Source organism: Schistocerca americana, chromosome 11, assembly GCF_021461395.2.
Source record: "Schistocerca americana isolate TAMUIC-IGC-003095 chromosome 11, iqSchAmer2.1, whole genome shotgun sequence".
NCBI lineage: Eukaryota > Metazoa > Arthropoda > Insecta > Orthoptera > Acrididae > Schistocerca > Schistocerca americana.
Genome location: NC_060129.1, coordinates 136434005 through 136506093, shown reverse-complemented (window position 1 = coordinate 136506093; position 72089 = coordinate 136434005).

Here is a 72089-nt window from a genome sequence, read left to right as displayed (position 1 = left end):
TACTGTACACCTTAGACCTTCAAATTAACGATGAAACACAGAAATTGCATCGAAATTGAATACAAGAAGCAAAATGTCGACTTATTTAAAAGAGGAGTAATTCTTCTAATAGTTTGTGCTTTGAGCTTTTCCTGGGACAGCAGTATTAGATTCCGATTCACCAGTGCAGGTTTACTATATCCCTTGTACCTTTACATCGACGATGAAACACAGAAATTGCATCGATATTGAATACAAAAGGCAAAATGTTGACTGATTTATAAGAGGAGTAACTGTTCTAATGGTTTGTGCTTTGATCCATTTCTGGGACAGCATTATTAGATTCCGATGCAACATTGCAGGTTTACTGTGTCTCTTGGACCGTCACATTGACGATGAAACACAGAAATTGCATCGATATTGAATCCAAAAAACAAAATGTCGAATTAATTACAAGAGCAGTAACTCTTTTAATAGGTGCTGCTTTAAGCCTTTCCTGGGACAGCAGCATTCTATTCCAATGCACCATTGCAGCTTTACTGTATCCCTTGGACATTCACATTGACAATGAAACACAGAAGTTGCATCGATATTAAATACAAAAGGCAAAATGTCGACTTATTTACAAGAGGAGTAACTCTTATAATGGTTTGTGCTTTGATCCATTCCTGGGACAGCAGTATTAGATTCCGATGATACATTGCAGGTTTACTGTGTCGCTTGGACAGTCACATTGACGATGAAAGAAAGAAATTGCATCGATATTGAAAAAAAAAAATGTCGACTTACTTACAAAAGGAGAAACTAGTCTAATCGTTTGTGCTTTGAGCCTTTCATGGGACAGCAGTATTAGATTCCGATGCACCACTGCAGGTTTACTGTACCCCTTGGACCTTCACATTGACGATGAACACAGAAATTCCATCGATATTGAATACAAAAGGCCAAATGTAGACTTATTTACAAGAGGATAAACTTTTCTAATAGTTTGTGGTTTGAGCCTTTTCTGGGACAGCAGCATTCGATTCCAATGCACCATTGCAGGTTTACTGTATCCCTTGGATCTTCGTATTGACTATGAAACAGAGAACTTGCATCGATATTGAATAAAAAGGCAAAACGACGACTTATTTACAAGAAGAGTAACTCTTCTAATAGTTTGTGCTATGAGCCATTCCTGGGACAGTAGTATTAGATTCCGATGTACCACTGCAGGTTTACTGTATCCCTTGGACCTTGACATTGACGATGAAACACAGAAATTGCACCGATATTGAATTCAAAAGGCAAAATGTCGACTTATTTACAAGAGGAGTAACTCTTCTAATCGTTTGTGCCTTGAGCCTTTTCTGGGACAGCAGTATTAGATTCCGATGCACCATTGCAGATTTACTGTATCCCTTAGACATTCAAATTAACGACGAAACACAGAAATTGCATCGACATTGAATACAAAAGGCAAAATGTCGACTTATTTACAAGAGGAGTAACTCTTCTAATAGTTTGTGCTTTGAGCCTTTTCTGGGACAGCAGTATTAGATTCCGATGCACCATTGCAGGTTTACTGTATCCCTTGGACCTTCACATTAACGATGAAACACAGAAATTGCATCGATATTGAATACAAAAGGCAAAATGTCGACTAATTTACTAGAGGAGTAACTGTTCTAATCGTTTGTGCTTTGAGCCTTTCCTGGGACAGCAGTATTAGATTCTGATGCACCATTGCAGGTTAACTTTATCCCTTTGACCTTCACATTAACGATGAACACAGAAATTGCATCGATATTGAATACAAAAGGCAAAATGTCGACTTATTTACAAGAGGAGAAACTCTTCTACTAGTTTGTGCTTTGAGCCTTTTCTGGGACAGCAGTATCCGTTTCCAATGCACCATTGCAGGATTACTGTATCCCTTGGATTTTCACATTGACTATGAAACAGAGAGATTGCATCGATATTGAATAAAAAAGCAAAATGACGACTTATTTACAAGAGGAGTAAATATCTAATAGTTTGTGCTTTGAGCCTTTCCTGGGACAGTAGTATTAGATTCTGATGCACCACTGCAGGTTTACTGTATCCCTTGGACCTTCACATAGACGATGAAACACAGAAATTGCATCGATATTGAACACAAAATGCAAACTGTCGACTTATTGACAAGAGGAGTAACTCTTCTAATAGTTTGTGCTATGAGCCCTTTCTGGGACAGCAGTATTACATTCCGATGAACCATTGCACGTTTACTGTATCCCTTAGACCTTCAAATTAACGATGAAACACAGAAATTGCATCGAAATTGAATGCAAGAGACAAAATGTTGTCTTTTTTATAAGAGGAGTAACTCCTCTAATAGTTTGTGCTTTGAACTATTCCTGGGACAGCAGTATTAGATTCTGACGCACCAGTGCAGGTTTACTGTATCCTTTAGACCTTCACATTGACGATGAAACACAGAAATTGCAACGATATTGAATACAAAATGCAAACTGTCGACTTATTTACAAGAGGAGTAACTCTTCTAATAGTTTGTGCTTTGAGCCTTTTCTGGGACAGCAGCATTACATTCCGATGCACCATTGCAGGTTTACTGTATCCCTTAGACCTTCAAATTAACGATGAAACACAGAAATTGCATCGATATTGAATACAAAAGGCAAAATGTCGACTTATTTACAGGAGGAGTAACTCTTCTAATAGTTTGTCCTTTGAGACTTTCATGGGACAGCAGTATTAGTTTCCGATGCACCACTGCAGGTTTACTATATCGCTTGTACCTTCATATTGACGATGAAACACAGAAATTGCATCGATATTGAACACAAAAAGCAAAATGTCGACTTATTTACATGAGGAGTAACTCGTCTAATCGTTTGTGCTTTGAGTCCTTCCTGGGACAGCTGTAATAGATTCCGATGCACCACTGCAGGTTTACTGTATCCCTTAGACCTCCTAATTAACGATGAAACACAGAAATTGCATCGTCGTTGAATACAAAAGGCAAAATGTCGACTTATTTGCAAGAGGAGTACCTCTTCTAATAGCTTGTGCTTTGAGCAGTTCATGGGAAAGCAGTATTAGATTCCAATGCACCACTGCAGGCTAACTGTATCGCTTGGACCTTCACATTGACGATGAAACACAGAAATTGCATCGATATTGAATACAATATGTCGACTAATTTACAAGAGGAGTAGCTCTTCTAATCGTTTGTGCTTTGAGCCTTTCCTGGGACAGCAGTATTAGATTCCGATGCACCACTGCAGGTTTACTGTACACCTTAGACCTTCAAATTAACGATGAAACACAGAAATTGCATCGAAATTGAATACAAGAAGCAAAATGTCGACTTATTTAGAAGAGGAGTAACTCTTCTAATAGTTTGTGCTTTGAGATTTTCCTGGGACAGCAGTATTAGATTCCGATTCACCATTGCAGGTTTACTGTATCCCTTGGACCTTTACATCGACGAAGAAACACAGAAATTGCATCGATATTGAATACAAAAGGCAAAATGTTGACTGATTTATAAGAGGAGTAACTGTTCTAATGGTTTGTGCTTTGATCCATTCCTGGGACTGCATTATTAGATTCCGATGCAATATTGAAGGTTTACTGTGTCCCTTGGACCGTCTCATTGACGATGAAACACAGAAATTGCATCGATATTGAATCCAAAAGGCAAAATGTCGAATTAAGTACAAGAGCAGTAATTTTTTTAATAGGTGCTGCTTTGAGCCTTTCCTGGGACAGCAGCATTAGATTCCAATGCACCATTGCAGCTTGACTGTATCCCTTGGACATTCACATTGACGATGAAACACAGAAATTGCATCGATATTGAATACAAAAGGCAAAATGTCGATTTATTTACAAGAGGAGTAACTCTTCTAATAGTTTGTGCTTTGAGCCTTTCCTGGGACAGCAGTATTAGAATCCCATGCACCACTGCATGTTTACTGTATCCTTTGGATCTTTATATTAACGATGAAACACAGAAATTGCATCGGGAGTGTATACAAAAGGCACAATGCCGACTTATATACAAGTGGAGTAACCCTTCTGAGAGTTGTGGTTTGAGCCTCTCCTGGGACAGCAGTATTAGATGCCAATGCACCACTGCAGGTACTGTATCCCTTGGACTTTCACATTCACAATGATACACGGAAATTGCATCGATATTGAATACAAAAGGCAAAATGTCGACTTATTTACAAGAGGAGTAACCCTTCTAATCGTTTGTGATTTAAGCCTTTCCTGGGACGGCAGTATTAGATTCCGATGCACCACTGCAGGTTTATTGTACACCTTACACCTTCAAATTAACGATGAAGCACAGAAATTGCATCGAAATTGAATACAAGAGACAAAATGTTGACTTATTTACAAGAGGAGTTACTAGTCTAATAGTTTGTGCTTTGAGCTTTTCCTGGGACAGCAGTATTAGATTCCGATTCACCATTGCAGGTTTACTGTATCCCTTGGACCTTCACACTGACGATGAAACACAAAAATTGCATCCATATTGAATACAAAATTCAAAATGTCGGCTTATTTACAAGAGGAGTAACTGTTCTAATGGTTTGTGCTTTGATCCATTCCTGGGTCAGCAGTATTAGATTCCGATGCAACATTGCAGATTTACTGTGTCCCTTGGACCGTCACATTGACGATGAAACACAGAAATTGCATCGATATTGAAAAAAAAAATAAATGTCGACTTATTTACAAGAGGAGAAACTATTCTAATCGTTTGTGATTTGAGCCCTTCATGGGACAGCAGTATTAGATTCCGATTCACCATTGCAGGTTTACTGTATCCCTTGGACCTTCACATAGACGATGAAACACAGAAATTGCATCGATATTGAATACAAAAGGCAAAATGTCGACTTATTTACAGGAGGAGTAACTCTTCTAATAGTTTGTCCTTTGAGCCTTTCAAGGGACAGCAGTATTAGATTCCGATGCACCACTGCAGGTTTACTGCATCGCTTGTACCTTCATATTGACCATGAAACACAGAAGTTGCATCGATTTTGAATACAAAAAGCAAAATGTCGACTTATTTACATGAGGAGTAACTCGTCTAATCGTTTGTGCTTTGAGTCCTTCCTGGGACAGCAGTAATAGATTCCGATGCACCACTGCAGGTTTACTGTATCCCTTAGACCTTCTAATTAACGATGAAACACAGAAATTGCATCGACGTTGAATACAAAAGGCAAAATGTCGACTTATTTGCAAGAGGAGTAACTCTTCTAATAGTTTGTGCTTTGAGCCTTTCATGGGAAAGCAGTATTAGATTCCGATGCACCACTGCAGGCTAACTGTATCGCTTGGACCTTCACATTGACGATGAAACACAGAAATTGAATCGATATTGAATACAAAATGTCGACTTATTTACAAGAGGAGTAACTCTTCTAATCGTTTGTGCTTTGAGCCTTTCCTGGGACAGCAGTATTAGATTCCGATGCACCACTGCAGGTTTACTGTACACCTTAGACCTTCAAATTAACGATGAAACACAGAAATTGCATCGAAATTGAATACAAGAAGCAAAATGTCGATTTATTTAGAAGAGGAGTAACTCTTCTAATAGTTTGTGCTTTGAGCTTTTCCTGGGACAGCAGTATTAGATTCCGATTCACCATTGCAGGTTTACTGTATCCCTTGGACCTTTACATCGACGACGAAACACAGAAATTGCATCGATATTGAATACAAAAGGCAAAATGTTGACTGATTTATAAGAGGAGTAACTGTTCTAATGGTTTGTGCTTTGATCCATTCCTGGGACAGCGTTATTAGATTCCTATGCAACATTGCAGGTTTACTGTGTCCCTTGGACCGTCACATTGACGATGAAACACAGAAATTGCATCGATATTGAATACAAAAGGCAAAATGTCGAATTAATTACAAGAGCAGTAACTCTTTTAATAGATGCTGCTTTGAGCCTTTTCTGGGACAGCAGCATTAGATTCCAATGCACCATTGCAACTTGACTGTATCCCTTGGACATTCACATTGATGATGAAACACAGAAATTGCATCGATATTGAATACAAAAGGCAAAATGTCGACTTATTTACAAGAGGAGTTACTCTATTTATAGTTTGTGCTTTGAGCCTTTCTTGGGACAGCAGTATTAGATACCGATGCACCATTGCAGGTTTACCGTATACCTTGGACCTTCACATTAACGATGAAACACAGAAATTGAATCGATATTGAATTCAAAAGGCAAAATGTCGATTTATTTACAAGAGGAGTAACTCTGCTAATAGTTTGCGCTTTGAGCCTTTCCTGGGAGAGCAGTATTAGATTCCGATGCACCACTGCATGTTTACTGTATCCTTTGGATCTTTATATTAACGATGAATCACAGAAATTGCATCGGGAGTGTATACAAAAGGCACAATGCCGACTTATATACAAGTAGAGTAATCCTTCTGAGAGTTGTGGTTTGAGCCTATCCTGGGACAGCAGTATTAGGTTCCGAAGCACAACTGCAGTTTTACTGTATCCCTTGGACCTTCCCATCGACGATGAAACACAGAAATTGCATCTATACTGTATACAAAAGGCACAATGCCGACATATATACAAGAGAAGCAACTCTTCTAATAGTTTGTGTTTTGAGTTTTTCCTGGGAGAGCAGTATTAGATTCCGATGCACCACTGCATGTTTACTGTATCCCTTGGACTTTTAAATTAACGATGAAACACGTAGATTGCATCGGGAGTGTATACAAAAGGCACAATGCCGACTTATATACAAGTGGAGTAACCCTTCTGAGAGTTGTGGTTTGAGCCTCTCGTGGGACAGCAGTATTAGATGCCGATGCACCACAGCAGGTACTGTATCCCTTGGACTTTCACATTCACAATGAAACACAGAAATTCATCGATATTGAATACAAAAGGCAAAATGTCGACTTATTTACAAGAGGAGTAACTCTCCTCATCGTTTGTGCTTTGAGCCTTTCCTGGGACGGCAGTATTAGATTCCGATGCACCACTGCAGGTTTACTGTACACCTTACACCTTCAAATTAACGATGAAGCACAGAAATTGCATCGAAATTGAATACAAGAGACAAAATGTTGACTTATTTACAAGAGGAGTAACTCCTCTAATTGTTTGTGCTTTGAGCTTTTCCTGGGACAGCAGTATTAGATTCCGATTCACCATTGCAGGTCTACTGTATCCCTTGAACCTTCACACTGACGGTGAAACACAAAAATTGCATCCATATTGAATACAAAATTCAAAATATCCGCTTATTTACAAGAGGAGTAACTGTTCTAATGGTTTGTGCTTTGATCCATTCCTGGGTCAGCAGTATTAGATTCCGATGCAACATTGCAGGTTTACTGTGTCCCTTGGACCGTCACATTGACGATGAAACACAGAAATTGCATCGATATTGAAAAAAAAAATGTCGAATTATTTACAAGAGGAGAAACTATTCTAATCGTTTGTGATTTGAGCCTTACATGGGACAGCAGTATTAGAATCCGATGCACCACTGCAGGTTAACTGTATCGCTTGGACCTTCACATTGACGATGAAACACAGAAATTGCATCGATATTGAATACAAAAAGCAAAATTTCGACTTATTTACAAGAGGAGTAACTCTTCTAATAGTTTGTGCTTTGAGCTTTTCCTGGGACAGCAGTATTAGATTCCGATTCACCATTGCAGGTTTACTGTATCCCTTGGACCTTCACATAGACGATGAAACACAGAAATTGCATCGATATTGAACACAAAAGGCAAAATGTCGACTTATTTACAAGAGGAGTAACTCTTCTAATAGTTTGTACTTTGAGCCCTTCCTGAGACAGTAGTATTAGATTCTGATGCACCAGTGCTGGTTTACTGTATCCCTTAGACCTTCAAATTAACGATGAAACACAGAAATTGCATCGATATTGAATACAAATTGCAAACTGTCGACTTATTTACAAGAGGAGTAACTCTTCTAATAGTTTGTGTTTTGGCCTTTTCTGGGACAGCAGTATTACATTCCGATGCACCACTGCAGGTTTACTGTATCCCTTAGACCTTCAAATTAACGATGAAACACAGAAATTGCATCGATATTGAATACAAAAGGCAAAATGTCGACTTATTTACAGGAGGAGTAACTCTTCTAATATTTTGGCCTTTGAGCCTTTCATGGGACAGCAGTATTAGATTCCGATGCACCACTGCAGGTTTACTGTATCGCTTGTACCTTCGTATTGACGATGAAACACAAAAATTGCATCGATATTGAATACATAAAGCAAAATGTCGACTTATTTACATGAGGAGTAACTCGTCTAATCGTTTGTGCTTTGAGTCCTTCCTGGGACAGCAGTAATAGATCCCGATGCACCACCGCAGGTTTACTGTATCCCTTAGACCTTCAAATTAACGATGAAACACAGAAATTGCATCGAAATTGAATACAAGAAGCAAAATGTCGACTTATTTAGAAGAGGAGTAACTCTTCTAATAGTTTGTGCTTTGAGCCTTTTCTGGGACAGCAGTATTACATTCCGATGCACCACTGCAGGTTTACTGTATCCCTTAGACCTTCTAATTAACGATGAAACACAGAAATTGCATCACCGTTGAATACAAAAGGCAAAATGTCGACTTATTTGCAAGAGGAGTAACTCTTCTAATAGTTTGTGCTTTGAGCCTTTCATGGGAAAGCAGTATTAGATTCCGATGCACCACTGCAGGTTAACTGTATCGCTTGGACCTTCACATTGACGATGAAACACAGAAATTGCATCGATATTGAATACAAAATGTCGACTTATTTACAAGAGGCGTAACTCTTCTAATCGTTTGTGCTTTGAGCCTTTCCTGGGACAGCAGTATTAGATTCCGATGCACCACTGCAGGTTTACTGTACACCTTAGTCCTTCAAATTAACGATGAAACACAGAAATTGCATCGAAATTGAATACAAGAAGCAAAATGTTGACTGATTTATAAGAGGAGTAACTGTTCTAATGGTTTGTGCTTTGATCCATTCCTGGGACAGCATTATTAGATTCCGATGCAACATTGCAGGTTTACTGTGTCCCTTGGACCGTCACATTGACGATGAAACACAGAAATTGCATCGATATTGAATCCAAAAAGCAAAATGTCGAATTAATTACAAGAGCAGTAACTCTTTTAATAGGTGCTGCTTTGAGCCTTTCCTGGGACATCAGTATTAGGTACCGAAGCACAACTGCAGGTTTACTGTATCCCTTGGACCTTCACATCGACGATGAAACACAGGAATTGCATGGATATTGAATACAAAAGGCAAAATGTCGACTTATTTACAAGAGGAGTAACTGTTCTAATGGTTTGTGCTTTGATCGTTTCCTGGGACAGTAGTATTACATTTCGATGCAACATTGCAGATTTAATGTATCCCTTGGACCTTCACATTGACGATGATACACAGAAATTGCATCGATATTGAATACAAAAGGCAAAATGTCGACTTACTTACAAGAGGAGAAACTCTTCTAATAGATTGTGCTTTGAGCCTTTCATGGGACAGAAGTATTAGATTCCGATGCACCACTGCAGGTTTACTGTACACCTTACACCTTCAAATTAACGATGAAGCACAGAAATTGCATCGAAATTGAATACAAGAGACAAAATGTTGACTTATTTACAAGAGGAGTAATTCCTCTAATAGTTTGTGCTTTGAGCTTTTCCTGGGGCAGCAGTATTAGATTCCGATTCACCATTGCAGGTTTACTGTATGCCTTGGACCTTCACACTGACGATGAAACACAAAAATTGCATCCATATTGAATACAAAATTCATAATGTCGGCTTATTTACAAGAGGAGTAACTGTTCTAATGGTTTGTGCTTTGATCCATTCCTGAATCAGCAGTATTAGATTCCGATGCAACATTGCAGGTTTACTGTGTCCCGTGGACCGTCACATTGACGATGAAAAACAGAAATTGCATCGATATTGAAAAAAAAAAATAAATGTCGACTTATTTTAAAGAGGAGAAACTATTCTAATCGTTTGTGATCTGAGCCTTTCATGGGACAGCAGTATTAGATTCCGAAGCACCACTGCAGGTTAACTGTATCGCTTGGACCTTCACATTGACGATGAAACACAGAAATTGCATCGATATTGAATACAAAAGGCAAAATTTCGACTTATTTACAAGAGGAGTAACTCTTCTAATCGTTTGTGCTTTGAGCCTTTCCTGGGACGGCAGTATCAGATTCCGATGCACCACTGCACGTTTACTGTACACCTTACACCTTCAAGTTAACGATGAAACACAGAAATTGCATCGAAATTGAATACAAGAGACAAAATGTTGACTTATTTACAAGAGGAGTAACTCCTCTAATAGTTTGTGCTTTGAGCTTTTCCTGGGACAGCAGTATTAGATTCCGATTCACCATTGCAGGTTTACTGTATCCCTTGGACCTTCACATAGACGATGAAACACAGAAATTGCATCGATACTGAATACAAAAGGCAAAATGTCGACTTATTTACAAGAGAAGTAACTCTTCTAATAGTTTGTACTTTGAGCCCTTCCTGAGACAGTAGTATTAGATTCTGATGCACCAGTGCAGGTTTACTGTATCCCTTAGACCTTCACATTGACGATGAAACACAGAAATTGCATCAATATTGAATACAAAATGCAAACTGTCGACTTATTTACAAGAGGAGTAACTTTTCTAATAGTTTGTACTTTGAGCCCTTCCTGAGACAGTAGTATTAGATTCTGATGCACCATTGCAGGTTTACTGTATCCCTTGGACCTTCACATAGACGATGAAACACAGAAATTGCATCGATATTGAACACAAAATGCAAACTGTCGACTTATTTACAAGAGGAGTAACTCTTCTAATAGTTTGTGCTATGAGCCCTTTCTGGGACAGCAGTATTACATTCCGATGAACCATTGCAGGTATACTGTATCCCTTAGACCTTCAAATTAACGATGAAACACAGAAATTGCATCGATATTGAATACAAAAGCAAAATGTCGACTTATTTACAAGAGGAGTAACTCTTCTAATAGTTTGTACTTTGAGCCCGTCATGGGACAGCAGTATTAGATTCTGATGCACCATTGCAGGTTTACTGTATCCCTTGGACCTTCACATAGACGATGAAACACAGAAATTGCATCGATATTGAATACAAAATGCAAACTGTCGAGTTATTTACAAGAGGAGTAACTCTTCTAATAGTTTGTGCTTTCAGCCCTTTCTGGGACAGCAGTATTACATTCCGATGCACCATTGCAGGTTTACTGTATCGCTTAGACCTTCACATTGACGATGAAACACAGAAATTGCATCAATATTGAATACATAATGCAAACCGTCGACTTATTTACAAGAGAAGTAACTTTTCTAATAGTTTGTACTTTGAGCCCTTCCTGAGACAGAAGTATTAGATTCTGATGCACCAGTGCAGGTTTACTGTATCCCTTTGACCTTCACATAGACGATGAAACACAGAAATTGCATCGATATTGAATACAAAAGGCAAAATGTCGACTTATTTACAAGAGGAGTAACTCTTCTAATAGTTTGTACTTTGAGCCCTTCCTGAGACAGTAGTATTAGATTCCGATGCACCATTGCAGGTTTACTGTATCCCTTGGACCTTCACATAGACGATGAAACACAGAAATTGCATCGATATTGAATACAAAATGCAAACTGTCGACTTATTTACAAGAGGAGTAACTCTTCTAATAGTTTGTGCTTTGAGCCCTTTCTGGGACAGCAGTATTACATTCCGATGCACCATTGCAGGTTTACTGTATCGCTTGTACCTTCATATTGACGATGAAACACAGAAATTGCATCGATGTTGAATACAAAAAGCAAAATGTCGACTTATTTACATGAGGTGTAACTCGTCTAATCGTTTGTGCTTTGAGTCCTTCCTGGGACAGCAGTAATAGATTCCGATGCACCACTGCAGGTTACTATATCCCTTAGACCTTCTAATTAACGATGAAACACAGAAATTGCATCACCGTTGAATACAAAAGGCAAAATGTCGACTTATTTGCAAGAGGAGTAACTCTTCTAATAGATTGTGCTTTGAGCCTTTCATGGGAAAGCAGTATTAGATTCCGATGCACCACTGCAGGTTAACTGTATCGCTTGGACCTTCACATTGACGATGAAAGACAGAAATTGCATCGATATTGAATACAAAATGTCGACTTATTTACAAGAGGAGTAACTCTTCTAATCGTTTGTGCTTTGAGCCTTTCCTGGGACAGCAGTATTAGATTCCGATGCACCACTGCAGGTTTACTGTACACCTTAGACCTTCAAATTAACGATGAAACACAGAAATTGCATCGAAATTGAATACAAGAAGCAAAATGTCGACTTATTTAAAAGAGGAGTAATTCTTCTAATAGTTTGTGCTTTGAGCTTTTCCTGGGACAGCAGTATTAGATTCCGATTCACCAGTGCAGGTTTACTATATCCCTTGTACGTTTACATCGACGATGAAACACAGAAATTGCATCGATATTGAATACAAAAGGCAACATGTTGACTGATTTATAAGAGGAGTAACTGTTCTAATGGTTTGTGCTTTGATCCATTTCTGGGACAGCATTATTAGATTCCGATGCAACATTGCAGGTTTACTGTGTCCCTTGGACCGTCACATTGACGATGAAACACAGAAATTGCATCGATATTGAATCCAAAAAGCAAAATGTCGAATTAATTACAAGAGCAGTAACTCTTTTAATAGGTGCTGCTTTAAGCCTTTCCTGGGACAGCAGCATTCTATTCCAATGCACCATTGCAGCTTTACTGTATCCCTTGGACATTCACATTGACAATGAAACACAGAAGTTGCATCGATATTAAATACAAAAGGCAAAATGTCGACTTATTTACAAGAGGAGTAACTCTTATAATGGTTTGTGCTTTGATCCATTCCTGGGACAGCAGTATTAGATTCCGATGATACATTGCAGGTTTACTGTGTCGCTTGGACAGTCACATTGACGATGAAAGAAAGAAATTGCATCGATATTGAAAAAAAAAATGTCGACTTACTTACAAAAGGAGAAACTAGTCTAATCGTTTGTGCTTTGAGCCTTTCATGGGACAGCAGTATTAGATTCCGATGCACCACTGCAGGTTTACTGTACCCCTTGGACCTTCACATTGACGATGAACACAGAAATTGCATCGATATTGAATACAAAAGGCAAAATGTAGACTTATTTACAAGAGGATAAACTCTTCTAATAGTTTGTGGTTTGAGCCTTTTCTGGGACAGCAGTATTCGATTCCAATGCACCATTGCAGGTTTACTGTATCCCTTGGATCTTCGCATTGACTATGAAACAGAGAACTTGCATCGATATTGAATAAAAAGGCAAAACGACGACTTATTTACAAGAAGAGTAACTCTTCTAATAGTTTGTGCTTTGAGCCATTCCTGGGACAGTAGTATTAGATTCCGATGTACCACTGCAGGTTTACTGTATCCCTTGGACCTTGACATTGACGATGAAACACAGAAATTGCACCGATATTGAATTCAAAAGGCAAAATGTCGACTTATTTACAAGAGGAGTAACTCTTCTAATCGTTTGTGCTTTGAGCCTTTTCTGGGACAGCAGTATTAGATTCCGATGCACCATTGCAGATTTACTGTATCCCTTAGACATTCAAATTAACGACGAAACACAGAAATTGCATCGACATTGAATACAAAAGGCAAAATGTCGACTTATTTACAAGAGGAGTAACTCTTCTAATAGTTTGTGCTTTGAGCCTTTTCTGGGACAGCAGTATTAGATTCCGATGCACCATTGCAGGTTTACTGTATCCCTTGGACCTTCACATTGACGATGAAACACAGAAATTGCATCGATATTGAATACGAAAGGCAAAATGTCGACTAATTTACTAGAGGAGTAACTCTTCTAATCGTTTGTGCTTTGAGCCTTTCCTGGGACAGCAGTATTAGATTCTGATGCACCATTGCAGGTTAACTTTATCCCTTTGACCTTCACATTAACGATGAACACAGAAATTGCATCGATATTGAATACAAAAGGCAAAATGTCGACTTATTTACAAGAGGAGAAACTCTTCTATTAGTTTGTGCTTTGAGCCTTTTCTGGGACAGCAGTATCCGTTTCCAATGCACCATTGCAGGATTACTGTATCCCTTGGATTTTCACATTGACTATGAAACAGAGAGATTGCATCGATATTGAATAAAAAAGCAAAATGACGACTTATTTACAAGAGGAGTAAATATTCTAATAGTTTGTGCTTTGAGCCTTTCCTGGGACAGTAGTATTAGATTCTGATGCACCACTGCAGGTTTACTGTATCCCTTGGACCTTCACATAGACGATGAAACACAGAAATTGCATCGATATTGAACACAAAATGCAAACTGTCGACTTATTTACAAGAGGAGTAACTCTTCTAATAGTTTGTGCTATGAGCCCTTTCTGGGACAGCAGTATTACATTCCGATGAACCATTGCAGGTTTACTGTATCCCTTAGACCTTCAAATTAACGATGAAACACAGAAATTGCATCGATATTGAATACAAAAGGCAAAATGTCGACTTATTTACAAGAGGAGTAACTCTTCTAATAGTTTGTACTTTGAGCCCGTCATGGGACAGCAGTATTAGATTCTGATGCACCATTGCAGGTTTACTGTATCCCTTGGACCTTCACATGGACGATGAAACACAGAAATTGCATCGATATTGAATACAAAATGCAAACTGTCGACTTATTTACAAGAGGAGTAACTCTTCTAATAGTTTGTGCTTTGAGCCCTTTTTGGGACAGCAGTATTACATTCCGATGCACCATTGCAGGTTTACTGTATCCCTTAGACCTTCACGTTGACGATGAAACACAGAAATTGCATCAATATTGAATACATAATGCAAACTGTCGACTTATTTACAAGAGAAGTAACTTTTCTAATAGTTTGTACTTTGAGCCCTTCCTGAGCAGTAGTATTAGATTCTGATGCACCAGTGCAGGTTTACTGTATCCCTTTGACCTTCACATAGACGATGAAACACAGAAATTGCATCGATATTGAATACAAAAGGCAAAATGTCGACTTATTTACAAGAGGAGTAACTCTTCTAATAGTTTGTACTTTGAGCCCTTCCTGAGACAGTAGTATTAGATTCCGATGCACCATTGCAGGTTTACTGTATCCCTTGGACCTTCACATAGACGATGAAACACAGAAATTGCATCGATTTTGAATACAAAATGCAAACTGTCGACTAATTTACAAGAGGAGTAACTCTTCTAATAGTTTGTGCTTTGAGCCCTTTCTGGGACAGCAGTATTACATTCCGATGCACCATTGCAGGTTTACTGTATCGCTTGTACCTTCATATTGACGATGAAACACAGAAATTGCATCGATGTTGAATACAAAAAGCAAAATGTCGACTTATTTACATGAGGTGTAACTCGTCTAATCGTTTGTGCTTTGAGTCCTTCCTGGGACAGCAGTAATAGATTCCGATGCACCACTGCAGGTTACTATATCCCTTAGACCTTCTAATTAACGATGAAACACAGAAATTGCATGACCGTTGAATACAAAAGGCAAAATGTCGACTTATTTGCAAGAGGAGTAACTCTTCTAATAGATTGTGCTTTGAGCCTTTCATGGGAAAGCAGTATTAGATTCCGATGCACCACTGCAGGTTAACTGTATCGCTTGGACCTTCACATTGACGATGAAAGACAGAAATTGCATCGATATTGAATACAAAATGTCGACTTATTTACAAGAGGAGTAACTCTTCTAATCGTTTGTGCTTTGAGCCTTTCCTGGGACAGCAGTATTAGATTCCGATGCACCACTGCAGGTTTACTGTACACCTTAGACCTTCAAATTAACGATGAAACACAGAAATTGCATCGAAATTGAATACAAGAAGCAAAATGTCGACTTATTTAAAAGAGGAGTAATTCTTCTAATAGTTTGTGCTTTGAGCTTTTCCTGGGACAGCAGTATTAGATTCCGATTCACCAGTGCAGGTTTACTATATCCCTTGTACCTTTGCATCGACGATGAAACACAGAAATTGCATCGATATTGAATACAAAAGGCAAAATGTTGACTGATTCATAAGAGGAGTAACTGTTCTAATGGTTTGTGCTTTGATCCATTTCTGGGACAGCATTATTAGATTCCGATGCAACATTGCAGGTTTACTGTGTCCCTTGGACCGTCACATTGACGATGAAACACAGAAATTGCATCGATATTGAATCCAAAAAGCAAAATGTCGAATTAATTACAAGAGCAGTAACTCTTTTAATAGGTGCTGCTTTAAGCCTTTCCTGGGACAGCAGCATTCTATTCCAATGCACCATTGCAGCTTTACTGTATCCCTTGGACATTCACATTGACAATGAAACACAGAAGTTGCATCGATATTAAATACAAAAGGCAAAATGTCGACTTATTTACAAGAGGAGTAACTCTTATAATGGTTTGTGCTTTGATCCATTCCTGGGACAGCAGTATTAGATTCCGATGATACATTGCAGGTTTACTGTGTCGCTTGGACAGTCACATTGACGATGAAAGAAAGAAATTGCATCGATATTGAAAAAAAAAATGTCGACTTACTTACAAAAGGAGAAACTAGTCTAATCGTTTGTGCTTTGAGCCTTTCATGGGACAGCAGTATTAGATTCCGATGCACCACTGCAGGTTTACTGTACCCCTTGGACCTTCACATTGACGATGAACACAGAAATTGCATCGATATTGAATACAAAAGGCAAAATGTAGACTTATTTACAAGAGGATAAACTCTTCTAATAGTTTGTGGTTTGAGCCTTTTCTGGGACAGCAGTATTCGATTCCAATGCACCATTGCAGGTTTACTGTATCCCTTGGATCTTCGCATTGACTATGAAACAGAGAACTTGCATCGATATTGAATAAAAAGGCAAAACGACGACTTATTTACAAGAAGAGTAACTCTTCTAATAGTTTGTGCTTTGAGCCATTCCTGGGACAGTAGTATTAGATTCCGATGTACCACTGCAGGTTTACTGTATCCCTTGGACCTTGACATTGACGATGAAACACAGAAATTGCACCGATATTGAATTCAAAAGGCAAAATGTCGACTTATTTACAAGAGGAGTAACTCTTCTAATCGTTTGTGCTTTGAGCCTTTTCTGGGACAGCAGTATTAGATTCCGATGCACCATTGCAGATTTACTGTATCCCTTAGACATTCTAATTAACGACGAAACACAGAAATTGCATCGACATTGAATACAAAAGGCAAAATGTCGACTTATTTACAAGAGGAGTAACTCTTCTAATAGTTTGTGCTTTGAGCCTTTTCTGGGACAGCAGTATTAGATTCCGATGCACCATTGCAGGTTTACTGTATCCCTTGGACCTTCACATTGACGATGAAACACAGAAATTGCATCGATATTGAATACAAAAGGCAAAATGTCGACTAATTTACTAGAGGAGTAACTCTTCTAATCGTTTGTGCTTTGAGCCTTTCCTGGGACAGCAGTATTAGATTCTGATGCACCATTGCAGGTTAACTTTATCCCTTTGACCTTCACATTAACGATGAACACAGAAATTGCATCGATATTGAATACAAAAGGCAAAATGTCGACTTATTTACAAGAGGAGAAACTCTTCTATTAGTTTGTGCTTTGAGCCTTTTCTGGGACAGCAGTATCCGTTTCCAATGCACCATTGCAGGATTACTGTATCCCTTGGATTTTCACATTGACTATGAAACAGAGAGATTGCATCGATATTGAATAAAAAAGCAAAATGACGACTTATTTACAAGAGGAGTAAATATTCTAATAGTTTGTGCTTTGAGCCTTTCCTGGGACAGTAGTATTAGATTCTGATGAACCACTGCAGGTTTACTGTATCCATTGGACTTTCACATTGACGATGAAACACAGAAATTGCATCGATATTGAATACAGAAGGCAAAATGTCGACTTATTTACAAGAGGAGTAACTCTTCTAATCGTTTGTGCTTTGAGTCTTTTCTGGGACAGCAGTATTAGATTCCGATGCACCACTGCAGGTTTACTGTATCTTAGACCTTCAAATTAACGATGAAACATAGAAATTGCATCGACACTGAATACAAAAGGCAAAATGCCGACTTATTTACAAGAGGAGTAACTCTTCTAATAGTTTGTGCTCTGAGCCTTTTCTGGGACAGCAGTATTAGATTCCCATGCACCATTGAAGGTTTACTGTATCCCTTGGACCTTCACATTGACGACGAAACACAGAAATTGCATCGATATTGAATACAAAAGCAAAATGTCGACTAATTTACTAGAGAAGTAACTTTTCTAATCGTTTGTGCTTTGAGTCTTTCCTGGGACAGCAGTATTAGATTCTGACCTACCATTGCAGGTTAACTTTATCCCTTGCACCTTCACATTAACGATGAACACAGAAGTTGCATCGATATTGAATACAAAAGGCAAAATGTCGACTTATTTACAAGAGGAGAAATTCTTCTATTAGTTTGTGCTTTGAGCCTTTTCTGGGACAGCAGTATTCGTTTCCAATGCACCATTGCAGGTTTACTGTATCCCTTGGATCTACACATTGACTATGAAACAGACAGATTGCATCGATATTGAATAAAAAGGCAAAATGACGACTTATTTACAAGAGGAGTAACTCTTCTAATCGTTTGTGCTTTGAGCCCTTCCTGGGACAGCAGTATTAGATTCCGATGCACCACTGCAGGTTTACTATATCCCTTAGACCTTCAAATTAACGATGAAACACAGAATTTGCATCGACATTGAATACAAAAGGCAAAATGTCGACTGATTTACACGAGGAGTAACTCTTCTATAGTTTGTGCTTTGAGCCTTTCCTGGGACTGCAGTATTAGATTCCGATGCACCATTGCAGGTTTACTGTATCCCTTGGACCTTCACATTGACGATGAAACACAGAAATTGCGTCGATATTGAATACAAAAATTCAAACTGTCGACGTATTTACAAGAGGAGTAACTCTTCTAATACTTTATCCTTTGAGCACTTTCAGGGACATCAGTATTAGATTCCGATTCACCATCGCAGGTTTACTGTATTCCTTGGACCTTCACATTGACGATGAAACACAGAAATTGCATCGATATTGAATACAAAAGGCAAAGTGTCGACTTATTTACAAGAGGAGTAACTCTTCTAATAGTTTGTGCTTTGAGTCTTTCCTGGGACAGCAGTTTTAGATTCCGATTCACCATCGCAGGTTTACTGTATCCCTTGGACCTTCACATTGACTATGAAACACAGAAATTGCATCGATATTGAATACAAAATGCAAAATGTCGCCTTATTTACAAGAGGAGTAATTCTTCTAATAGTTTGTGCTTTGAGCATTTCCTGGGACAGTAGTATTAGATTCTGATGCACCACTGCAGGTTTACTGTATCCCTTGGACCTTAACATTGACGATGAAAGACAAAAATTGCATCGATATTGAATACAAAAAGCAAAATGTCGACTTATTTACAAGAGGTGTAACTCTTCCAATAGTTTGTGCTTTGAGCCTTTTCTGGGTCCGCAGTATTAGATTCCGATGCGCCATTGCAGGTTTACTGTATCCCTTGGACCTTCAAATTAACGGTGAAACACTGAAATTGCATCGATATGGAATACAAAAGGCAAAAGGTCGACCTATTTACAAGAGGAGCAACTCTACTAATAGTTTGTACTTTGTGCCTTTCCTGGGACAGTAGTTTTAGATTCTGATGCACCACTGCAGGTTTATTGTATCCCATGGACCTTCACATTGACGATGAAACACAGAAATTGCGTCGATATTGAATACAAAATTCAAACTGTCGACTTATTTACAAGAGGAGTAACTCTTCTAATACTTTCTGCTTTGAGCCTTTTCTGGGACATCAGTATTAGATTCTGATGCACCATTGCAGGTTTACTGTATCCCTTAGACCTTCAAATATACGATGAAACACAGAAATTGAATCGATATTGAATACAAATTGCAAACTGTCGACTTATTTACAAGAGGAGTAACTCTTCTAATAGTTTGTGTTTTGGCCTTTTCTGGGACAGCAGTATTACATTCCGATGCACCACTGCAGGTTTACTGTATCCCTTAGACCTTCAAATTAACGATGAAACACAGAAATTGCATCGAAATTGAATACAAAAGGCAAAATGTCGACTTATTTACAGGAGGAGTAACTCTTCTAATATTTTGGCCTTTGAGCCTTTCATGGGACAGCAGTATTAGATATCGATCCACCACTGCAGGTTTACTGTATCGCTTGTACCTTCGTATTGACGATGAAACACAAAAATTGCATCGATATTGAATACATAAAGCAAAATGTCGACTTATTTACATGAGGAGTAACTCGTCTAATCGTTTGTGCTTTGAGTCCTTCCTGGGACAGCAATAATAGATCCCGATGCACCACCGCAGGTTTTCTGAATCCCTTAGACCTTCAAATTAACGATGAAACACAGAAATTGCATCGAAATTGAATACAAGAAGCAAAATGTCGACTTATTTAGAAGAGGAGTAACTCTTCTAATAGTTTGTGCTTTGAGCCTTTTCTGGGACAGCAGTATTACATTCCGATGCACCACTGCAGGTTTACTGTATCCCTTAGACCTTCTAATTAACGATGAAACACAGAAATTGCATCACCGTTGAATACAAAAGGCAAAATGTCGACTTATTTGCAAGAGGAGTAACTCTTCTAATAGTTTGTGCTTTGAGCCTTTCATGGGAAAGCAGTATTAGATTCCGATGCACCACTGCAGGTTAACTGTATCGCTTGGACCTTCACATTGACGATGAAACACAGAAATTGCATCGATATTGAATACAAAATGTCGACTTATTTACAAGAGGCGTAACTCTTCTAATCGTTTGTGCTTTGAGCCTTTCCTGGGACAGCAGTATTAGATTCCGATGCACCATTGCAGGTTTACTGTACACCTTAGTCCTTCAAATTAACGATGAAACACAGAAATTGCATCGAAATTGAATACAAGAAGCAAAATGTTGACTGATTTATAAGAGGAGTAACTGTTCTAATGGTTTGTGCTTTGATCCATTCCTGGGACAGCATTATTAGATTCCGATGCAACATTGCAGGTTTACTGTGTCCCTTGGACCGTCACATTGACGATGAAACACAGAAATTGCATCGATATTGAATCCAAAAAGCAAAATGTCGAATTAATTACAAGAGCAATAACTCTTTTAATAGGTGCTGCTTTGAGCCTTTCCTGGGACAGCAGCATTCTATTCCAATGCACCACTGCAGCTTTACTGTATCCCTTGGACATTCACATTGATGATGAAACACAGAAGTTGCATCGATATTGAATACAAAAGGCAAAATGTCGACTTATTTACAAGAGGAGTAACTCTATTTATAGTTAGTGCTTTGAGCCTTTCTTGGGACAGGAGTATTAGATTCCGATGCACCATTGCAGGTTTACCTTATCCCTTGGACCTTCACATTGACGATGAAACACAGAAATTGCATCGATATTGAATACAAAAGGCAAAATGACGATTTATTTACAAGAGGAGTAACTCTTCTAATAGTTTGTGCTTTGAGCCTTTCCTGGGAGAGCAGTATTAGATTCCGATGCACCACTGCATGTTTACTGTATCCTTTGGATCTTTATATTAACGATGAAACACAGAAATTGCATCGGGAGTGTATACAAAAGGCACAATGCCGACTTATATAAAAGTGGAGTAACCCTTCTGAGAGTTGTGGTTTGAGCCAATCCTGGGACATCAGTATTAGGTACCGAAGCACAACTGCAGGTTTACTGTATCCCTTGGACCTTCACATCGACGATGAAACACAGGAATTGCATGGATATTGAATACAAAAGGCAAAATGTCGACTTATTTACAAGAGGAGTAACTCTTCTAATAGTTTGTGCTTTGATCGTTTCCTGGGACAGTAGTATTACATTTCGATGCAACATTGCAGATTTAATGTATCCCTTGGACCTTCACATTGACGATGATACACAGAAATTGCATCGATATTGAATACAAAAGGCAAAATGTCGACTTACTTACAAGAGGAGAAACTCTTCTAATAGATTGTGCTTTGAGCCTTTCATGGGACAGAAGTATTAGATTCCGATGCACCACTGCAGGTTTACTGTACACCTTACACCTTCAAATTAACGATGAAGCACAGAAATTGCATCGAAATTGAATACAAGAGACAAAATGTTGACTTATTTACAAGAGGAGTAATTCCTCTAATAGTTTGTGCTTTGAGCTTTTCCTGGGACAGCAGTATTAGATTCCGATTCACCATTGCAGGTTTACTGTATGCCTTGGACCTTCACACTGACGATGAAACACAAAAATTGCATCCATATTGAATACAAAATTCATAATGTCGGCTTATTTACAAGAGGAGTAACTGTTCTAATGGTTTGTGCTTTGATCCATTCCTGAATCAGCAGTATTAGATTCCGATGCAACATTGCAGGTTTACTGTGTCCCGTGGACCGTCACATTGACGATGAAACACAGAAATTGCATCGATATTGAAAAAAAAAAAATGTCGACTTATTTACAAGAGGAGAAACTATTCTAATCGTTTGTGATTTGAGCCTTTCATGGGACAGCAGTATTAGATTCCGAAGCACCACTGCAGGTTAACTGTATCGCTTGGACCTTCACATTGACGATGAAACACAGAAATTGCATCGATATTGAATACAAAAGGCAAAATTTCGACTTATTTACAAGAGGAGTAACTCTTCTAATCGTTTGTGCTTTGAGCCTTTCCTGGGACGGCAGTATCAGATTCCGATGCACCACTGCAGGTTTACTGTACACCTTACACCTTCAAATTAACGATGAAACACAGAAATTGCATCGAAATTGAATACAAGGGACAAAATGTTGACTTATTTACAAGAGGAGTAACTCCTCTAATAGTTTGTGCTTTGAGCTTTTCCTGGGACAGCAGTATTAGATTCCGATTCACCATTGCAGGTTTACTGTATCCCTTGGACCTTCACATAGACGATGAAACACAGAAATTGCATCGATACTGAATACAAAAGGCAAAATGTCGACTTATTTACAAGAGAAGTAACTCTTCTAATAGTTTGTACTTTGAGCCCTTCCTGAGACAGTAGTATTAGATTCTGATGCACCAGTGCAGGTTTACTGTATCCCTTAGACCTTCACATTGACGATGAAACACAGAAATTGCATCAATATTGAATACAAAATGCAAACTGTCGACTTATTTACAAGAGGAGTAACTCTTCTAATAGTTTGTACTTTGAGCCCTTCCTGAGACAGTAGTATTAGATTCTGATGCACCATTGCAGGTTTACTGTATCCCTTGGACCTTCACATAGACGATGAAACACAGAAATTGCATCGATATTGAACACAAAATGCAAACTGTCGACTTATTTACAAGAGGAGTAACTCTTCTAATAGTTTGTGCTATGAGCCCTTTCTGGGACAGCAGTATTACATTCCGATGAACCATTGCAGGTTTACTGTATCCCTTAGACCTTCAAATTAACGATGAAACACAGAAATTGCATCGATATTGAATACAAAAGGCAAAATGTCGACTTATCTACAAGAGGAGTAACTCTTCTAATAGTTTGTACTTTGAGCCCGTCATGGGACAGCAGTATTAGATTCTGATGCACCATTGCAGGTTTACTGTATCCCTTGGACCTTCACATAGACGATGAAACACAGAAATTGCATCGATATTGAATACAAAATGCAAACTGTCGACTTATTTACAAGAGGAGTAACTCTTCTAATAGTTTGTGCTTTGAGCCCTTTCTGGGACAGCAGTATTACATTCCGATGCACCATTGCAGGTTTACTGTATCCCTTAGACCTTCACATTGACGATGAAACACAGAAATTGCATCAATATTGAATACATAATGCAAACTGTCGACTTATTTACAAGAGAAGTAACTTTTCTAATAGTTTGTACTTTGAGCCCTTCCTGAGACAGTAGTATTAGATTCTGATGCACCAGTGCAGGTTTACTGTATCCCTTTGACCTTCACATAGACGATGAAACACAGAAATTGCATCGATATTGAATACAAAATGCAAACTGTCGACTTATTTACAAGAGGAGTAACTCTTCTAATAGTTTGTGCTTTGAGCCCTTTCTGGGACAGCAGTATTACATTCCGATGCACCATTGCAGGTTTACTGTATCGCTTGTACCTTCATATTGACGATGAAACACAGAAATTGCATCGATGTTGAATACAAAAAGCAAAATGTCGACTTATTTACATTAGGTGTAACTCGTCTAATCGTTTGTGCTTTGAGTCCTTCCTGGGACAGCAGTAATAGATTCCGATGCACCACTGCAGGTTACTATATCCCTTAGACCTTCTAATTAACGATGAAACACAGAAATTGCATCACCGTTGAATACAAAAGGCAAAATGTCGACTTATTTGCAAGAGGAGTAACTCTTCTAATAGATTGTGCTTTGAGCCTTTCATGGGAAAGCAGTATTAGATTCCGATGCACCACTGCAGGTTAACTGTATCGCTTGGACCTTCACATTGACGATGAAAGAAAGAAATTGCATCGATATTGAAAAAAAAAAATGTCGACTTACTTACAAAAGGAGAAACTAGTCTAATCGTTTGTGCTTTGAGCCTTTCATGGGACAGCAGTATTAGATTCCGATGCACCACTGCAGGTTTACTGTACCCCTTGGACCTTCACATTGACGATGAACACAGAAATTGCATCGATATTGAATACAAAAGGCAAAATGTAGACTTATTTACAAGAGGATAAACTCTTCTAATAGTTTGTGGTTTGAGCCTTTTCTGGGACAGCAGTATTCGATTCCAATGCACCATTGCAGGTTTACTGTATCCCTTGGATCTTCGCATTGACTATGAAACAGAGAACTTGCATCGATATTGAATAAAAAGGCAAAACGACGACTTATTTACAAGAAGAGTAACTCTTCTAATAGTTTGTGCTTTGAGCCATTCCTGGGACAGTAGTATTAGATTCCGATGTACCACTGCAGGTTTACTGTATCCCTTGGACCTTGACATTGACGATGAAACACAGAAATTGCACCGATATTGAATTCAAAAGGCAAAATGTCGACTTATTTACAAGAGGAGTAACTCTTCTAATCGTTTGTGCTTTGAGCCTTTTCTGGGACAGCAGTATTAGATTCCGATGCACCAATGCAGATTTACTGTATCCCTTAGACATTCAAATTAACGACGAAACACAGAAATTGCATCGACATTGAATACAAAAGGCAAAATGTCGACTTATTTACAAGAGGAGTAACTCTTCTAATAGTTTGTGCTTTGAGCCTTTTCTGGGACAGCAGTATTAGATTCCGATGCACCATTGCAGGTTTACTGTATCCCTTGGACCTTCACATTGACGATGAAACACAGAAATTGCATCGATATTGAATACAAAAGGCAAAATGTCGACTAATTTACTAGAGGAGTAACTCTTCTAATCGTTTGTGCTTTGAGCCTTTCCTGGGACAGCAGTATTAGATTCTGATGCACCATTGCAGGTTAACTTTATCCCTTTGACCTTCACATTAACGATGAACACAGAAATTGCATCGATATTGAATACAAAAGGCAAAATGTCGACTTATTTACAAGAGGAGAAACTCTTCTATTAGTTTGTGCTTTGAGCCTTTTCTGGGACAGCAGTATCCGTTTCCAATGCACCATTGCAGGATTACTGTATCCCTTGGATTTTCACATTGACTATGAAACAGAGAGATTGCATCGATATTGAATAAAAAAGCAAAATGACGACTTATTTACAAGAGGAGTAAATATTCTAATAGTTTGTGCTTTGAGCCTTTCCTGGGACAGTAGTATTAGATTCTGATGCACCACTGCAGGTTTACTGTATCCCTTGGACCTTCACATAGACGATGAAACACAGAAATTGCATCGATATTGAACACAAAATGCAAACTGTCGACTTATTTACAAGAGGAGTAACTCTTCTAATAGTTTGTGCTATGAGCCCTTTCTGGGACAGCAGTATTACATTCCGATGAACCATTGCAGGTTTACTGTATCCCTTAGACCTTCAAATTAACGATGAAACACAGAAATTGCATCGATATTGAATACAAAAGGCAAAATGTCGACTTATTTACAAGAGGAGTAACTCTTCTAATAGTTTGTACTTTGAGCCCGTCATGGGACAGCAGTATTAGATTCTGATGCACCATTGCAGGTTTACTGTATCCCTTGGACCTTCACATGGACGATGAAACACGGAAATTGCATCGATATTGAATACAAAATGCAAACTGTCGACTTATTTACAAGAGGAGTAACTCTTCTAATAGTTTGTGCTTTGAGCCCTTTTTGGGACAGCAGTATTACATTCCGATGCACCATTGCAGGTTTACTGTATCCCTTAGACCTTCACGTTGACGATGAAACACAGAAATTGCATCAATATTGAATACATAATGCAAACTGTCGACTTATTTACAAGAGAAGTAACTTTTCTAATAGTTTGTACTTTGAGCCCTTCCTGAGCAGTAGTATTAGATTCTGATGCACCAGTGCAGGTTTACTGTATCCCTTTGACCTTCACATAGACGATGAAACACAGAAATTGCATCGATATTGAATACAAAAGGCAAAATGTCGACTTATTTACAAGAGGAGTAACTCTTCTAATAGTTTGTACTTTGAGCCCTTCCTGAGACAGTAGTATTAGATTCCGATGCACCATTGCAGGTTTACTGTATCCCTTGGACCTTCACATAGACGATGAAACACAGAAATTGCATCGATTTTGAATACAAAATGCAAACTGTCGACTTATTTACAAGAGGAGTAACTCTTCTAATAGTTTGTGCTTTGAGCCCTTTCTGGGACAGCAGTATTACATTCCGATGCACCATTGCAGGTTTACTGTATCCCTTGGATCTTCGCATTGACTATGAAACAGAGAACTTGCATCGATATTGAATAAAAGGCAAAACGACGACTTATTTACAAGAAGAGTAACTCTTCTAATAGTTTGTGCTTTGAGCCATTCCTGGGACAGTAGTATTAGATTCCGATGTACCACTGCAGGTTTACTGTATCCCTTGGACCTTGACATTGACGATGAAACACAGAAATTGCACCGATATTGAATTCAAAAGGCAAAATGTCGACTTATTTACAAGAGGAGTAACTCTTCTAATCGTTTGTGCTTTGAGCCTTTTCTGGGACAGCAGTATTAGATTCCGATGCACCATTGCAGATTTACTGTATTCCTTAGACATTCAAATTAACGACGAAACACAGAAATTGCATCGACATTGAATACAAAAGGCAAAATGTCGACTTATTTACAAGAGGAGTAACTCTTCTAATAGTTTGTGCTTTGAGCCTTTTCTGGGACAGCAGTATTAGATTCCGATGCACCATTGCAGGTTTACTGTATCCCTTGGACCTTCACATTAACGATGAAACACAGAAATTGCATCGATATTGAATACAAAAGGCAAAATGTCGACTAATTTACTAGAGGAGTAACTGTTCTAATCGTTTGTGCTTTGAGCCTTTCCTGGGACAGCAGTATTAGATTCTGATGCACCATTGCAGGTTAACTTTATCCCTTTGACCTTCACATTAACGATGAACACAGAAATTGCATCGATATTGAATACAAAAGGCAAAATGTCGACTTATTTACAAGAGGAGAAACTCTTCTATTAGTTTGTGCTTTTGAGCCTTTTCTGGGACAGCAGTATCCGTTTCCAATGCACCATTGCAGGATTACTGTATCCCTTGGATTTTCACATTGACTATGAAACAGAGAGATTGCATCGATATTGAATAAAAAAGCAAAATGACGACTTATTTACAAGAGGAGTAAATATTCTAATAGTTTGTGCTTTGAGCCTTTCCTGGGACAGTAGTATTAGATTCTGATGCACCACTGCAGGTTTACTGTATCCCTTGGACCTTCACATAGACGATGAAACACAGAAATTGCATCGATATTGAACACAAAATGCAAACTGTCGACTTATTTACAAGAGGAGTAACTCTTCTAATAGTTTGTGCTATGAGCCCTTTCTGGGACAGCAGTATTACATTCCGATGAACCATTGCAGGTTTACTGTATCCCTTAGACCTTCAAATTAACGATGAAACACAGAAATTGCATCGAAATTGAATGCAAGAGACAAAATGTTGACTTATTTATAAGAGGAGTAACTCCTCTAATAGTTTGTGCTTTGAACTTTTCCTGGGACAGCAGTATTAGATTCTGACGCACCAGTGCAGGTTTACTGTATCCTTTAGACCTTCACATTGACGATGAAACACAGAAATTGCAACGATATTGAATACAAAATGCAAACTGTCGACTTATTTACAAGAGGAGTAACTCTTCTAATAGTTTGTGCTTTGAGCCTTTTCTGGGACAGCAGCATTACATTCCGATGCACCATTGCAGGTTTACTGTATCCCTTAGACCTTCAAATTAACGATGAAACACAGAAATTGCATCGATATTGAATACAAAAGGCAAAATGTCGACTTATTTACAGGAGGAGTAACTCTTCTAATAGTTTGTCCTTTGAGACTTTCATGGGACAGCAGTATTAGATTCCGATGCACCACTGCAGGTTTACTATATCGCTTGTACCTTCATATTGACGATGAAACACAGAAATTGCATCGATATTGAACACAAAAAGCAAAATGTCGACTTATTTACATGAGGAGTAACTCGTCTAATAGTTTGTGCTTTGAGTCCTTCCTGGGACAGCTGTAATAGATTCCGATGCACCACTGCAGGTTTACTGTATCCCTTAGACCTTCTAATTAATGATGAAACACAGAAATTGCATCGACGTTGAATACAAAAGGCAAAATGTCGACTTATTTGCAAGAGGAGTAACTCTTCTAATAGCTTGTGCTTTGAGCAGTTCATGGGAAAGCAGTATTAGATTCCAATGCACCACTGCAGGCTAACTGTATCGCTTGGACCTTCACATTGACGATGAAACACAGAAATTGCATCGATATTGAATACAATATGTCGACTAATTTACAAGAGGAGTAGCTCTTCTAATCGTTTGTGCTTTGAGCCTTTCCTGGGACAGCAGTATTAGATTCCGATGCACCACTGCAGGTTTACTGTACACCTTAGACCTTCAAATTAACGATGAAACACAGAAATTGCATCGAAATTGAATACAAGAAGCAAAATGTCGACTTATTTAGAAGAGGAGTAACTCTTCTAATAGTTTGTGCTTTGAGATTTTCCTGGGACAGCAGTATTAGATTCCGATTCACCATTGCAGGTTTACTGTATCCCTTGGACCTTTACATCGACGAAGAAACACAGAAATTGCATCGATATTGAATACAAAAGGCAAAATGTTGACTGATTTATAAGAGGAGTAACTGTTCTAATGGTTTGTGCTTTGATCCATTCCTGGGACTGCATTATTAGATTCCGATGCAATATTGAAGGTTTACTGTGTCCCTTGGACCGTCTCATTGACGATGAAACATAGAAATTGCATCGATATTGAATCCAAAAGGCAAAATGTCGAATTAAGTACAAGAGCAGTAATTTTTTTAATAGGTGCTGCTTTGAGCCTTTCCTGGGACAGCAGCATTAGATTCCAATGCACCATTGCAGCTTGACTGTATCCCTTGGACATTCACATTGACGATGAAACACAGAAATTGCATCGATATTGAATACAAAAGGCAAAATGTCGATTTATTTACAAGAGGAGTAACTCTTCTAATAGTTTGTGCTTTGAGCCTTTCCTGGGACAGCAGTATTAGAATCCCATGCACCACTGCATGTTTACTGTATCCTTTGGATCTTTATATTAACGATGAAACACAGAAATTGCATCGGGAGTGTATACAAAAGGCACAATGCCCACTTATATACAAGTCCAGTAACCCTTCTGAGAGTTGTGGTTTGAGCCTCTCCTGGGACAGCAGTATTAGATGCCAATGCACCACTGCAGGTACTGTATCCCTTGGACTTTCACATTCACAATGAAACACGGAAATTGCATCGATATTGAATACAAAAGGCAAAATGTCGACTTATTTACAAGAGGAGTAACCCTTCTAATCGTTTGTGATTTAAGCCTTTCCTGGGACGGCAGTATTAGATTCCGATGCACCACTGCAGGTTTATTGTACACCTTACACCTTCAAATTAACGATGAAGCACAGAAATTGCATCGAAATTGAATACAAGAGACAAAATGTTGACTTATTTACAAGAGGAGTTACTAGTCTAATAGTTTGTGCTTTGAGCTTTTCCTGGGACAGCAGTATTAGATTCCGATTCACCATTGCAGGTTTACTGTAACCCTTGGACCTTCACACTGACGATGAAACACAAAAATTGCATCCATATTGAATACAAAATCCAAAATGTCGGCTTATTTACAAGAGGAGTAACTGTTCTAATAGTTTGTCCTTTGAGCCTTTCAAGGGACAGCAGTATTAGATTCCGATGCACCACTGCAGGTTTACTGCATCGCTTGTACCTTCATATTGACCATGAAACACAGAAGTTGCATCGATTTTGAATACAAAAAGCAAAATGTCGACTTATTTACATGAGGAGTAACTCGTCTAATCGTTTGTGCTTTGAGTCCTTCCTGGGACAGCAGTAATAGATTCCGATGCACCACTGCAGGTTTACTGTATCCCTTAGACCTTCTAGTTAACGATGAAACACAGAAATTGCATCGACGTTGAATACAAAAGGCAAAATGTCGACTTATTTGCAAGAGGAGTAACTCTTCTAATAGTTTGTGCTTTGAGCCTTTCATGGGAAAGCAGTATTAGATTCCGATGCACCACTGCAGGCTAACTGTATCGCTTGGACCTTCACATTGACGATGAAACACAGAAATTGAATCGATATTGAATACAAAATGTCGACTTATTTACAAGAGGAGTAACTCTTCTAATCGTTTGTGCTTTGAGCCATTCCTGGGACAGCAGTATTAGATTCCGATGCACCACTGCAGGTTTACTGTACACCTTAGACCTTCAAATTAACGATGAAACACAGAAATTGCATCGAATTTGAATACAAGAAGCCAAATGTCGATTTATTTAGAAGAGGAGTAACTCTTCTAATAGTTTGTGCTTTGAGCTTTTCCTGGGACAGCAGTATTAGATTCCGATTCACCATTGCAGGTTTACTGTATCCCTTGGACCTTTACATCGACGATGAAACACAGAAATTGCATCGATATTGAATACAAAAGGCAAAATGTTGACTGATTTATAAGAGGAGTAACTGTTCTAATGGTTTGTGCTTTGATCCATTCCTGGGACAGCGTTATTAGATTCCTATGCAACATTGCAGGTTTACTGTGTCCCTTGGACCGTCACATTGACGATGAAACACAGAAATTGCATCGATATTGAATACAAAAGGCAAAATGTCGAATTAATTACAAGAGCAGTAACTCTTTTAATAGGTGCTGCTTTGAGCCTTTTCTGGGACAGCAGCATTAGATTCCAATGCACCATTGCAACTTGACTGTATCCCTTGGACATTCACATTGATGATGAAACACAGAAATTGCATCGATATTGAATACAAAAGGCAAAATGTCGACTTATTTACAAGAGGAGTTACTCTATTTATAGTTTGTGCTTTGAGCTTTTCTTGGGACAGCAGTATTAGATACCGATGCACCATTGCAGGTTTACCGTATACCTTGGACCTTCACATTAACGATGAAACACAGAAATTGAATCGATATTGAATTCAAAAGGCAAAATGTCGATTTATTTACAAGAGGAGTAACTCTGCTAATAGTTTGCGCTTTGAGCCTTTCCTGGGAGAGCAGTATTAGATTCCGATGCACCACTGCATGTTTACTGTATCCTTTGGATCTTTATATTAACGATGAAACACAGAAATTGCATCGGGAGTGTATACAAAAGGCACAATGCCGACTTATATACAAGTAGAGTAATCCATCTGAGAGTTGTGGTTTGAGCCTATCCTGGGACAGCAGTATTAGGTTCCGAAGCACAACTGCAGTTTTACTGTATCCCTTGGACCTTCCCATCGACGATGAAACACAGAAATTGCATCTATACTGAATACAAAAGGCACAATGCCGACATATATACAAGAGAAGCAACTCTTCTAATAGTTTGTGTTTTGAGTTTTTCCTGGGAGAGCAGTATTAGATTCCAATGCACCACTGCATGTTTACTGTATCCCTTGGACTTTTAAATTAACGATGATACACGTAGATTGCATCGGGAGTGTATACAAAAGGCACAATGCCGACTTATATACAAGTGGAGTAACCCTTCTGAGAGTTGTGGTTTGAGCCTCTCGTGGGACAGCAGTATTAGATGCCGATGCACCACAGCAGGTACTGTATCCCTTGGACTTTCACATTCACAATGAAACACAGAAATTCATCGATATTGAATACAAAAGGCAAAATGTCGACTTATTTACAAGAGGAGTAACTCTCCTCATCGTTTGTGCTTTGAGCCTTTCCTGGGACGGCAGTATTAGATTCCGATGCACCACTGCAGGTTTACTGTACACCTTACACCTTCAAATTAACGATGAAGCACAGAAATTGCATCGAAATTGAATACAAGAGACAAAATGTTGACTTATTTACAAGAGGAGTAACTCCTCTAATTGTTTGTGCTTTGAGCTTTTCCTGGGACAGCAGTATTAGATTCCGATTCACCATTGCAGGTCTACTGTATCCCTTGAACCTTCACACTGACGGTGAAACACAAAAATTGCATCCATATTGAATACAAAATTCAAAATATCCGCTTATTTACAAGAGGAGTAACTGTTCTAATGGTTTGTGCTTTGATCCATTCCTGGGTCAGCAGTATTAGATTCCGATGCAACATTGCAGGTTTACTGTGTCCCTTGGACCGTCACATTGACGATGAAACACAGAAATTGCATCGATATTGAAAAAAAAAATGTCGAATTATTTACAAGAGGAGAAACTATTCTAATCGTTTGTGATTTGAGCCTTTCATGGGACAGCAGTATTAGAATCCGATGCACCACTGCAGGTTAACTGTATCGCTTGGACCTTCACATTGACGATGAAACACAGAAATTGCATCGATATTGAATACAAAAGGCAAAACGTCGACTAATTTACAAGAGGAGTAACTCTTCTAATAGTTTGTGCTTTGAGCTTTTCCTGGGACAGCAGTATTAGATTCCGATTCACCATTGCAGGTTTACTGTATCCCTTGGACCTTCACATAGACGATGAAACACAGAAATTGCATCGATATTGAATACAAAAGGCAAAATGTCGACTTATTTACAAGAGGAGTAACTCTTCTAATAGTTTGTACTTTGAGCCCTTCCTGAGACAGTAGTATTAGATTCTGATGCACCAGTGCAGGTTTACTGTATCCCTTAGACCTTCAAATTAACGATGAAACACAGAAATTGCATCGATATTGAATACAAATTGCAAACTGTCGACTTATTTACAAGAGGAGTAACTCTTCTAATAGTTTGTGTTTTGGCCTTTTCTGGGACAGCAGTATTACATTCCGATGCACCACTGCAGGTTTACTGTATCCCTTAGACCTTCAAATTAACGATGAAACACAGAAATTGCATCGATATTGAATACAAAAGGCAAAATGTCGACTTATTTACAGGAGGAGTAACTCTTCTAATATTTTGGCCTTTGAGCCTTTCATGGGACAGCAGTATTAGATTCCGATGCACCACTGCAGGTTTACTGTATCGCTTGTACCTTCGTATTGACGATGAAACACAAAAATTGCATCGATATTGAATACATAAAGCAAAATGTCGACTTTTTTACATGAGGAGTAACTCGTCTAATCGTTTGTGCTTTGAGTCCTTCCTGGGACAGCAGTAATAGATCCCGATGCACCACCGCAGGTTTACTGTATCCCTTAGACCTTCAAATTAACGATGAAACACAGAAATTGCATCGAAATTGAATACAAGAAGCAAAATGTCGACTTATTTAGAAGAGGAGTAACTCTTCTAATAGTTTGTGCTTTGAGCCTTTTCTGGGACAGCAGTATTACATTCCGATGCACCACTGCAGGTTTACTGTATCCCTTAGACCTTCTAATTAACGATGAAACACAGAAATTGCATCACCGTTGAATACAAAAGGCAAAATGTCGACTTATTTGCAAGAGGAGTAACTCTTCTAATAGTTTGTGCTTTGAGCCTTTCATGGGAAAGCAGTATTAGATTCCGATGCACCACTGCAGGTTAACTGTATCGCTTGGACCTTCACATTGACGATGAAACACAGAAATTGCATCGATATTGAATACAAAATGTCGACTTATTTACAAGAGGCGTAACTCTTCTAATCGTTTGTGCTTTGAGCCTTTCCTGGGACAGCAGTATTAGATTCCGATGCACCACTGCAGGTTTACTGTACACCTTAGTCCTTCAAATTAACGATGAAACACAGAAATTGCATCGAAATTGAATACAAGAAGCAAAATGTTGACTGATTTATAAGAGGAGTAACTGTTCTAATGGTTTGTGCTTTGATCCATTCCTGGGACAGCATTATTAGATTCCGATGCAACATTGCAGGTTTACTGTGTCCCTTGGACCGTCACATTGACGATGAAACACAGAAATCGCATCGATATTGAATCCAAAAAGCAAAATGTCGAATTAATTACAAGAGCAGTAACTCTTTTAATAGGTGCTGCTTTGAGCCTTTCCTGGGACAGCAGCATTCTATTCCAATGCACCACTGCAGCTTTACTGTATCCCTTGGACATTCACATTGATGATGAAACACAGAAGTTGCATCGATATTGAATACAAAAGGCAAAATGTCGACTTATTTACAAGAGGAGTAACTCTATTTATAGTTAGTGCTTTGAGCCTTTCTTGGGACAGGAGTATTAGATTCCGATGCACCATTGCAGGTTTACCTTATCCCTTGGACCTTCACATTGACGATGAAACACAGAAATTGCATCGATATTGAATACAAAAGGCAAAATGACGATTTATTTACAAGAGGAGTAACTCTTCTAATAGTTTGTGCTTTGAGCCTTTCCTGGGAGAGCAGTATTAGATTCCGATGCACCACTGCATGTTTACTGTATCCTTTGGATCTTTATATTAACGATGAAACACAGAAATTGCATCGGGAGTGTATACAAAAGGCACAATGCCGACTTATATAAAAGTGGAGTAACCCTTCTGAGAGTTGTGGTTTGAGCCAATCCTGGGACATCAGTATTAGGTACCGAAGCACAACTGCAGGTTTACTGTATCCCTTGGACCTTCACATCGACGATGAAACACAGGAATTGCATGGATATTGAATACAAAAGGCAAAATGTCGACTTATTTACAAGAGGAGTAACTGTTCTAATGGTTTGTGCTTTGATCGTTTCCTGGGACAGTAGTATTACATTTCGATGCAACATTGCAGATTTAATGTATCCCTTGGACCTTCACATTGACGATGATACACAGTAATTGCATCGATATTGAATACAAAAGGCAAAATGTCGACTTACTTACAAGAGGAGAAACTCTTCTAATAGATTGTGCTTTGAGCCTTTCATGGGACAGAAGTATTAGATTCCGATGCACCACTGCAGGTTTACTGTACACCTTACACCTTCAAATTAACGATGAAGCACAGAAATTGCATCGAAATTGAATACAAGAGACAAAATGTTGACTTATTTACAAGAGGAGTAATTCCTCTAATAGTTTGTGCTTTGAGCTTTTCCTGGGGCAGCAGTATTAGATTCCGATTCACCATTGCAGGTTTACTGTATGCCTTGGACCTTCACACTGACGATGAAACACAAAAATTGCATCCATATTGAATACAAAATTCATAATGTCGGCTTATTTACAAGAGGAGTAACTGTTCTAATAGTTTGTACTTTGAGCCCTTCCTGAGACAGTAGTATTAGATTCTGATGCACCAGTGCAGGTTTACTGTATCCCTTAGACCTTCACATTGACGATGAAACACAGAAATTGCATCAATATTGAATACAAAATGCAAACTGTCGACTTATTTACAAGAGGAGTAACTCTTCTAATAGTTTGTACTTTGAGCCCTTCCTGAGACAGTAGTATTAGATTCTGATGCACCATTGCAGGTTTACTGTATCCCTTGGACCTTCACATAGACGATGAAACACAGAAATTGCATCGATATTGAACACAAAATGCAAACTGTCGACTTATTTACAAGAGGAGTAACTCTTCTAATAGTTTGTGCTATGAGCCCTTTCTGGGACAGCAGTATTACATTCCGATGAACCATTGCAGGTATACTGTATCCCTTAGACCTTCAAATTAACGATGAAACACAGAAATTGCATCGATATTGAATACAAAAGCAAAATGTCGACTTATTTACAAGAGGAGTAACTCTTCTAATAGTTTGTACTTTGAGCCCGTCATGGGACAGCAGTATTAGATTCTGATGCACCATTGCAGGTTTACTGTATCCCTTGGACCTTCACATAGACGATGAAACACAGAAATTGCATCGATATTGAATACAAATTGCAAACTGTCGACTTATTTACAAGAGGAGTAACTCTTCTAATAGTTTGTGCTTTGAGCCCTTTCTGGGACAGCAGTATTACATTCCGATGCACCATTGCAGGATTACTGTATCGCTTAGACCTTCACATTGACGATGAAACACAGAAATTGCATCAATATTGAATACATAATGCAAACAGTCGACTTATTTACAAGAGAAGTAACTTTTCTAATAGTTTGTACTTTGAGCCCTTCCTGAGACAGTAGTATTAGATTCTGATGCACCAGTGCAGGTTTACTGTATCCCTTTGACCTTCACATAGACGATGAAACACAGAAATTGCATCGATATTGAATACAAAAGGCAAAATGTCGACTTATTTACAAGAGGAGTAACTCTTCTAATAGTTTGTACTTTGAGCCCTTCCTGAGACAGTAGTATTAGATTCCGATGCACCATTGCAGGTTTACTGTATCCCTTGGACCTTCACATAGACGATGAAACACAGAAATTGCATCGATATTGAATACAAAATGCAAACTGTCGACTTATTTACAAGAGGAGTAACTCTTCTAATAGTTTGTGCTTTGAGCCCTTTCTGGGACAGCAGTATTACATTCCGATGCACCATTGCAGGTTTACTGTATCGCTTGTACCTTCATATTGACGATGAAACACAGAAATTGCATCGATGTTGAATACAAAAAGCAAAATGTCGACTTATTTACATGAGGTGTAACTCGTCTAATCGTTTGTGCTTTGAGTCCTTCCTGGGACAGCAGTAATAGATTCCGATGCACCACTGCAGGTTACTATATCCCTTAGACCTTCTAATTAACGATGAAACACAGATATTGCATCACCGTTGAATACAAAAGGCAAAATGTCGGCTTATTTGCAAGAGGAGTAACTCTTCTAATAGATTGTGCTTTGAGCCTTTCATGGGAAAGCAGTATTAGATTCCGATGCACCACTGCAGGTTAACTGTATCGCTTGGACCTTCACATTGACGATGAAAGACAGAAATTGCATCGATATTGAATACAAAATGTCGACTTATTTACAAGAGGAGTAACTCTTCTAATCGTTTGTGCTTTGAGCCTTTCCTGGGACAGCAGTATTAGATTCCGATGCACCACTGCAGGTTTACTGTACACCTTAGACCTTCAAATTAACGATGAAACACAGAAATTGCATCGAAATTGAATACAAGAAGCAAAATGTCGACTTATTTAAAAGAGGAGTAATTCTTCTAATAGTTTGTGCTTTGAGCTTTTCCTGGGACAACAGTATTAGATTCCGATTCACCAGTGCAGGTTTACTATATCCCTTGTACCTTTACATCGACGATGAAACACAGAAATTGCATCGATATTGAATACAAAAGGCAAAATGTTGACTGATTTATAAGAGGAGTAACTGTTCTAATGGTTTGTGCTTTGATCCATTTCTGGGACAGCATTATTAGATTCCGATGCAACATTGCAGGTTTACTGTGTCCCTTGGACCGTCACATTGACGATGAAACACAGAAATTGCATCGATATTGAATCCAAAAAGCAAAATGTCGAATTAATTACAAGAGCAGTAACTCTTTTAATAGGTGCTGCTTTAAGCCTTTCCTGGGACAGCAGCATTCTATTCCAATGCACCATTGCAGCTTTACTGTATCCCTTGGACATTCACATTGACAATGAAACACAGAAGTTGCATCGATATTAAATACAAAAGGCAAAATGTCGACTTATTTACAAGAGGAGTAACTCTTATAATGGTTTGTGCTTTGATCCATTCCTGGGACAGCAGTATTAGATTCCGATGATACATTGCAGGTTTACTGTGTCGCTTGGACAGTCACATTGACGATGAAAGAAAGAAATTGCATCGATATTGAAAAAAAAAAATGTCGACTTACTTACAAAAGGAGAAACTAGTCTAATCGTTTGTGCTTTGAGCCTTTCATGGGACAGCAGTATTAGATTCCGATGCTCCACTGCAGGTTTACTGTACCCCTTGGACCTTCACATTGACGATGAACACAGAAATTGCATCGATATTGAATACAAAAGGCAAAATGTAGACTTATTTACAAGAGGATAAACTCTTCTAATAGTTTGTGGTTTGAGCCTTTTCTGGGACAGCAGTATTCGATTCCAATGCACCATTGCAGGTTTACTGTATCCCTTGGATCTTCGCATTGACTATGAAACAGAGAACTTGCATCGATATTGAATAAAAAGGCAAAACGACGACTTATTTACAAGAAGAGTAACTCTTCTAATAGTTTGTGCTTTGAGCCATTCCTGGGACAGTAGTATTAGATTCCGATGTACCACTGCAGGTTTACTGTATCCCTTGGACCTTGACATTGACGATGAAACACAGAAATTGCACCGATATTGAATTCAAAAGGCAAAATGTCGACTTATTTACAAGAGGAGTAACTCTTCTAATCGTTTGTGCTTTGAGCCTTTTCTGGGACAGCAGTATTAGATTCCGATGCACCATTGCAGATTTACTGTATCCCTTAGACATTCAAATTAACGACGAAACACAGAAATTGCATCGACATTGAATACAAAAGGCAAAATGTCGACTTATTTACAAGAGGAGTAACTCTTCTAATAGTTTGTGCTTTGAGCCTTTTCTGGGACAGCAGTATTAGATTCCGATGCACCATTGCAGGTTTACTGTATCCCTTGGACCTTCACATTGACGATGAAACACAGAAATTGCATCGATATTGAATACAAAAGGCAAAATGTCGACTAATTTACTAGAGGAGTAACTCTTCTAATCGTTTGTGCTTTGAGCCTTTCCTGGGACAGCAGTATTAGATTCTGATGCACCATTGCAGGTTAACTTTATCCCTTTGACCTTCACATTAACGATGAACACAGAAATTGCATCGATATTGAATACAAAAGGCAAAATGTCGACTTATTTACAAGAGGAGAAACTCTTCTATTAGTTTGTGCTTTGAGCCTTTTCTGGGACAGCAGTATCCGTTTCCAATGCACCATTGCAGGATTACTGTATCCCTTGGATTTTCACATTGACTATGAAACAGAGAGATTGCATCGATATTGAATAAAAAAGCAAAATGACGACTTATTTACAAGAGGAGTAAATATTCTAATAGTTTGTGCTTTGAGCCTTTCCTGGGACAGTAGTATTAGATTCTGATGCACCACTGCAGGTTTACTGTATCCCTTGGACCTTCACATAGACGATGAAACACAGAAATTGCATCGATATTGAACACAAAATGCAAACTGTCGACTTATTTACAAGAGGAGTAACTCTTCTAATAGTTTGTGCTATGAGCCCTTTCTGGGACAGCAGTATTACATTCCGATGAACCATTGCAGGTTTACTGTATCCCTTAGACCTTCAAATTAACGATGAAACACAGAAATTGCATCGATATTGAATACAAAAGGCAAAATGTCGACTTATTTACAAGAGGAGTAACTCTTCTAATAGTTTGTACTTTGAGCCCGTCATGGGACAGCAGTATTAGATTCTGATGCACCATTGCAGGTTTACTGTATCCCTTGGACCTTCACATGGACGATGAAACACAGAAATTGCATCGATATTGAATACAAAATGCAAACTGTCGACTTATTTACAAGAGGAGTAACTCTTCTAATAGTTTGTGCTTTGAGCCCTTTTTGGGACAGCAGTATTACATTCCGATGCACCATTGCAGGTTTACTGTATCCCTTAGACCTTCACGTTGACGATGAAACACAGAAATTGCATGAATATTGAATACATAATACAAACTGTCGACTTATTTACAAGAGAAGTAACTTTTCTAATAGTTTGTACTTTGAGCCCTTCCTGAGCAGTAGTATTAGATTCTGATGCACCAGTGCAGGTTTACTGTATCCCTTTGACCTTCACATAGACGATGAAACACAGAAATTGCATCGATATTGAATACAAAAGGCAAAATGTCGACTTATTTACAAGAGGAGTAACTCTTCTAATAGTTTGTACTTTGAGCCCTTCCTGAGACAGTAGTATTAGATTCTGATGCACCATCGCAGGTTTACTGTATCCCTTGGACCTTCACATAGACGATGAAACACAGAAATTGCATCGATTTTGAATACAAAATGCAAACTGTCGACTTATTTACAAGAGGAGTAACTCTTCTAATAGTTTGTGCTTTGAGCCCTTTCTGGGACAGCAGTATTACATTCCGATGCACCATTGCAGGTTTACTGTATCGCTTGTACCTTCATATTGACGATGAAACACAGAAATTGCATCGATGTTGAATACAAAACGCAAAATGTCGACTTATTTACATGAGGTGTAACTCGTCTAATCGTTTGTGCTTTGAGTCCTTCGTGGGACAGCAGTAATAGATTCCGATGCACCACTGCAGGTTACTATATCCCTTAGACCTTCTAATTAACGATGAAACACAGAAATTGCATCACCGTTGAATACAAAAGGCAAAATGTCGACTTATTTGCAAGAGGAGTAACTCTTCTAATAGATTGTGCTTTGAGCCTTTCATGGGAAAGCAGTATTAGATTCCGATGCACCACTGCAGGTTAACTGTATCGCTTGGACCTTCACATTGACGATGAAAGACAGAAATTGCATCGATATTGAATACAAAATGTCGACTTATTTACAAGAGGAGTAACTCTTCTAATCGTTTGTGCTTTGAGCCTTTCCTGGGACAGCAGTATTAGATTCCGATGCACCACTGCAGGTTTACTGTACACCTTAGACCTTCAAATTAACGATGAAACACAGAAATTGCATCGAAATTGAATACAAGAAGCAAAATGTCGACTTATTTAAAAGAGGAGTAATTCTTCTAATAGTTTGTGCTTTGAGCTTTTCCTGGGACAGCAGTATTAGATTCCGATTCACCAGTGCAGGTTTACTATATCCCTTGTACCTTTGCATCGACGATGAAACACAGAAATTGCATCGATATTGAATACAAAAGGCAAAATGTTGACTGATTCATAAGAGGAGTAACTGTTCTAATGGTTTGTGCTTTGATCCATTTCTGGGACAGCATTATTAGATTCCGATGCAACATTGCAGGTTTACTGTGTCCCTTGGACCGTCACATTGACGATGAAACACAGAAATTGCATCGATATTGAATCCAAAAAGCAAAATGTCGAATTAATTACAAGAGCAGTAACTCTTTTAATAGGTGCTGCTTTAAGCCTTTCCTGGGACAGCAGCATTCTATTCCAATGCACCATTGCAGCTTTACTGTATCCCTTGGACATTCACATTGACAATGAAACACAGAAGTTGCATCGATATTAAATACAAAAGGCAAAATGTCGACTTATTTACAAGAGGAGTAACTCTTATAATGGTTTGTGCTTTGATCCATTCCTGGGACAGCAGTATTAGATTCCGATGATACATTGCAGGTTTACTGTGTCGCTTGGACAGTCACATTGACGATGAAAGAAAGATATTGCATCGATATTGAAAAAAAAAATGTCGACTTACTTACAAAAGGAGAAACTAGTCTAATCGTTTGTGCTTTGAGCCTTTCATGGGACAGCAGTATTAGATTCCGATGCACCACTGCAGGTTTACTGTACCCCTTGGACCTTCACATTGACGATGAACACAGAAATTGCATCGATATTGAATACAAAAGGCAAAATGTAGACTTATTTACAAGAGGATAAACTCTTCTAATAGTTTGTGGTTTGAGCCTTTTCTGGGACAGCAGTATTCGATTCCAATGCACCATTGCAGGTTTACTGTATCCCTTGGATCTTCGCATTGACTATGAAACAGAGAACTTGCATCGATATTGAATAAAAAGGCAAAACGACGACTTATTTACAAGAAGAGTAACTCTTCTAATAGTTTGTGCTTTGAGCCATTCCTGGGACAGTAGTATTAGATTCCGATGTACCACTGCAGGTTTACTGTATCCCTTGGACCTTGACATTGACGATGAAACACAGAAATTGCACCGATATTGAATTCAAAAGGCAAAATGTCGACTTATTTACAAGAGGAGTAACTCTTCTAATCGTTTGTGCTTTGAGCCTTTTCTGGGACCGCAGTATTAGATTCCGATGCACCATTGCAGATTTACTGTATCCCTTAGACATTCTAATTAACGACGAAACACAGAAATTGCATCGACATTGAATACAAAAGGCAAAATGTCGACTTATTTACAAGAGGAGTAACTCTTCTAATAGTTTGTGCTTTGAGCCTTTTCTGGGACAGCAGTATTAGATTCCGATGCACCATTGCAGGTTTACTGTATCCCTTGGACCTTCACATTGACGATGAAACACAGAAATTGCATCGATATTGAATACAAAAGGCAAAATGTCGACTAATTTACTAGAGGAGTATCTCTTCTAATCGTTTGTGCTTTGAGCCTTTCCTGGGACAGCAGTATTAGATTCTGATGCACCATTGCAGGTTAACTTTATCCCTTTGACCTTCACATTAACGATGAACACAGAAATTGCATCGATATTGAATACAAAAGGCAAAATGTCGACTTATTTACAAGAGGAGAAACTCTTCTATTAGTTTGTGCTTTGAGCCTTTTCTGGGACAGCAGTATCCGTTTCCAATGCACCATTGCAGGATTACTGTATCCCTTGGATTTTCACATTGACTATGAAACAGAGAGATTGCATCGATATTGAATAAAAAAGCAAAATGACGACTTATTTACAAGAGGAGTAAATATTCTAATAGTTTGTGCTTTGAGCCTTTCCTGGGACAGTAGTATTAGATTCTGATGAACCACTGCAGGTTTACTGTATCCATTGGACTTTCACATTGACAATGAAACACAGAAATTGCATCGATATTGAATACAGAAGGCAAAATGTCGACTTATTTACAAGAGGAGTAACTCTTCTAATCGTTTGTGCTCTGAGTCTTTTCTGGGACAGCAGTATTAGATTCCGATGCACCACTGCAGGTTTACTGTATCTTAGACCTTCAAATTAACGATGAAACATAGAAATTGCATCGACACTGAATACAAAAGGCAAAATGCCGACTTATTTACAAGAGGAGTAACTCTTCTAATAGTTTGTGCTCTGAGCCTTTTCTGGGACAGCAGTATTAGATTCCCATGCACCATTGAAGGTTTACTGTATCCCTTGGACCTTCACATTGACGACGAAACACAGAAATTGCATCGATATTGAATACAAAAGGCAAAATGTCGACTTATTTACAAGAGGAGAAACTCTTCTATTAGTTTGTGCTTTGAGCCTTTTCTGGGACAGCAGTATCCGTTTCCAATGCACCATTGCAGGTTTACTGTATCCCTTGGATCTTCACATTGACTATGAAACAGACAGATTGCATCGATATTGATAAAAAGGCAAAATGACGACATATTTACAAGAGGAGTAACTCTTCTAACCGTTTGTGCTTTGAGCCCTTCCTGGGACAGCAGTATTAGATTCCGATGCACCACTGCAGGTTTACTATATCCCTTAGACCGTCAAATTAACGATGAAACACAGAATTTGCATCGACATTGAATACAAAAGGCAAAATGTCGACTTATTTACACGAGGAGTAACTCTTCTATAGTTTGTGCTTTGAGCCTTTCCTGGGACTGCAGTATTAGATTCCGATGCACCATTGCAGGTTTACTGTATCCCTTGGACCTTCACATTGACGATGAAACACAGAAATTGCGTCGATTTTGATTACAAAATTCAAACTGTCGACGTATTTACAAGAGGAGTAACTCTTCTAATACTTTATGCTTTGAGCACTTTCAGGGACATCAGTATTAGATTCCGATTCACCATCGCAGGTTTACTGTATTCCTTGGACCTTCACATTGACGATGAAACACAGAAATTGCATCGATATTGAATACAAAAGGCAAAATGTCGACTTATTTACAAGAGGAGTAACTCTTCTAATAGTTTGTGCTTTGAGTCTTTCCTGGGACAGCAGTTTTAGATTCCGATTCACCATCGCAGGTTTACTGTATCCCTTGGACCTTCACATTGACTATGAAACACAGAAATTGCATCGATATTGAATACAAAAGGCAAAATGTCGCCTTATTTACAAGAGGAGTAATTCTTCTAATAGTTTGTGCTTTGAGCATTTCCTGGGACAGTAGTATTAGATTCTGATGCACCACTGCAGGTTTACTGTATCCCTTGGACCTTAACATTGACGATGAAAGACAAAAATTGCATCGATATTGAATACAAAAAGCAAAATGTCGACTTATTTACAAGAGGTGTAACTCTTCCAATAGTTTGTGCTTTGAGCCTTTTCTGGGTCCGCAGTATTAGATTCCGATGCGCCATTGCAGGTTTACTGTATCCCTTAGACCTTCAAATTAACGATGAAACACAGAAATTGCATCGATATGGAATACAAAAGGCAAAAGGTCGACCTATTTACAAGAGGAGCAACTCTACTAATAGTTTGTACTTTGTGCCTTTCCTGGGACAGTAGTTTTAGATTCTGATGCACCACTGCACGTTTATTGTATCCCATGGACCTTCACATTGACGATGAAACACAGAAATTGCGTCGATATTGAATACAAAATTCAAACTGTCGACTTATTTACAAGAGGAGTAACTCTTCTAATACTTTCTGCTTTGAGCCTTTTCTGGGACATCAGTATTAGATTCTGATGCACCATTGCAGGTTTACTGTATCCCTTAGACCTTCAAATATACGATGAAACACAGAAATTGAATCGATATTGAATACAAAAGGCAAAATGTCGACTTATTTACAAGAGGAGTAACTCTTCCAATCGTTTGTGCTTTGAGCATTTTCTGGGACAGTAGTAATAGATTCTGATGCACCATTGCAGGTAAACTGTAACCCTTGGACCTTCACATTGATGATGAACACAGAAATTGCATCGATATTGAATACTAAAGGCAAAATGTCGACTTATTTACAAGAGGAGAATCTCTTTTAATAGTTTTTGCTTTGAGCCTTTTCTGGGACAGCAGTATTAGATTCCGATGCACCATTGCAGGTTTACTGTATCCCTTAGACCTTCAAATTAAAGATGAAACACAGAAATTGAATCGATATTGAATACAAAAGGCAAAATGTCGACTTATTTACAAGAGGAGTAACTCTTCTAATAGTTTGTGCTTTGAGCCTTTTCTGGGACAGCAGTATTAGATTCCGATGCACCACTGCAGGTTTACTGTATCCCTTGGACCTTCACATTGATGATGAGACACAGAAATTGCATCGATATTGAATACAAAAGGAAATATGTCGACTAATTTACTAGAGGAGTAACTCTTCTAATCCTGTGTGCTTTGAGCCTTTCCTGGGACAGCAGTATTAGATTCTGATGCACCATTGCAGGTTAACTGTATCCCTTGGACCTTCACATTGACGATGAACACAGAAATTGCATCGATATTGAATACAAAAGGCAAAATGTCGACTTATTTACAAGAGGAGAAACTCTTCTATTAGTTTGTGCTTTGAGCCTTTTCTGGGACAGCAGTATTCGATTCCAATTCACCATTGCAGGTTTACTGTTTCCCTTGGATTTTCACATTGACTATGAAACAGAGAAATTGCATCGATATTGAATAAAAAGGCAAAATGACGACATATTTACAAGATGAGTAACTCTTCTAATAGTTTGTGCTTTTAGCCTTCTCTGGGACAGTAGTATTAGATTCTGATGGACCACTGCAGGTTTACTGTATCCCTTGGACCTTCACATTGACGATGAGACACAGAAATTGCATCGATATTTAATACAAAAGGCAAAATGTCGACTTATTTACAAGAGGAGTAACTCTTCTAATTGTTTGTGCTTTGAGCCTTTTCTGGGACAGCAGTATTAGATTCCGATGCACCATTGCAGGTTTACTGTATCCCTCGGACCTTCACATTGACGATGAAACACAGAAATTGCATCGATATTGAATACAAAAGGCAAAATGTCGACTTATTTACACGAGGAGTAACTCTACTTTAGTTTGTGCTTTGAGCCTTTCCTGCAACTGCAGTATTAGATTCTGATGCACCATTGCAAGTTAACTTTATCCCTTGGACATTCACATTAACGATGAACACAGAAATTGCATCGATATTGAATACAAAAGGCAAAATGTCGACTTATTTACAAGAGGAGTAACTCTTCTAATACTTTATGCTTTGAGCACTTTCAGGGACAGCAGTATTAGATTCCGATTCACCATCGCAGGTTTACTGTATCCCTTGGACCATCACATTGACGATGAACACAGAAATTGCATCGATATTGAATACGAAAGGCAAAATGTTGTTTTATTTTCAAGAGGAGTAACTCTTCCTGGGACAGCAGTAATAGAATCCGATGCACCATTGCAGGTTTACCGTATCCCTTGGATCTTCCCCCTGACGATGAAACACAGAAATTGCATCGATATTCAAAAGAAAAGGCAAAATGTCGACTTATTTACAAGAGGAGTAGCTCTTCTAATAGTTTGTGCTTTGAGTCTTTCCTGGGACAGCAGTTTTAGATTCCAATGCACCATTGGAGGTTTACTGTATACCTTGGACCTTCATATTGACGATGAAACTCAGAAATTGCATCGACATTGAATACAAGAGGCAAAATGTCGACTTATTTACAAGAGGAGTAACTCTTCTAATCGTTTGTGCATTGAGCCTTTCCTGGGACAGCAGTATTAGATTCCGATGCACCACTGCAGGTTTACTGTATCCTTTAGACCTTCAAATTTACGATGAAACACAGAAATTGCATCGACATTGAATACAAAAGGCAAAATGTCGACTTATTTACACGAGGAGTAACTCTTCTAATAGTTTGTGCTTTGAGCCTTTCCTGGGACTGCAGTATTAGATTCCGATGCACCAGTACAGGTTTACTTTATCCCTTAGACCTTCACATTGACGAAGAAACACAGAAATTGCATCGATATTGAATACAGAAGGCAAAATGTCGACTAATTTACAGGAGGTGTAACTCTTCTAATAGTATGTGCTTTGATCCATTCCTGGGACAGTAGTATTAGATTCTGATGTACCACTGCAGGCTTACTATATTCCTTGGACCTTCACATTCACGATGAAACACAGAAATTGCACCGATATTGAATACAAAAGGCAAAATGTCGACTTACTTACAAGAGGAGTAACTCTTCTAATCGTTTGTGCTTTGAGCCTTTTCTGGGACAGCAGTATTAGATTCCGATGCACCACTGCAGGTTTACTGTATCCCTTAGACCTTCAAATTAACGATGAAACACAGAAATTGCATCGACACTGAATACAAAAGGCAAAATGCCGACTTATTTACAAGAGGAGTAACTCTTTTAATAGTTTGTGCTTTGAGCCTTTTCTGGGACAGCAGTATTAGATTCCGATGCACCATTGAAGGTTTACTGTATCCCTTGGACCTTCACATTGACGACGAAACACAGAAATTGCATCGATATTGAATACAAAAGGCAAAATGTCGACTTATTTACAAGAGGAGTAATGCTTCTAATAGTTTGTGCTTTGAGCATTTCCTGGGACAGTAGTATTAGATTCTGATGCACCACTGCAGGTTTACTGTATCCCTTGGACCTTAACATTGTCGATGAAAGACAGAAATTGCATCATTATTGAATACAAAAGGAAAAATGTCGACTTATTTACAAGAGGTGTAACTCTTCCAATAGTTTGTGCTTTGAGCCTTTTCTGGGTCCGCAGTATTAGATTCCGATGCACCATTGCAGGTTTACTGTATCCCTTAGACCTTCAAATTAACGATGAAACACAGAAATTGCATCGATATGGAATACAAAAGGCAAAAGTTCGACCTATTTACAAGAGGAGCAACTCTACTAATAGTTTGTACTTTGTGGCTTTCCTGGGACAGTAGTTTTAGATTCTGATGCACCACTGCAGGTTTATTGTATCCCTTGGACCTTCACATTGATGATGAAACACAGAAATTGCGTCGATATTGAATACAAAATTCAAACTGTCGACTTATTTACAGGAGGAGTAACTCTTCTAATACTTTATGCTTTGAGCCTTTTCTGGGACATCAGTATTAGATTCCGATGCACCATTGCAGGTTTACTGTATCCCTTAGACCTTCAAATAAACGATGTAACACAGAAATTGAATCGATATTGAATACAAAAGGCAAAATGTCGACTTATTTACAAGAGGAGTAACTCTTCTAATAGTTTTTGCTTTGAGCCTTTTCTGGGAAAGCAGTATTAGATTCTGATGCACCATTGCCGGTTTACTGTATCTCTTGGACCTTCACATTGACGATGAAACACAGAAATTGCATCGATATTGAATACAAAAGTCATAATGTCGACTAATTTACTAGAGGAGTAACTCTTCCAATCGTTTGTGTTTTGAGCCGTTTCTGGGGCAGTAGTATTAGATTCTGATGCACCATTGCAGGTAAACTGTAACCCTTGGACCTTCACATTGATGATCAACACAGAAATTGCATCGATATTGAATACTAAGGGCAAAATGTCGACTTATTTACAAGAGGAGAATCTCTTTTAATGGTTTGTGCTTTGAGCCTTTTCTGGGACAGCAGTATTAGATTCCGATGCACCATTGCAGGTTTACTGTATCCCTTAGACCTTCAAATTAAAGATGAAACACAGAAATTGAATCGATATTGAATACAAAAGGCAAAATGTCGACTTATTTACAAGAGGAGTAACTCTTCTAATAGTTTGTGCTTTGAGCCTTTTCTGGGACAGCAGTATTAGATTCCGATGCACCACTGCAGGTTTACTGTATCCCTTGGACCTTCACATTGATGATGAGACACAGAAATTGCACCGATATTGAATACAAAAGGAAATATGTCGACTAATTTACTAGAGGAGTAGCTCTTCTAATCCTGTGTGCTTTGAGCCTTTCCTGGGACAGCAGTATTAGATTCTGATGCACCATTGCAGGTTAACTGTATCCCTTGGACCTTCACATTGACGATGAACACAGAAATTGCATCGATATTGAATACAAAAGGCAATATGTCGACTTATTTACAAGAGGAGAAACTCTTCTATTAGTTTGTGCTTTGAGCCTTTTCTGGGACAGCAGTATTCGATTCCAATTCACCATTGCAGGTTTACTGTTTCCCTTGGATTTACACATTGACTATGAGACAGAGAAATTGCATCGATATTGAATTTAAAGGCAAAATGACGACATATTTACAAGATGAGTAACTCTTCTAATAGTTTGTGCTTTTAGCCTTTTCTGGGACAGTAGTATTAGATTCTGATGGACCACTGCAGGTTTACTGTATCCCTTGGACCTTCACATTGACGATGAGACACAGAAATTGCATCGATATTTAATACAAAAGGCAAAATGTCGACTTATTTACAAGAGGAGTAACTCTATTAATTGTTTGTGCTTTGAGCCTTTTCTGGGACAGTAGTATTAGATTCCGATGCCCCACTGCAGGTTTACTGTATCCCTTAGACATTCAAATTAACGACGAAACACAGAAATTGCATCGACATTGAATACAAAAGGCAAAATGTCGACTTATTTACAAGAGGAGTAACTCTTCTAATAGTTTGTGCTTTGAGCCTTTTCTGGAACAGCAGTATTAGATTCCGATGCACCATTGCAGGTTTACTGTATCCCTCGGACCTTCACATTGACGATGAAACACAGAAATTGCATCGATATTGAATACAAAAGGCAAAATGTCGACTTATTTACACGAGGAGTAACTCTACTTTAGTTTGTGCTTTGAGCCTTTCCTGCGACTGCAGTATTAGATTCTGATGCACCATTGCAAGTTAACTTTATCCCTTGGACATTCACATTAACGATGAACACAGAAAATGCATCGATATTGAACACAAAAGGCAAAATGTCGACTTATTTACAAGAGGAGTAACTCTTCTAATACTTTATGCTTTGAGCACTTTCAGGGACAGCAGTATTAGATTCCGATTCACCATCGCAGGTTTACTGTATCCCTTGGACCATCACATTGACGATGAACACAGAAATTGCATCGATATTGAATACAAAAGGCAAAATGTCGGTTTATTTTCAAGAGGAGTAACTCTTCCTGGGACAGCAGTAATAGAATCCGATGCACCATTGCAGGTTTTCCGTATCCCTTGGATCTTCCCCCTGACGATGAAACACAGAAATTGCATCGATATTCAATACAAAAGGCAAAATGTCGACTTATTTACAAGAGGAGTAGCTCTTCTAATAGTTTGTGCTTTGAGTCTTTCCTGGGACAGCAGTTTTAGATTCCAATGCACCATTGGAGGTGTACTGTATACATTGGACCTTCACATTGACGATGAAACACAGAAATTGCATCGACATTGAATACAAGAGGCAAAATGTCGACTTATTTACTAGAGGAGTAACTCTTCTAATCGTTTGTGCTTTGAGCCTTTCCTGGGACAGCAGTATTAGATTCCGATGCACCACTGCAGGTTGACTGTATCCCTTAGACCTTCAAATTAACGATGAAACACAGAATTTGCATCGACATTGAATACAAAAGGCAAAATGTCGACTTATTTACACGAGGAGTAACTCTTCTAATAGTTTGTGCTTTGAGCCTTTCCTGGGACTGCAGTATTAGATTCCGATGCACCAGTACAGGTTTACTGTATCCCTTAGACCTTCACATTGACGATGAAACACAGAAATTGCATCGATATTGAATACAGAAGGCAAAATGTCGACTAATTTACAGGAGGTGTAACTCTTCTAATAGTATGTGCTTTGATCCATTCCTGGGACAGTAGTATTAGATTCTGATGTACCACTGCAGGCTTACTATATTCCTTGGACCTTCACATTGACGATGAAACACAGAAATTGCACCGATATTGAATACAAAAGGGAAAATGTCGACTTACTTACAAGAGGAGTAACTCTTCTAATCGTTTGTGCTTTGAGCCTTTTTTGGGACAGCAGTATTAGATTCCGATGCACCACTGCAGGTTTACTGTATCCCTTAGACCTTCAAATTAACGATGAAACACAGAAATTGCATCGACACTGAATACAAAAGGCAAAATGCCGACTTATTTACAAGAGGAGTAACTCTTCTAATAGTTTGTGCTTTGAGCCTTTTCTGGGACAGCAGTATTAGATTCCGATGCACCATTGAAGGTTTACTGTATCCCTTGGACCTCACATTGACGACGAAACACAGAAATTGCATCGATATTGAATACAAAAGCAAAATGTCGACTAATTTACTAGAGAAGTAACTCTTCCAATCGTTTGTGCTTTGAGCCTTTCCTGGGACAGCAGTATTAGATTCTGATGCACCATTGGAAGTTAACTTTATCCCTTGAACATTCACATTAACGATGAACACAGAAATTGCATCGATATTGAATACAAAAGGCAAAATGTCGACTTATTTACAAGAGGAGTAACTCTTCTAATAATTTGTGCTTTGAGCCCTTTCAGGGACAGCAGTATTAGATTCCGATTCACCATCGCAGGTTTACTGTATCCCTTGGACCTTCACAATGACGATGAAACAAAGAAATTGCATCGATATTGAATACAAAAGGCAAAATGTCGACTTATTTACAAGAGGAGTAATTCTTCTAATAGTTTGTGCTTTGAGCATTTCCTGGGACAGTAGTATTAGATTCTGATGCACCACTGCAGGTTTACTGCATCCCTTGGACCTTAACATTGTCGATGAAAGACAGAAATTGCATCATTTATGAATACAAAAGGAAAAATGTCGACTTATTTACAAGAGGTGTAACTCTTCCAATAGTTTGTGCTTTGAGCCTTTTCTGGGTCCGCAGTATTAGATTCCGATGCACCATTGCAGGTTTACTGTATCCCTTAGACCTTCAAATTAACGATGAAACACAGAAATTGCATCGATATGGAATACAAAAGGCAAAAGGTCGACCTATTTACAAGATAAGCAACTCTACTAATAGTTTGTACTTTGTGGCTTTCCTGGGACAGTAGTTTTAGATTCTGATGCACCACTGCAGGTTTATTGTATCCCTTGGACCTTCACATTGACGATGAAACACAGAAATCGCGTCGATATTGAATACAAAATTCAAACTGTCGACTTATTTACAAGAGAAGTAACTCTTCTAATACTTTATGCTTTGAGCCTTTTCTGGGACATCAGTATTAGATTCCGATGCACCATTGCAGGTTTACTGTATCCCTTAGACCTTCAAATAAACGATGAAACACAGAAATTGAATCGATATTGAATACAAAAGGCAAAATGTCGACTTATTTACAAGAGGAGTAACTCTTCTAACAGTTTTTGCTTTCAGCCTTTTCTGGGAAAGCAGTATTAGATTCCGATGCACCATTGCCGGTTTACTGTATCTCTTGGACCATCACATTGACGATGAAACACAGAAATTACATCGATATTGAATACAAAAGTCACAATGTCGACTAATTTACTAGAGGAGTGACTCTTCCAATCGTTTGCGTTTTGAGCCTTTTCTGGGGCAGTAGTATTAGATTCTGATGCACCATTGCAGGTAAACTGTAACCCTTGGTTCTTCACATTGATGATCAACACAGAAATTGCATCGATATTGAATACTAAGGGCAAAATGTCGACTTATTTACAAGAGGAGAATCTCTTTTAATGGTTTGTGCTTTGAGCCTTTTCTGGGACAGCAGTATTAGATTCCGATGCACCATTGCAGGTTTACTGTATCCCTTAGACCTTCAAATTAAAGATGAAACACAGAAATTGAATCGATATTGAATACTAAAGGCAAAATGTCGACTTATTTACAAGAGGAGTAACTCTTCTAATAGTTTGTGCTTTGAGCCTTTTCTGGGACAGCAGTATTCGATTCCAATGCACCATTGCAGGTTTACTGTATCCCTTGGATCTTCGCATTGACTATGAAACCGAGAAATTGCATCGATATTGAATAAAAAGGCAAAACGACGACTTATTTACAAGAAGAGTAACTCTTATAATAGTTTGTGCTTTGAGCCATTCCTGGGACAGTAGTATTAGATTCCGATGTACCACTGCAAGTTTACTGTATCCCTTGGACCTTCACATTGACGATGAAACACAGAAGTTGCATCGATATAGAATACAAAAGGCAAAATGTCGACTAATTTACTAGAGGAGTAACTCTTCTAATCGTTTGTGCTTTGAGCCTTTTCTGGGACAGCAGTATTAGATTCCGATGCACCATTGCAGGTTAACTTTATCCCTTTGACCTTCACATTAACGATGAACACAGAAATTGCATCGATATTGAATACAAAGGGCAAAATGTCGACTTATTTACAAGAGGAGAAACTCTTCTATTAGTTTGTCCTTTGGGCCTTTTCTGGGACAGCAGTATCCGTTTCCAATGCACCATTGCAGGTTTACTGTATCCCTTGGATTTTCACATTGACTATGAAACAGAGAGATTGCATCGATATTGAATAAAAAGACTAAAAGACGACTTATTTACAAGAGGAGTAAATATTCTAATAGTTTGTGCTTTGAGCCTTTCCTAGGACAGTAGTATTAGGTTCTGATGAACCACTGCAGGTTTACTGTATCCCTTCGACTTTCACAATGACAATGAAACACAGAAATTGCATCGATATTGAATACAAAAGGCAAAATGTCGACTTATTTACACGAGGAGTAACTCTTCTAATAGTTTGTGCTTTAAGCCATTCCTGGGACTGCAGTATTAGATTCCGATGCACCATTGCAGGTTTACTGTACCCTTAGACCTTCACATTCACGATTAAACACAGAAATTGCATCGATATTGAATACAGAAGGCAAAATGTCGACTAATTTACAGGAGGTGTAACTCTTCGAATAGTATGTGCTTTGAGCCATTCCTGGGACAGTAGTATTAGATTCCGATGTACCACTGCAGGTTTACTATATCCCTTGGACCTTCACATTGACGATGAAACACAGAAATTGCACCGATATTGAATACAAAAGGCAAAATGTCGACTTACTTACAAGAGGAGTAACTCTTCTAATCGTTTGTGCTTTGAGCCTTTTCTGGGACAGCTGTATTAGATTCCGATGCACCACTGCAGGTTTACTGTATCCCTTAGACCCTCAAATTAACGATGAAACACAGACATTGCATCGACACTGAATACAAAAGGCAAAATGCCGACTTATTTACAAGAGGAGTAACTCTTCTAATAGTTTGTGCTTTGAGCCTTTTCTGGGACAGCAGTATTAGATTCCGATGCACCATTGAAGGTTTACTGTATCCCTTGGACCTTCACATTGAAGACGAAACACAGAAATTGCATCGATATTGAATACAATAGCAAAATGTCGACTAATTTACTAGAGAAGTAACTCTTCTAACCGTTTGTGCTTTGAGCCTTTCCTTGGACAGCAGTATTAGATTCTGATGCACCATTGCAGGTTAACTTTATCCCTTGGACCTTCACATTAACGATGAACACAGAAATTGCATCGATATTGAATACAAAAGGCAAAATGTCGACTTATTTACAAGAGGAGTAACTCTTCTAATCGTTTGTGCTTTGAGCCTTTCGTGGGACAGCAGTATTAGATTCCGATGCACCACTGCAGGTTTACTATATCCCTTAGACCTTCAAATTAACGATGAAACACAGAATTTGCATCGACATTGAATACAAAAGGCAAAATGTCGACTTATTTACACGAGGAGTAACTCTTCTTTGGTTTGTGCTTTGAGCCTTTCCTGGGACTGCAGTATTAGATTCCGATGCACAATTGCAGGTTTACTGTATCCCTTGGACCTTCACATTGACGATGAAACACAGAAATTGCGTCGATATTGAATACAAAATTCAAACTGTTGACTTATTTACCAGAGGAGTAACTCTTCTAATACTTTATGCTTTGAGCACTTTCAGGGACAGCAGTATTAGATTTCGATTCACCATCGCAGGTTTACTGTATCCTTTGGACCTTCACATTGACGATGAAACACAGAAATTGCAACGATATTGAATACAAAAGGCAAAATGTCGGTTTATTTACAAGAGGAGTTACTCTTCCAGGGACAGCAGTAATAGAATCCGATGCACCATTGCAAGTTTACTGTATCCCTTGGATCTTCCCATTGACGATGAAACACAGAAATTGCATCGATATTGAATACAAAAGGCAGAATGTCGACTTATTTACAAGAGGAGTAATTCTTCTAATAGTTTGTGCTTTGAGCATTTCCTGGGACAGTAGTATTAGATTCTGATGCACCACTGCAGGTTTACTGTATCCCTTGGACCTTAACATTGACGATGAACACAGAAATTGCATCGATATTGAATACAAAAGGCAAAATGTCGACTTATTTACAAGAGGAGTAACTCTTCTAATCGTTTGTGCTTTGAGCCTTTCCTGGGACAGCAGTATTAGATTCCGATGCACCACTGCAGGTTTACTATATCCCTTAGACCTTCAAATTAACAATGAAACACAGAATTTGCATCGACATTGAATACAAGAGGCAAAATGTCGACTTATTTACAAGAGGAGTAACTCTTCTAATAGTTTGTGCTTTGAGCCCTTTCAGGGACAGCAGTATTAGATTCCGATTCACCATCGCAGGTTTACTGTATCCCTTGGACCTTCACATTGACGATGAAACACAGAAATTGCATCGATATTGAATACAAAAGGCAAAATGTCGACTTATTTACAAGAGGAGTAATTCTTCTAATAGCTTGTGCTTTGAGCATTTCCTGGGACAGTAGTATTAGATTCTGATGCACCACTGCAGGTTTACTGTATCCCTTGGACCTTAACATTGACGATGAAAGACAGAAATTGCATCGATATTGAATAAAAAGGCAAAATGTCGACTTATTTACAAGAGGTGTAACTCTTCCAATAGTTTGTGCTTTGAGCCTTTTCTGGGTCCGTAGTATTAGATTCCGATGCACCATTGCAGGTTTACTGTATCCCTTAGACCTTCAAATTAACGAAGAAACACAGAAATTACATCGATATGGAATACAAAAGGCAAAAGGTCGACCTATTTACAAGAGGAGTAACTCTACTAATAGCTCGTACTTTGTGAATTTCCTGGGACAGTAGTTTTAGATTCTGATGCACCACTGCAGGTTTATTGTATCCCTTGGACCTTCACATTGACGATGAAACACAGAAATTGCTTCGATATTGAATACAAAATTCAAACTGTCGACTTATTTACAAGAGGAGTAACTCGTCTAATACTTTATGCTTTGAGCCTTTTCTGGGACATCAGTATTAGATTCCGATGCACCATTGCAGGTTTACTGTATCCCTTAGACCTTCAAATAAACGATGAAAACACAGAAATTGAATCGATACTGAATACAAAAGGCCAAATGTCGACTTATTTACAAGAGGAGTAACTCTTCTAATAGTTTTTGCTTTAAGCCTTTTCTGGGAAAGCAGTATTAGATTCCGATGCACCATTGCAGGTTCAATGTATCTCTTGGACATTCACATTGACGATGAAACACAGAAATTACATCGATATTGAATACAAAAGTCATAATGTCGACTAATTTACTAGAGGAGTAACTCTTCCAATCGTTTGAGCCTTGAGCCTTTTCTGGGACAGTAGTATTAGATTCTGATGCACCATTGCAGGTAAACTGTAACCCTTGGACCTTCACATTGATGATGAACACTGAAATTGCATCTATATTGAATACTAAAGGCAAAATGTCGACTTATTTACAAGAGGAGAATCTCTTTTAATACTTTGTGCTTTGAGCCTTTCCTGGGACAGCAGTATTAGATTCCGATGCACCATTGCAGGTTTACTGTATCCCTTAGACCTTCAAATTAAAGATGAAACACAGAAATTGAATCGACATTGAATACAAAAGGCAAAATGTCGACTCATTTACAAGAGGAGTAAATCTTCTAATAATTTGTGATTTGAGCCTTTTCTGGGACAGCAGTATTAGATTCCGATGCACCACTGCAGGTTAACTGAATCCCTTGGATCTTCACATTGATGATGAGACACAGAAATTGCATCGATATTGAATACAAAAGGAAATATGTCGACTAATTTACTAGAGGAGTAACTCTTGTAATCCTGTGTGCTTTGAGCCTTTCCTGGGACAGCAGTATTAGATTCTGATGCACCATTGCAGGTTAACTGTATCCCTTGGACCTTCACATTGACGATGAACACAGAAATTGCATCGATATTGAATACAAAAGGCAAAATGTCGACTTATTTTACAAGAGGAGAAACTCTTCTATTAGTTTGTGCTTTGAGCCTTTTCTGGGACAGCAGTATTCGATTCCAATTCACCATTGCAGGTTTACTGTTTCCCTAGGATTTTCACATTGACTATGAAACAGAGAAATTGCATCGATATTGAATAAAAAGGCAAAATAACGACTTATTTACAAGATGAGTAACTCTTCTAATAGTTTGTGCTTTGAGACTTTCCTGGGACAGTAGTATTAGATTCTGAATGACCACTGCAGGTTTACTGTATCCCTTGGACCTACACATTGACGATGAAACACAGAAATTGCATCGATATTTAATACAAAACGCAAAATGTCGAGTTATTTACAAGAGTAGTAACTCATCTAATCGTTTGCGCTTTGAGCCTTTCCTGGGACAGCAGTATTAGATTGCGATGCACCACTGCAGGTTTACTGTATCCCTTAGACCTTCAAATTGACGATGAAACACAGAAATTGCATCGACATTGAATACAAAAGGCAAAATGTCGACTTATTTACAGGAGGAGTAACACTTCTAATAGTTGGTGCTTTGAGCCTTTTCTGGGACTGCAGTATTAGATTGCGATGCATCATTGCAGGTTTACTGTATCCTTTTGACCTTCACATTGACAATCAAACACAGAAAGTGCATCGATATTGAATACAGATGGCAAAATGTCGACTAATTTACAGGAGGTGTAACTCTTCTAATAGTTTATGGTTTGAGCCTTTTCTGGGACAGCAGTATTCGATTCCAATGCACCATTGCAGGTTTACTGTATCCCTTGGATCTTCACATTGACTATGAAACAGAGAAATTGCATCGATATTGAATAAAAAGGCAAAATATCGGTTTATTTACAAGTGGAGTAACTCTCCCTGGGACAGCAGTATTAGATTCCGATGCAACATTGCATTTTTAGTGTGTCCCTTGGACCGTCACACTGACGATGAAACACAGAAATTGCATCGATATTGAATACAAAAGGCAAAATGTCGACTTATTTACAAGAGGAGAAACTCCTTTAATCGTTTGTGCTTTGAGCCTTTCATGGGACAGCAGCATTAGATTCCGATGCACCACTGCAGGTTTGCTGTATCGCTTGGACCTTCACATTGACGATGAAACATAGAAATTGCATCAATATTGAATACAAAAGGCAAAATTCTGATTTATTTACAAGAGGAGTAACTCTTCTAATCGTTTGTGCTTCGAGCCTTTCCGGGGACAGCAGTATTAGATTCCGATGTACCACTGCAAGTTTACTGTACCCCTTAGACATTCAAATTAACGATGAAACACAGAAATTGATTCGATATTGAATACAAAAGGCAAAATGTCAACTTATTTACAAAAGGAGTAATTCTTCTAATGGTTTGTGCTTTGAGACTTTTCACGGACAGCAGTTTTAGATTCCGATGCACCATTGCAGGTTTACTGTATCCCTTGGACCTTCACACTGACGATGAAACACAGAAATTGCATCGATATTGAAGACAAAAGCCAAAATGTCGACTTATTTACAAGAGGAGCAACTCTTATAATGGTTTGTGCTTTGATCCGTTCCTGGGACAGCAGTATTAGGATCCGATGATTCAATGCAGGTTTACTGTGTCCCTTGGACCGTCACATTGACGATGAAACAAAGAAATTGCATCGATATTGAAAAAAAAAATGTCGACTTACTTACAAGAGGAGAAACTAGTCTAATCGTTTGTGCTTTGAGCCTTTCATGGGACAGCTGTATTAGATTCAGATGCACCACTGCAGGTTTACTGTATCCCTTGGTCCTTCACATTGATGAAACACAGAAATTGCACCGATATTGAATACAAAAGGCAAAATGTCGACTTATTCACAAGAGGAGTAACTCTTCTAATCGTTTGTGCTTTGAGCCTTATCTGGGACAGCAGTATTAGATTCCGTCGCACCACTGCAGGTTTACTGTATCAGTTAGACCTTCAAATTAACGATGAAACACATAAATTGCATCGACATTGAATACAAAAGGCAAAATATCGGCTTATTTACAAGAGGAGTAACTGTTCTAATAGTTTGTGCTTTGTGCCTTTGCTGGGACAGCTGTATTAGATTCCGATCCACCATTGCAGGTTTACTGTATCCCTTGGGCCTTAACATTGACGATGAAACACAGAAATTGCATCGATATTGAATACAAAAGGCAAAATGTCGATTAATTTACTAGAGGAGTAACTCTTCTAATGGTTTGTGCTTTGAGCCTTTCCTGGGACAGCAGTATTAGATTCTGATGCACCATTGCAGGTTAACTATATCCCTTGGACCTTCACATTAACGATGAACACAGAAATTGCATCGATATTGAACAAAAAAGGCAAAATGTCGACTTATTTACAAGAGGAGTAACTCTTCTAATCGTTTGTGCTTTGAGCCTTTCCTGGGACAGCAGTATTAGATTCCGATTCACCACTGCAGGTTTACTGTATCTCTTACACCTTCAAATTAACGATGAAACACAGAATTTGCATCGACATTGAATACAAAAGGCAAAATGTCTGTTTATTTACAAGAGGAGTAACTCTTCCTGGGACAGCAGTAATAGATTCCGATGCACCATTGCTGGTTTACCGTATCCTGTGGACCTTCCCATTGACGATGAAACACAGAAATTGCATCGATATTCAATACAAAAGGCAAAATGTTGACTTATTTACAAGAGGAGTAACTCTTCTAATACTTTGTGTTTTGAGTCTTTCCTGGGACAGCAGTTTTAGATTCCGATGCACCATTGCAGGTTTAATGTATCCCTTGGACCTTCACATTGACGATGAAACACAGAAATTGCATCGACATTGAATTCAAGAGGAAAATGTCGACTTATTTACAAGAGGAGTACCTCTTCTAATAGTTTGTGCTTTGAGCCTTTTCAGGGACAGCAGTATTAGATTCCGAATCACCATCGCAGGTTTACTGTATCCCTTGGACCTTCACATTGACGATGAAACACAGTAATTGCATCGATATTGAATACAAAAGGCAAAATGTCGACTTATGTACAACAGAAGTAATTCTTCTAATAGTTTGTGCTTTGAGCCTTTCCTGGGACAGTAGTATTAGATTCTGATGCACCACTGCAGGTTTACTATATCCCTTGGACCTTAACATTGACGATGAAAGAAATTGCATCGATATTGAATACAAAGGCAAAATGTCGACTTATTTACAAGAGGTGTAACTCTCCCAATAGTTTGTGCTTTGCGCCTTTTCTGGGTCCGCAATATTAGATTCCGATGCACCATTGCAGGTTTACTGTATCCCTTAGACCTTCAAATTAATGGTGAAACACAGAAATTGCATCGATATTGAATACAAGAGGCAAAATGTCGACCTATTTACAAGAGGAGTAACTCTTCTAATAGTTTGTCCTTTGACCCTTTTCTGGGACAGCAGTATTAGATTCCGATTCACCATTGCAGGTTTACTGTAACCCTTGGACCTTCACATTGACTATGAAACACAGAAATTGCATCGATATTGAATACAAAAGGCAAAATGTCGACCTATTTACAAGAGGAGCAACTCTAATAATAGTTTGTACTTTGTGCCATTCCTGGGACAGTAGTTTTAGATTCTGATGCACCACTGCAGGTGTACTGTATCCCTTGGACCTACATTGACGATTAAACACAGAAATTGCATCGATATTGAATACAAAATTCAAACTGTCCGACTTATTTACAAGAGGAGTAACTCTTCTAATAGTTTGTGCTTTGAGCCTTTTTAGGGACATCAGTATTAGATTCCGATGCACCATTGCCGGTTTACTGTATCCCTTAGACCTTCAAATAAACGATGAAACACTGAAATTGAATCGATATTGAATACAAAAGGCAAAATGTCGACTTATTTACAAGAGGAGTAACTCTTCTAATAGTTTTTGCTTTGAGCCTTTTCTGGGAAAGCAGTATTAGATTCCGATGCACCATTGCAGGATTTACTGTATCTCTTGGACCTTCACATTGACGATGAAACACAGAAATTACATCGATATTGAATACAAAAGTCATAATGTCGACTAATTTGCCAGAGGAGTAACTCTTCTAATCGTTTGAGCTTTGAGCCTTTTCTGGGACAGCAGTATTAGATTCTGATGCACCATTGCAGGTAAACTGTAACCCTTGGATCTTCACATTGACTATGAAACAGAGAAATTGCATCGATATTGAGTAAAAAGGCAAAATGACGGCTTATTTACAAGATGAGTAACTCTTCTAATAGTTTGTGCTTTGAGCCTTTCCTGGGACAGTAGTATTAGATTCTGATGGACCACTGCAGGTTTACTGTATCCCTTGGACCTTCACATTGACGATGAAACACAGAAATTGAATCGATATTTAATACAAAACGCAAAATGTCGACATATTTACAAGAGGAGTAACTCTTCTATTCGTTTGCACTTTGAGCCTTTTCTGGGACAGCAGTACTAGATTGCGATGCACCACTGCAGGTTTACTGTATCTCTTAGACCATCAAATTAACGATGAAACACAGAAATTGCATCGACATTAAATACAAAAGGCAAAATGTCGACTTATTTACAAGAGGAGTAACTCTTCTAATAGTTTATGCTTTGAGCCTTTTCTGGGACTGCAGTATTAGATTCCGTTGCATCATTGCAGGTTTACTGTATCCCTTTGACCTTAACATTGACGATGAAACACAGAAAGTGCATCGATATTGAATACAGAAGGCAAAATGTCTACTAATTTACAGGAGGTGTAACTCTTCTAATAGTTTGTACTTTGAGCCTTTCCTGGGACAGCAGTATTAGATTCCGATGCACCATTGCAGGTTTACCGTATCCCTTGGACCTTCCCATTGACGATGAAACACAGAAATTGCATCGATATTCAATACAAAAGGCAAAATGTCGTCTTATTTACAAGAGGAGTAACTCTACTAATAGTTTGTGTTTTGAGTCTTTCCTGGGACAGCAGTTTTAGATTCCGATGCACCATTGCAGGTTTACTGTATCCCTTGGACCTTCACATTGACGATGAAACACAGAAATTGCATCGATAGTGAATACAAAAGGCAAAATGTGGACTTATTTACAAGAGGAGTAACTCTTCTAATAGTTTGTGCTTTGAGCCTTTCCTGGGAGAGCAGTATTAGATTCCGATGCACCACTGCATGTTTACTGTATCCCTTGGACCTTTAAATTAACGATGAAACACAGAAAGTCCAATGGGAATGTATACAAAAGGCACAATGCCGACTTATATACAAGTGGAGTAACCCTTCTGAGAGTTGTGGTTTGAGCCTCTCCTGGGACAGCAGTATCTGACTCCGATGTACTACTGCAGGTTTGCGGTATCCCTTGGACCTTCACATCGACGATGAAACGCAGAAATTGCATCTATATTGAATACAAAAGGCAAAATGTCGACTTATTTACAAGAGGAGTTACAGTTCTAATGGTTGGTGCTTTGAACCTCTCCTGGGACAGCAGTATTAGATTCCGATGCAACATTGAAGGTTTAGTGTGTCCCTTAGACCGTCACATTGACGATGATACACGGAAATTGCATCGATATTGAATACAAAAGGCAAAATGTCGACTTATTTACAAAAGGAGAAACTCTCCTAATCGTTTGTGCTTTGAGCACAACATTAGCAGCATTAGATTCCGATGCACCACTGCAGGTTTACTGTATCGCCTGGACCTTCACATTGACGATGAAACATAGAAATTGCATCCATATTGAATATAAAGGCAAAATGTCGATTTATTTACAAGAGGAGTAACTCTTCTAATCGTTTGTGCTTCGAGCCTTTCCTGGGACAGCAGTATTAGATTCCGATGTACCACTGCAGGTTTACTGTACCCCTTAGACCTTCAAATTAACGATGAAACACAGAAATTGATTCGATGTTGAATACAAAAGGCAAAATGTCGACTTATTTACAAGAGGATTAATTCTTCTAATGGTTTATGCTTTGAGCCTTACCTGGGACAGTAGTATTAAATTCTGATGCACAACTGCAGGTTTACTGTATCCCTTGGACCTTCATTTTGACGATGAAACACAGAAATTGCATCGACATTGAATACAAAAGGCAAAATGTCGACTTATTTACAAGAGGAATAACTCTTCTAACAGTTTGTGCTTTGAGCCTTTTCAGGGACAGCAGTATTAGATTCCGATGCACCATTGCAGGTTTACTGTATCCCTTAGACCTTCAAATTAACAATGAAACACAGTAATTGCATCGATTTTGAATACAAAAGGCAAAATGTCGACTTATTTACAAGAGGAGAAACATTTCTAATCGTTTGTGCTTTAAGCCTTTCATGGGACAGCAGCATTAGATTCCGATGCACCACTACAGGTTTACTGTATCCCTTGGACCTTCACATTGACGATGAAACACAGAAATTGCATCGATATTGAATACATAAGGCAAAATGTGGACTTATTTACAAGAGGAGAAACTCTTCTAATCGTTTGTGCTTTGAGCCGTTCATGGGACAGGAGCATTAGATTCCGATGCACCACTGCAGGTTTACTGTATCGCTTGGACCTTCACATTGACGATGAAACATAGAAATTGCATCGATATTGAATACAAAAGGCAAAATGTCGGTTTATTTACAAGAGGAGTAACTATTCCTGGGACAGCAGTATTAGATTCCGATGCACCATTGCAGGTTTACTGAATCCCTTGGACCTTCGCATTGACGATGAACACAGAAATTGCATCGATATTGAATACAAAAGGCAAAATGTCGACTTATTTACAAGAGGAGTAATTCTTCTAATAGTTTGTGCTTTGAGCCTTTACTAGGAGAGCAGTATTAGATTCCGATGCACCACTGCATGTTTACTGTATCCCATGGACCTTTAAATTATCGATGAAACTCAGAAAGTGCAACGGGAGTGTATACAAAAGGCACAATTCCGAATTATATACAAGTGGAGTAACCCTTCTGTGAGTTGTGGTTTGAGCCTCTTCTGGGACAGCAGTATCTGGCTCCGATGCACTACTGCAGGTTTACGGTATCCCTTGGACCTTCACATCGACGATGTAACACAAAAATTGCATCTATATTGAATACAAAAGGCAAAATGTCGACTTATTTACAAGAGGAGTAACAGTTCTAATGGTTTGTGCTTTGAACCATTCCTGGGACAGCAGTATTAGATTCCGATGCAACATTGTAGGTTTACTGTGTCCCTTAGACCGTCACATTGACGATGAAACACAGAAATTGCATCGATATTGAATACAAAAGGCAAAATGTCGACTTATTTACAAGAGGAGAAACTCTTCTAATCGTTCGTGCTTTGAGCCGTTCATGGGACAGGAGCATTAGATTCCGATGCACCACTGCAGGTTTACTGTATCGCTTGGACCTTCACATTGACGATGAAACATAGAAATTGCATCCATATTGAATACAAAAGGCAAAATGTCGATTTATTTACAAGAGGAGTAACTCTTCTAATAGTTTGTGCTTTGAGCCTTTTCAGCGACAGCAGTATTAGACTCCGATTCACCATTGCAGGTTTACTGTATGCCTTGGACCTTCACATTGACGATTAAACACAGAAATTGCATCGATATTGAATACAAAATTCAAACTGTCGACTTATTTACAAGAGGAGTAACTCTTCTAATAGTTTGTGCTTTGAGCCTTTTTAGGGACATCAGTATTAGATTCCGATGCACCATTGCAGGTTTACTGTATCCCCTAGACCTTCAAATAAACGATGAAACACTGAAATTGAATCGATATTGAATACAAAAGGCAAAATGTCGACTTATTTACAAGAGGAGTAACTCTTCTAATAGTTTTTGCTTTGAGCCTTTTCTGGGAAAGCAGTATTAGATTCCGATGCACCATTGCAGGATTTGCTGTATCTCTTGGACCTTCACATTGACGATGAAACACAGAAATTACATCGATATTGAATACAAAAGTCATAATGTCGACTAATTTGCCAGAGGAGTAACTCTTCTAATCGTTTGAGCTTTGAGCCTTTTCTGGGACAGCAGTATTAGATTCTGATGCACCATTGCAGGTAAACTGTAACCCTTGGATCTTCACATTGACTATGAAACAGAGATATTGCATCGATATTGAGTAAAAAGGCAAAATGACGGCTTATTTACAAGATGAGTAACTCTTCTAATAGTTTGTGCTTTGAGCCTTTCCTGGGACAGTAGTATTAGATTCTGATGGACCACTGCAGGTTTACTGTATCCCTTGGACCTTCACATTGACGATGAAACACAGAAATTGAATCGATATTTAATACAAAACGCAAAATGTCGACATATTTACAAGAGGAGTAACTCTTCTAATCGTTTGCACTTTGAGCCTTTTCTGGGACAGCAGTACTAGATTGCGATGCACCACTGCAGGTTTACTGTATCTCTTAGACCATCAAATTAACGATGAAACACAGAAATTGCATCGACATTAAATACAAAAGGCAAAATGTCGACTTATTTACAAGAGGAGTAACTCTTCTAATAGTTTATGCTTTGAGCCTTTTCTGGGACTGCAGTATTAGATTCCGTTGCATCATTGCAGGTTTACTGTATCCCTTTGACCTTAACATTGACGATGAAACACAGAAAGTGCATCGATATTGAATACAGAAGGCAAAATGTCTACTAATTTACAGGAGGTGTAACTCTTCTAATAGTTTGTACTTTGAGCCTTTCCTGGGACAGCAGTATTAGATTCCGATGCACCATTGCAGGTTTACCGTATCCCTTGGACCTTCCCATTGACGATGAAACACAGAAATTGCATCGATATTCAATACAAAAGGCAAAATGTCGTCTTATTTACAAGAGGAGTAACTCTTCTAATAGTTTGTGTTTTGAGTCTTTCCTGGGACAGCAGTTTTAGATTCCGATGCACCATTGCAGGTTTACTGTATCCCTTGGACCTTCACATTGACGATGAAACACAGAAATTGCATCGATAGTGAATACAAAAGGCAAAATGTGGACTTATTTACAAGAGGAGTAACTCTTCTAATAGTTTGTGCTTTGAGCCTTTCCTGGGAGAGCAGTATTAGATTCCGATGCACCACTGCATGTTTACTGTATCCCTTGGACCTTTAAATTAACGATGAAACACAGAAAGTCCAATGGGAATGTATACAAAAGGCACAATGCCGACTTATATACAAGTGGAGTAACCCTTCTGAGAGTTGTGGTTTGAGCCTCTCCTGGGACAGCAGTATCTGACTCCGATGTACTACTGCAGGTTTGCGGTATCCCTTGGACCTTCACATCGACGATGAAACGCACAAATTGCATCTATATTGAATACAAAAGGCAAAATGTCGACTTATTTACAAGAGGAGTTACAGTTCTAATGGTTGGTGCTTTGAACCTCTCCTGGGACAGCAGTATTAGATTCCGATGCAACATTGAAGGTTTAGTGTGTCCCTTAGACCGTCACATTGACGATGATACACGGAAATTGCATCGATATTGAATACAAAAGGCAAAATGTCGACTTATTTACAAAAGGAGAAACTCTCCTAATCGTTTGTGCTTTGAGCACAACATTAGCAGCATTAGATTCCGATGCACCACTGCAGGTTTACTGTATCGCCTGGACCTTCACATTGACGATGAAACATAGAAATTGCATCCATATTGAATATAAAGGCAAAATGTCGATTTATTTACAAGAGGAGTAACTCTTCTAATCGTTTGTGCTTCGAGCCTTTCCTGGGACAGCAGTATTAGATTCCGATGTACCACTGCAGGTTTACTGTACCCCTTAGACCTTCAAATTAACGATGAAACACAGAAATTGATTCGATGTTGAATACAAAAGGCAAAATGTCGACTTATTTACAAGAGGATTAATTCTTCTAATGGTTTGTGCTTTGAGCCTTACCTGGGACAGTAGTATTAAATTCTGATGCACCACTGCAGGTTTACTGTATCCCTTGGACCTTCATTTTGACGATGAAACACAGAAATTGCATCGACATTGAATACAAAAGGCAAAATGTCGACTTATTTTTAAGAGGAATAACTCTTCTAACAGTTTGTGCTTTGAGCCTTTTCAGGGACAGCAGTATTAGATTCCGATGCACCATTGCAGGTTTACTGTATCCCTTAGACCTTCAAATTAACAATGAAACACAGTAATTGCATCGATTTTGAATACAAAAGGCAAAATGTCGACTTATTTACAAGAGGAGAAACATTTCTAATCGTTTGTGCTTTAAGCCTTTCATGGGACAGCAGCATTAGATTCCGATGCACCACTACAGGTTTACTGTATCCCTTGGACCTTCACATTGACGATGAAACACAGAAATTGCATCGATATTGAATACATAAGGCAAAATGTGGACTTATTTACAAGAGGAGAAACTCTTCTAATCGTTTGTGCTTTGAGCCGTTGATGGGACAGGAGCATTAGATTCCGATGCACCACTGCAGGTTTACTGTATCGCTTGGACCTTCACATTGACGATGAAACATAGAAATTGCATCGATATTGAATACAAAAGGCAAAATGTCGGTTTATTTACAAGAGGAGTAACTATTCCTGGGACAGCAGTATTAGATTCCGATGCACCATTGCAGGTTTACTGAATCCCTTGGACCTTCGCATTGACGATGAACACAGAAATTGCATCGATATTGAATACAAAAGGCAAAATGTCGACTTATTTACAAGAGGAGTAATTCTTCTAATAGTTTGTGCTTTGAGCCTTTACTAGGAGAGCAGTATTAGATTCCGATGCACCACTGCATGTTTACTGTATCCCATGGACCTTTAAATTATCGATGAAACTCAGAGAGTGCAACGGGAGTGTATACAAAAGGCACAATTCCGAATTATATACAAGTGGAGTAACCCTTCTGTGAGTTGTGGTTTGAGCCTCTTCTGGGACAGCAGTATCTGGCTCCGATGCACTACTGCAGGTTTACGGTATCCCTTGGACCTTCACATCGACGATGTAACACAAAAATTGCATCTATATTGAATACAAAAGGCAAAATGTCGACTTATTTACAAGAGGAGTAACAGTTCTAATGGTTTGTGCTTTGATCCATTCCTGGGACAGCAGTATTAGATTCCGATGCAACATTGTAGGTTTACTGTGTCCCTTAGACCGTCACATTGACGATGAAACACAGAAATTGCATCGATATTGAATACAAAAGGCAAAATGTCGACTTATTTACAAGAGGAGAAACTCTTCTAATCGTTCGTGCTTTGAGCCGTTCATGGGACAGGAGCATTAGATTCCGATGCACCACTGCAGGTTTACTGTATCGCTTGGACCTTCACATTGACGATGAAACATAGAAATTGCATCCATATTGAATACAAAAGGCAAAATGTCGATTTATTTACAAGAGGAGTAACTCTTCTAATAGTTTGTGCTTTGAGCCTTTTCAGCGACAGCAGTATTAGACTCCGATTCACCATTGCAGGTTTACTGTATGCCTTGGACCTTCACATTGACGATGAAACACAAAAATTGCATCGATATTGAATACAAAAGGCAAAATGTCGACTGATTTACAAGAGGAGAATATCTTCTAATAGTTTGTGCTTTGAGCCTTTTCTGGGACAGCAGTATTCGATTCCCAAGCACCATTGCCGGTTTACTGTATACCTTGGATCTTCACATTGACTATGAAACAGAGAAATTGCATCGATATTGAATAAAAAGGCAAAATGACAACTTATTTACAAGAGGAGTAACTCTTCTAATAGTTTGTGCTTGAGCATTTCCTGGGACAGTAGTATTAGATTCCGATGTACCACTGCAGGTTTACTGTATCCCTTGGACCTTCACATTGACGATGAAACACAGAAATTGCATCGATATTGATTACAAAAGGCAAAAAGTCGACTTATTTATAAGAGGAGTAACTCTTCCAATCGTTTGTGCTTTGAGCCTTTACTGGGACAGCAGTATTAGATTCCGATGCACCACTGGAGGTTTACTGTATCCCTTAGACCTTCCCATCGACGATGAAACACAGAAATTGCATAGATATTGAAAACAAAAGGCAAAATGTCGACTTATTTACAAGAGGAGACACTCTTCTATTAGTTTGTGCTTTGAGCCTTTTCTGGGACAGCACTATTCGATTCCAATACACCATTGCAGGTTTACTGTATCCCTTGGATCATCACATTGACTATGAAACAGAGAAATTGCATCGATATTGAATAAAAAAGCAAAATGACGACTCATTTACAAGATGAGTAACTCTTCTAATAGTTTGTGCGTTGAGCCCTCCTGGGACAGTTGTATTAGTTTCTGATGTACCACTGCAGGTTTACTGTATCCCTTGGACCTTCACATTGACGATGAAACACGGAAATTGCATCGATATTTAATACAAAACGCAAAATGTCGACTTATTTACAAGAGGAGTGACTCTTCTAATCGTTTGTGCTTTGAGCCTTTTCTGGGACAGCAGTATTCGATTCCAATGCACCATTGCAGGTTTACTGTATCCCTTGGATCTTCACATTGATTATGAAACAGAGAAATTTCATCGATATTGAATATAAAGGCAAAATGACGACTTATTTACAAGATGAGTAACTCTTCTAATAGTTTTTGCTTTGAGCCTTTCCTGGGACAGTAGTATTAGATTCCGATGCACCACTGCAGGTTTACTGTATCCCTTAGACCTTCAAATTAACGATGAAACACAGAATTTGCATCGACATTGAATACAAAAGGCAAAATGTCGACTTATTTACAAGAGGAGTAACTCTTCTAATAGTTTGTGCTTTGAGCCTTTTCTGGGACTTCAGTATTAGATTCCGATGCACCATTACAGGTTTACTGTATCCCTTTGACCTTCACATTGACGATGAAGCGCAGAAAATGTATCGATATTGAAAACAGAAGGCAAAATGTCGACTAATTTACAGGAGGTGTAACTCTTCTAATAGTTTGTGCTTTGAGCCTTTCCTGGAACAGCAGTATTAGATTCCGATGCACCACTGCAGGTTTACTGTATCCCTTAGACCTTCAAATTAACGATGAAACACAGAAATTGCATCGACATTGAATACAAAAGGCAAAATGTCGACTTATTTACAAGAGGAGTAACTCTTCTAATAGTTTGTGCTTTGAGCCTTTTCTGGGACTGCAGTATTAGATTCCGATGCACCATTGCAGGTTTACTGTATCCCTTGCATCTTCACATTGACGATGAAACACAGAAATATCATTGATATTGAATGCAAAAGGCAAAATGTCGGTTTATTTACACGAGGATTAACACTTCCTGGGACAGCAGTATTAGATTCCGATGCACCATTGCAGGTTTACCGTATCCCTTGGACCTTCCCATTGACGATGAAACACAGAAATTGCATCGATATTCAATACAAAACGCAAAATGTCGACTTATTTACAAGAGGAGTAACTCTTCTGATCGTTAGCGCTTTCAGCCTGTCCTGGGACAGCAGTATTAGATTCCGATGCACCACTGCAGGTTTACTGTATCCCTTAGACCTTCAAATTAACGATGAAACACAGAAATTGCATCGACATTGAATACAAAAGGCAAAATGTCGACTTATTTACAAGAGGAGTAACTCTTCTAATAGATTGTGCTTTGAGCCTTTTCTGGGACTGCAGTATTACATTCCGATGCACTATTGCAGGTTTACAGTATCCCTTTGACCTTCACATTGACGATGAAACGCAGAAAATGTATGGATATTGAATACAGAAGCAAAATGTCGAATAATTTACAGGAGGTGTAACTCCTCTAATAGTTTGTGCTTTGAGCCTTTCCTGGAACAGCAGTATTAGATTCCGAATACCATTGCAGGTTTACTGTATCCCTTGGACCTTCACATTGACGATGAACACAGAAATTGCATCGATGTTGAATACAGAAGGCAAAATGTCGACTAATTTACAGGAGGTGTAAATCTTCTAATAGTTTGTGCTTTGAGCCTTTCCTGGAATAGCAGTATTAGATTCCGATGCACCATTGCAGGTTTACAGTATCCCTTGGATCTTAACATTGACGATGAAACACAGAAATTGCATCGATATTGAATACAAAAGACAAAATGTCGGTTTATTTACAAGAGGAGTAACCCTTCCTGGGACAGCAGTATTAGATTCCGATGCACTATTGCA